This window comes from Enoplosus armatus, chromosome 11, assembly GCF_043641665.1.
Source record: "Enoplosus armatus isolate fEnoArm2 chromosome 11, fEnoArm2.hap1, whole genome shotgun sequence".
Classification (NCBI taxonomy): Eukaryota; Metazoa; Chordata; class Actinopteri; order Centrarchiformes; family Enoplosidae; genus Enoplosus; species Enoplosus armatus.
Genome location: NC_092190.1, coordinates 3,261,153 through 3,333,013, shown reverse-complemented (window position 1 = coordinate 3,333,013; position 71,861 = coordinate 3,261,153). Strand labels below are relative to the sequence as shown.

The following is a 71,861-nucleotide window of genomic DNA, read 5'->3' as shown; positions in this document are numbered from 1 at the left end:
AGCTTAGAGTTAGCCATGAATGTTGTCCTTTGTCTCTTACTGTAGAGTCAAGCTATGGAGGGAAGTCTTCATCAGTACGGAGGAGGAGGAATAATGATTACAGTGACCAATAACTTTCACGAGATGCAGAGCGAGTGCGGAGGAGATGTCATGGACTGCTTCGTAGCTTTTCACAGCATGTAATCTAGTGATGAAGCGGATCAGGCATCCCCAGTGGTGCTGCAACCTTTATTGGTTCGGTCATTTCTGTTTCAGTGGTGAGCTAACGTGCATTAAAGTGCCGCTGATGCTTCTTGCATGTGCTTCATAATAAATGCATTTTAATGTGAAAGCAGGGTAGGCCTTTACTGTGTGTGTGTTGACAGAGACATCCACAAGACACAAGTCTGGAGGCATGGACACCTTGCATGTTCAACGAAACTTGATAAGACGACGACCAGGACTGACGTAACATCTCGTTAACTACAAACATTTAGCAACTTGCACAAACCTAAAAAAAAAAAAAAAAAAGATGCTGGTGTGTGTGATTGTCTTATGTACTTAAAGCCTCACAGTACATAAGACATATTGTACAACTGTCTGGGCAGATCACAGACTCTTTCACATTTGGGAAAAGAAATTCACTGGCATCAGATTGATACTTGGTAAGATAAGATTTATTATCTATCCAGAGGGAAACTGTTGCACTGCAAAGTAGGAAAAAGTGCAAATAGAAAAGATCAATATGTGTGGGTATGGACTGGTGCATGCCTGATGTAAACACTGTCTGTGTTTGGTGATTATGCATGATTTTATCTACTTAAATACTCAGTGGCTCGCATCAGCTTCCCTCAGTTCACATGCATGACATATAGCACGGCCTCCCTCACAGAGATAATGAAGGGACAGACAACAGATGGACACACCTCAGTGAGATTTGTGTACCGCTGCGGTCTCCCTCCACTGGATCCAGAGCTGCAAACAATAAGACACAAGTTGTGACAAATGTGCAGACGTGCGAGAGCACATATCATTACGCACTACACGGTTAGTTTCTCAAGGCGAAACTGATCCCATCACTGTGGATGCTGGATGCTACCAGAGGCCAGCAGTCCCACTTAGCAACTTCCTCTCGGACACCCAGAGGAACCAAAACAAGTCCGTCACCGTGCGGCAGTAAATAACTCCCAGTGAGCTTAATGGGAAACACTCCACACATCTTAAAGCCAAAGACATTAAACTGCTCGGAGACCAAATCACTGAATCCACCTCGTTAGAAAGCGCCGAGCCGTGTGCGGACAGAGAGCGGGCAGCCTGCTAAGCTCACCTAGCCTGAACAAGTTAGCAGCGCTAGCAGGCTGCATGTCGAGTCTGTAAGCTAGCAAAGTTTCAGGCTCGCGCGAGTGGACTCACCGCGGGGACACCGCCTCACCTGCCGGCTCACCTGCCGGCTCACCTGCCCGCTGTAAGGTGCTTCATTTAGACTCGCCGACGAGCAGAGACACACCGCTAACGAACTAATATTTACACTTCCCACTACACACACGTACACGTACATACAGTGACTGCTCACCTCCGAGTTCAGGACGAAATGCAACCAGCAGAAAAGACACAAACACACCATGAACGCCCGCACACACTCCGGAGAGTCTCTTAACTTTTATCTGTCTGACGTTTTTCTGCTTCCGTCGTCTCTTGTGCTGCTGCCCCGCGAAATTGCTGGCGCCAAACCACCACGCCGACGTACAAAATTACCTTTGACCCTGCACACGTCACGGCCAGCTCCGCCCACTTGACCTTATAAGGAAAACCAGCACCAGCGCTAACACTGTTACTGCCGATATGAGCAACTATCAAGATAATGTTAATATTAATGTTAATAAACAGCGACAAGGCAATTCAAAGGCCTTTACAGAGGAAACAAAGTACAAAACATCGAACACAGAATATATCAAAACAAATGGGAATCAAAAATAATGACATCAAATAGAATATAAAGAAGAATGAAATACAGTACATCGTCTGGATTATTATTACTCTTTATACTTCATACAGTGAAACTGTACAGCTCTGTCATCTAAAAAACATATATTGATATACAGTGCTTAATAAATTTATCAGACCACCTGTCAAAAAAATGAGAAAACACAAATATTTGAGAAATCTGTCAAAAACTTGTTTCAAACTAAAAATTGTATTGTTATTTATTAGGCAAATAACAAACTGGAACAACTAAATAGTCCTTATTCACATATATTAACCAAGAATCTTAATATTTTGTATGACCTCCTTTGGCCCTGATAACAGCTTGCATTCTTGTAACCACAAAACAAATGTTTCTGTTCAGGAATGCAAGTAAATAACTGTAATTTGGCATCTCAATCAAAAAATAATAACGTGCTTTACTATTTCTTTCTGCTTTTTTGTAAAACAGTAAATTTGAGAATTCATGGATAACAACAATAATTATATTTTAGCATTAAAGATATCATTTTGATTAAAGAGCTTGGCTTGCACATACTGGTGGATTAACCATTACAGAGACATCAAATATTTTGGTCATCAGCAATACTGTTCATTTAGGGCAGCGGGGGCAAACACCTTACACTGGGTGGTGGTCTAATACATTTGTTAAGCACTGTACATATTTTTTATTTTCTAAAAAATAATATTTTATGTTAAAACCTATTTGGTAATAAACCTGATTCTGATTTGTTTGGCGTGTGTGATTTGGGTTGTAAATAGAGATCATTTTCATTATTAATTTTTTGTTTTGGATTTGGTCTATACAATGTCAGATTGTGCAAAATGTCCACGACAGCTTCCCAAAGAAACCCAAATGAGGTCCTCAGATGTCTTGTTTGGCCCAACCATCTGTCATTGTATTGAATTTACAATGATGTGAAACAAAGGAAAGAAGCAAATCCTCACATTTGAGAGACTGCAAGCGGAGAACGATTGGCAAAATAGTTGTCGATTAATCAATTAATCCATGCAGCCAAACATGTAATCATGAATTCAGTCTTCCTCTGGTAATTGGAGTTAGTATTTCTTAACCGGATGTAAGAGATCTGCAGAGGACTGATCTGTCATTCACCCACGTGGGGCAGACCCTTTATTTGTTACAAGAAATTAATCGATTTGATCATGAATTCATTTCATAATTTTGGCCAAAAATTAAATGACTGGGAAACCTCCATTGTTTAGAAGTGCCAATGGCATCTTGCTGAGCAGCAGAGGAGCATGATCTGAGTGTATTTAAGTATTCTCTCCCCACGTATATATATATATATATACGTATATATACAGTGGGGCAAAAAAGTATTTAGTCAGCCACCAATTGTGCAAGTTCTCCCACTTAAAAAGATGAGAGAGGCCTGTAATTTTCATCATAGGTACACTTCAACTATGAGAGACAGAATGGGGGGAAAGAATCCAGGAAATCACATTGTAGGATTTTTAATGAATTAATTGGTAAATTCCTCGGTAAAATAAGTATTTGGTCACCTACAAACAAGCAAGATTTCTGGCTCTCACAGACCTGTAACTTCTTCTTTAAGAGGCTCCTCTGTCCTCCACTTGTTACCTGTATTAATGGCACCTGTTTGAACTCTTTATCAGTATAAAAGACACCTGTCCACAACCTCAAACAGTCAGACTCCAAACGCCACTATGGCCAAAGACCAAAGAGCTGTCAAAGGACACCAGAAACAAAATTGTAGACCTGCACCAGGCTGGGAAGACTGAATCTGCAATAGGTAAGCAGCTTGGTGTGAAGAAATCAACTGTGGGAGCAATTATTAGAAAATGGAAGATAATCTCCCTCGATCTGGGGCTCCACGCAAGATCTCACCCCGTGGGGTCAAAATGATCACGAGCACGGTGAGCAAAAATCCCAGAACCACACGGGGGGACCTAGTGAATGACCTGCAGAGAGCTGGGACCAAAGTAACAAAGGCTACCATCAGTAACACACTACGCCGCCAGGGACTCAAATCCTGCAGTGCCAGACGTGTCCCCCTGCTTAAGCCAGTACATGTCCAGGCCCGTCTGAAGTTTGCTAGAGAGCATTTGGATGATCCAGAAGAGGATTGGGAAAATGTCATATGGTCAGATGAAACCAAAATAGAACTTTTTGGTAAAAACTCAACTTGTCGTGTTTGGAGGAGAAAGAATGCTGAGTTGCATCCAAAGAACACCATACCTACTGTGAAGCACGGGGGTGGAAACATCATGCTTTGGGGCTGTTTTTCTGCAAAGGGACCAGGACGACTGATCCGTGTAAAGGAAAGAATGAATGGGGCCATGTATTGTGAGATTTTGAGTGAAAACCTCCTTCCATCAGCAAGGGCATTGAAGATGAAACGTGGCTGGGTCTTTCAGCATGACAATGATGCCAAACACACCGCCCGGGCAACGAAGGAGTGGCTTCGTAAGAAGCATTTCAAGGTCCTGGAGTGGCCTTGCCAGTCTCCAGATCTCAACCCCATAGAAAATCTTTGGAGGGAGTTGAAAGTCCGTGTTGCCCAGCGACAGCCCCAAAACATCACTGCTCTAGAGGGGGTCTGCATGGAGGAATGGGCCAAAATACCAGCAACGGTGTGTGAAAACCTTGTGAAGACTTACAGAAAACCTTTGACCTCTGTCATTGCCAACAAAGGTATTGAGATGAACTTTTGTTATTGACCAAATACTTATTTTCCACCATAATTTGCAAATAAATTCTTTAAAAAATCAGACAATGTGATTTTCTGGATTTTTTTTTTTCTCATTTTGTCTCTCATAGTTGAGGTATACCTATGATGAAAATTGGAGACCTCATCTTATAAGTGGGAGAACTTGCACAATTGGTGGCTGACTAAATACTTTTTTGCCCCACTGTACATGTATTAGTGTAATACATAATATAAATGTATATGTGATTTCCTTTTTTCAGAGTCCAGGCTGCAGAGGACAAAGTTTTTGGTAACTGAATCCAAAACAAGATTAAAGTCTCCTCCGACTATGAGCTCTGTGGGGGAACACAAAACCTTTTAGAAAAATATTAAAACACAAGTTTGGACATTAAATGTTGAGCATGTCTATTGGCTCATCTGCCAGGAAACCTCTAACTAAGATGTATCTGCCCCCCTTTTGTCTTTAATTACTTGTTCAGGATAGAAGAAGACTTTTCTTATTAAAATAACTCCCCCTCGAGCCTGTGAAGTTTACAAAGTTTGGTACCCTTAGACCCCACATTACCAACATTATCAACCCATAAGTGCAGCATATAGGATTTTATGAAGCGTTATAAAAGGCCAGTCATGGGTCATCAAAGATGTAGAAATAACAGTGTTAACCCAACACCATGGCTAATACCGAAGGTGTATGAAAATATAATTGGAATAACTGGAAACCTGATTTGTTTTCTATAAATTAAACATCAGGACATGTGAATACAAAGTTAGAATTGTTTATTTTTTTCTAGAACGTAGGAACAACACAATTTACTGTTACCTTGTTTGTTTGACAGAATTACTTCTTTATTCAGCTGTAAAGACTTATTACTACTACAGTACATGAGGTAACCAATAACATCTTAAATACGGTAACAGGGTGACATCAGTAATCAAACCGATGGTCGGTAGTAGTGGGTGTAATTCAGAGGCGCATCAAAGGCCGTATATTGTAACTGGAAGCCGCCGGCTGTGACCGAAGCATCAGAGAGGAACTTCAGCGTCATCACGTTTCCTGTGAAGCAAAACAGCAAAGGCAAACGTGAGTTTTCTGTATTTTTGACGATGCAGACATCGACAGCAACACAGACACATTGAGGTGCTCCTCATGTGAAATGACGAGGACATCTCACCTGTGCTGATGATATCGTCAGGTAAATAATCGCCACAGAATCTGCAAACAAACAGATTAAAGAGTGGCGTTCACATCAAAACTCTCATGCCTCATTCTGTTCAGTTCAAACACAAGCAGAGGGCAGGAAGAGGAATCTCCATATGCACAACAATCAATCACAAACTATCAGCATTTTCTTTTTCCACGTCCTCAGATGTGAGGATTCGCTGCTTTTCTCTGTTTCGTATCGATATAAAACTGTAAATATTTTCGGACATTTTATAGACAGATTACACGACAGATTAATCACATGAATTAAATACACTTGACCACGAGAGGTGCAAAATGTCAGTGACGTAGTCTGAGAACAGGAAAATAACGTGAGGCCGAGTGTTTATACTGTCATCCACTTTGTTTTTAATGTACAGTCGGATAGACCTTTATGGCGGCGGACATTTTGACTTGTAATAGCAGGAAAAGCACACGTTTGTTGACGATGGCTCAGTTCCATCAAGTGTCCCAGTAAGCCCCGACACCGGGACCCTGAAACTAGCTCACCTAAATGGAATGCAGTTGTTTTTAATGTCATTAATTACACCAGTGTTTTTCCTGCCAAAATGTCTGCCGTGAAAAGCGCTCTACTGTGAGGTGAGGCTTACGCTGCTAACATAGTGTGAAGCATATGCACTGTTGCTATGGCTACCTACAGTTTAATATACAGTGATTTAGTGGGTGATGTTTATTTTATGGTTCTTTCTGAATACTTTCCTGGAAGAAAGTGTGTCATGTGGTACTCAGTGCTGGGAACATGGCAGTAACGATGGCTCCGCTCAGTGTGACAGTGAGCCAGCATGCACAACAGCAGGACCCTGAAACTGATGCAGCTAAATGGAATTCAGCCACCATTCATTTGATTGATGACTGTGACATGTCACCTAGAGAGAGTTTCAATCAGTGTGCTAACCCAAATCCAAAATATATGGAGAACAAAGTTTCCAATAATCAGTGAGTAATGAATGAAGGGAGTTTTCGATTTTCACCATAATTACTAGAAACTATTTGGAAATTAGGAATTATTTTTGGTAAGTATGAACCCAAAAAAATAAGCCGTCCACGATTTAGTGAGATTTCAGATTGGTCCTTAAATTATTAGTTGAAACTATATTACAGGCGTCCAAACATTCACTGTAACGAACACTTGCCAACCAATCAGAAAAGAGTATTTTCTGTGACCACAGTACAACAGAACAGTTTTTAGCAGTTATCAACTCGTTCTCGTCAGCGTCTCCTCTTGAACTCTACTGGCCTCTGGGTGTTTTCGACGTGTTGAAATCTAAAGATCCAACACTGTGATGAGGCTCACACACGTTTCTCTCATTACAGTGGGGTCTATTTAATCGTGGCCAATGCGGTCATGTTCTGCTGTATGCCTCTTTTAAAGAGATTGCTTTTAATATATTCAAATATATTCTTTTTTTGTGATCTCAATCGATCTGATTCTTGATCCTTTTAACTTACATGTTTTATTGTCCGTGTTAATAATATATTCTTGTTTTATCAGTTGAGTGTCAGCATCATGTCATCAGTTTGATGCCTCAACATGTACATACATAACCTCGCTCTTCATCATATTGTCCATTTGCCCGATGAAGACCCTGTTTCAGTTCTATAATGTTTTGGGAGCTACGAGTTTGGATACTTCCTACTTTGATCCTCACCTCCCAGCGAAGCCCAAAATGTCATCGTAGCTGTCGTACACCTCCAGGTAATCTGCTAGGCACGCGGTGTCTTCCTCCACATCCAACTCCAGGAAGTGGAGGCGGATCTTCTGGCCCAGGCGCACCCGGATGTGCCAGTAGCAGATCTGCTCGTCCTGATACTCGTTGGGGAAGCCGGGAGACTGGATGATCTTCTGCTGATCTGTGAGCACCCCACCACACTCCTTGGCTGGAAGACACGCGAATGACGTGTTTTAATGCTGAGTTCCTTAAACATATATAGCTTCGGGACCTTCACATACAAATTTACAAGACACATAACTGATTAGGCTGCAAATATAGTTTCTATATAATCTGTTTGGGCCGTCCTCCAAGAACCAGACTATAGAAAAGCTCAAATTACACCTGAATCCTGCTTCTAGACCTCTGCATTGCTGCCCAAATCTCTGATTCTCTGATTCACGTCTGTTGTTGTGCTCGTTGACGGCTGTTTCCACAGTTTGAACAACGACAGAGACCCGATCAGAACCTCGTAGGTGCGATTAAAAAGATCTTTTTGCACCAGAGTAGCGGCATATCGTGGATGAGATTGACTCATAGCAACTGCTACTGTGTTTTCCAAGATTATCTGTCGGAGTCAAAGGCGTTTTATAACTACAGAGGTACTGAACGGTACTCTACGAGCCAGAAAAGAAACACTTTGTCATCACTGTATCGCAGCACCGGGAACGTTTGTATGTTGCCAACTGGCTGCAGAGTGGCAAGAGATCAGTGAGTAAGAGAGAATTTAGGCGATAACTGGGTAAACACTGTACTTTTGGACTTTAGATTACTTATTAATGGCTGCAGCAGCTTTACTGATATTTAATTAGTAGATATCAATAAAATGTTCACTACTACTTTATTGGAATACACCGATAAAAGTGTCTGGAGGGCCCGTAGTTCAACATGGCACCTGCTAATGTGACGTTCTTTTTTTAAGCCTCTTATGATACCTACTTGGCCAAAACGTCAAGGTAGATGAATTAACACAGGCAGAGTCTGTATGTAAAACAGATTGTAGGCATTTCATCTGAAGACACAGCACGCTCAAAATCTGAACTGTAAGAAATGCAATGTTATGGTCAGCAGCTGCGTTTTCTTGATGAAATCTGTGAAAAATGATGCTGTTGTTTAGCAGAGCGATGAATTCACACTCACATCACACATTTTATACACATATAATATAATATACTGCACGTACAGTGTATTAGTTATAAGAACCACAAGTATACGCAAAGCAGTGATACATATATTTGATGTAACTACAGTAAAAGGCAGCTCTGGACCATTGTCAGCTGAGGACACGTGGGTAAGTTTGGTGTCTGTTCTCAGGCGAAATGACCACTTTAAAACTCCACACAGTGATTTCCTTTAATCTGCTGCTGGTATTGTGGATCTGTTCATGTGAAGCATTTTGGTTTGGGGGTCTGTCTCTTGCGTGTGAGCTCTGGATGAATTCAGAATGGGAAAAAACTTTTTTTTTTTTTAAAAAACTTGTAGAGTTAAGGAAATCAAATGCACATGTTGAGGCTGGTGACAATGGCATCAAAAGCTTTTCCACTAGTAGTCCTGGAGGGATGAGAAGTTTGATGTTGTTTAACAGAAATTCTCATTTGTAGATCATTTAAAAAAAAAAAAAAGTGAGCTTACATCCATTGCTGGGGCACAATTCAGCCAACACTTTCTACTCTATAAACCTCATGAGCACAAAGCATGAAATTATGAAAGAAATGATGTTTGATTTCGAGCTCATTTTTTTTTTTTTTTTTTTTATCATTTGAAAACGTCTTCAGGGGAATGAAACGTTTTCGAAATAGAGCCGGACCAGGTAATCACATGGGCCAATATTATCACCAAATATGTCAGCCAATAAGTTATTAGAAATAAGTAACAGAGGCAGTAGTCTTTAGAGCAAAACATGAGCTAAAAGAGGACAAAAAGATCCATAAAGAGGAGTTAATTATTCTTTATGGGTTCGCGAGCGACCCCTTTCACATCATACGGAGTCATCCAGCTCGATGTTAACATAAAAACCGCCGATTCAGAGTTAATGGACACCAAAGCAGATCTGAGAGGAGGCTAAACGTCTGCAGCTGCTGCTCCGTGTGTGCTGCGTGTGTAAATGAGCGACTGCTCGGTAACAAGTTCAGGGACTCCTTAACCAGCAAAACACATATCAGCCAATATGTAATTACTATTATTATTATTAATTCCAACTGCTGTTAACAGTGTAAACAAGCCGAGACAGACTTGAACACAAACACCAGCGCACATTTGCAATTTATATTTCTGAGCCACATAAAAGACACATTTCCATCTCCCTGTGATGGACAATAAAGTTTTTGTGACGCTGACCTGGTGTTTTTCTTTAACTCACTGAGGGCTATCAGTGTCCCAGGCAGTTTATTTGGGTGTTTATTTCCGAGATATTTCTTTTAAATTGTTTTTCAGATGCGTTAAAACGGAAGCTTGAATATCTGTTGGCTCATGATGAATCACTGCATCCGTCAGACTGCGGTGAATCATCAGGTCGTCAAAAGGCCAGCATGTGTGTTAGTTATCACTCAGTTACTCACTGACGTCTTATCCAGACTCAGTGACAGACTCACTTCCTGCAGGTTTATTCTTGGTCTGACCCGTGATAACTCACAGGGTGGGACTGAGATTGTGGCTTTGAGTCTAAAGGTCCCCTCTCCCACTGTGGTCCCATCCTGCGCCGGTTATCTCCTCTACATCATCGCTCACGCTTGACTGGGAGCAGCGGAGATGAAAGCAGCCTGAGTGAGTCTGCGGAGCCTCAGACCGGATGACTGTGGACCTGGGTCTGCCCCACTGGGACTCTGAGCCAGAGCCAGACTGTCATTTCTTACTCTTTAAACCACACAGAATCTTTCAATTCAGATATTTTACTTCAGTGAAAGTATCAGTCCCCCAAATACAAGTAAAACATGTTTGAGACACATTAGCATTAAAATGAGCCCCATAAATCAATAGTTTCTATAGTGACATTGAATTAAAGTTCTAGTTCTTCTGCCCCTAGTGGCCAAAATGTGATCACAGGTGAAAGTACTCATGCAGAATCATCACAATATCCATCATATTGTTTGACTTCATTACATGTTTAGCAAATCTACAGCTGTCAAGTAAATGTAGTGGAGCCGAAGTATAAAGTTGTATAAAACAGATAAAAGTAAAAAGTACCTCAAAATTGTACTGCATTCATTGATTCTACTGGGATTCTATTGGGTTTTCATTCAGCAGACACGGAGCAACATTAGCTCTGACATTAACATGAAGTTGTGTATGTGGCCACCTGAGAAATGTGGGGGGAGGGGAGGATCTGGCTCTTCAGCTGTTAAATGTTCGACTGCCGCCGTCAGCTACTCGCTAACTGCGTCTTTCTGCTGCGGTGAGAGCGGTGAGAGTCAACCCGAACTGCGAAACCAGAACCATCAGCTCTGCAGAGAGTCAGGTGATAATTCTCTTTGTTCATATAAAAGTACTGATGAGTGCAGCTTTAAGTGCAGCACTTCAGTAACGCCTCTGTGTTCAAGCCACCGTTCACTACTTTGTGTAAGACATGTACTCACAGTCTGGGTTGTAGCAGTACACGTCCCATCGCTCACTTTTGTTCAGCCTGTAGCCGTAGTCCACGATGCCGATCTTCCCAAAGCCACAGTTGGCGCCGGCTTTGACGATGGGGTAGCCAACACGTCCTCTGTCGAACCATCCAGCTGCACACACGTGGAAGCCTGAGCAACAGCAGGGAAAAAAAAACAACGCACTGATAATAAAGTACCGTGTTCAAGTCTTTCTTTCAGCTCCTCAAAAGAACAGCCTGGATCAGAGCCTTCTGGCGGCCATTACAAGGTTCTCTGTTGGTTGGCTGTTTTTCTTAAGAGTTACAATCAGCGGACCCCAGCCAGAACGGCCCCAGATAAAAGGGGGACCTCCTAGGTGGACTGCTGTGGGGAGAGCTGACAGGGAGAGTGGATCGCAATGCCAGAGAGAGAGAGGCTGGATTCAATCTCTGTGCCAAGGGGACGGCCACGCTACCCACCCAAGAAGACAGGCGTCAACAGGCTTTTACAATACTCTCGGGGGCCGTTTCAAATTGGGCGCAGAGTCATATGCAACAGCAGAGCAGCTGACCTTTGCCCCGTGAACACAAGAACCTTTTTTTTCATACATGTTAAAAGCATTCCAGCTGGTTAAGAGATGCATCACTACTGTTACATCACAGGCCAAAGCCACGGCGGTGAGCGTGTTTGACGGGAGCGGGGGGGGGAGATAAACGGCCCTCCCTCTCCTCGTTTGGTGAAACTGATTGATTGAGCTGCTTGTGAGGCGGCGTCAAGCTAATGGATCAAACAGAACCCTAAGTGACTTATGACGACTTGTGATCCCGGAGTTGCTGCACGTGTGTTGTCCATGAGTTGCTGCAGACCTATCTGACGAGCCGCCTCCAGTTGCTCGTAAGTGGCCAGCTTCCCTCCCTCGTATTTGCAGACGGCCTTGGCCTCTTTATATGTCAGCTGGTATCTCCCTTTGCGCGATTCCCGGTGGTAAACTCCAGCTGCCTGTTCTGTCACAGAGAAAGAGAGAGACAACAACAATAACAAAACAAAAAAAAAGAAGCTGATAAACACTGTGTGAAGCCAAGAGAGAGGAGACTGTCTGTAGCAACCGCTGCGCTTTGTATCCAAGCTACAGCACTTAATACAATTAAAGGATTTGGTTTAATTTTTGTCTGAAACACACACACACACACACACACACACACACACACACACACACGGGGCTACAACCAAGCGAGCTGCAATGTTTTTAGTGAGTGGGTGAAGGTTAAACCGAGCCGAACATAAACCGTGTGACATTTTTCTCTCCTTTCCGAAGGTTCACCAACAATTGGGTCACTTGCTCCCCGGCCTCCTCAATGGGGAGCTGATTCTGTTTTGGCTTTTACGCATGCATGACCGCAAAACTAGGCAGACATCAGCCTCAGGTTGATATTCCTGATCTGTTTAACCTGTTTTTACACCAATTAAGCTCTCACGCTCGCTGCCACAGGAGCCTGCATAAATCATGTTCAGCGAGCTTTCTTCTTCTACTTTTCGAAGCAAGATTGAGAAGCAGTGCAACTTAACCTGCCGCATCAGAGCACCCCCCCCCCCCCAAAGTAAAAAGGGGCAAAAAAATGTCACTGAGGACAGACATTATGATGATGAATGACAATAGAACAATGCTGTGCATGTGATTCAGGGGAGGCAAACACTGTTCTGCTACTTTCCTGTATGTATGCATGTATGGCCAGCAGCTCCTCGGGGGTTTACATTTCAACACACAATGAGGAGGACGGGGGGGGGGGGAGAGACTCAACATCATTTCAGCGAGATCACAACATTTGGCCCCCACAGTAACAGAGCCAGGAATGAGCTGAACTCTCTTTTTCTTGTGTGTTTGCCTGAGATGAAGTCATCTCTCCTTTTGTTTACCCCGCCCCCCCCCTGCGGCACTCGGACCGTAAACATGCAGTTTGGCACAAGAGGAAGCTGCAGGGCTGGCTGGCTTTCTGTGAGGACACGAGGCGCAAAACAGTCTCAGGTGAAGGGATCTGAGCCCCCCCACCCCACCCCCACCCCAGCGAGGACATACAGACAGAGACTGGTTTCAAAGAATACGAGTTACATGATGTGATGGTTTTAAGTGTGGGACTCGATCGTTTGTGTCCCGGTTGTGTTTTGTCCCCCCCCCTCCTCCCCAACTTCATCTCAGAGTTCAAACTATTCACAGAATAGTGTGTTTCGGCCGCGAAGAGACGCGAAGACAAAGAGTTATTTACCCAGCCATATTGAGTTGTGAAATATTCCGTTCTTGAAGCCCCACGCCTGCGCCTCCTTCAGCAGGAAGCCGAGCGTCCAGAGGAGAGTGAAGACGCGCATCCTGCCGCCGTCGGTGCGCAGCTGCTCCCTCCAGATGTTTCCAGCAGCTCTGCCCGGCTTTATATACTGCTGCTGCTGCTGCTGCTGCCGCCCGGCAGAGGTGGAGGCAGAGGTGGAGATCTGCTGGGCTCTGATGAACTTCCACTGCCGGTCACTGATTGGAGCGCATGCTCGTGAGACGTCTGGTGGATTCATACTTTTACTGCACTGTAAACTGCTGACGAGGAAAGTCTTGGGGTCTGGCTGTAGATTCATGAGAGAGTGGACATTCCCTCCTGAGCTTCAGAAAGAGAAAGAGGCTTCAGCTCCAACATTTAAAACAGCCGAAAGGGTCAGTGTACCTCTCTTTGGGTGGTTTGTTATTCATCTTATTTTTATTTTTATTTGTGTTCTTACTTTACCTTTTCTATTCTACATATTTGTTGTCAAAACAACAGCACCTTCAGACCAATGTCTGTAATGTATGGGACTTGGCAATAAACAGTTTCTGATTGTTTCTGATTCAGTCTGTGACAGCAGCTGTACATTGTCCTCTGAGACAAAGTCTGACATGTCTCAGCTGGGACATGGACATTTAAACTGCAAGCCTCCATCACAACCTTGAAGTAGACTTGATATATGGATGTTTACCAGGAGGGGGAAGTTTAGATCCAGGATATTTGATATTGACCATTATTATTATTATTATTATTATTTCTGTCTCTTGCCAGTTCCCAACTTTACAGAAGCACGGCGTTGAATCTCTGATCATCACCAGGATGAACGGAGCTCCCACCCAGTGTTGACTTTTAGCTCTGGTTTGGTCCCCACCGGCAGCCGAGGAGCTTTTCAGCTGCTAGATGTCCGTCTGTCCTCAGCAGCTAGCTGTCAGTTGCTAACTTAGATAAAGTCAAAGTTTGGTGCAGGTCGGTGAGAGTAAATTGTGTCGTAAAACCAAAACAATGAGCTAAAGAGGTAAAAAAAAAACACTCAGTGGAGCTGCAGGGTGATACTTTTCCTTTCTTTGATCAGTAGTGGAAGAAGTACTCAGATCTTTTACTTAAGTAAAAGTAGTAATAAATACCACGGAGTAGAAATACTAATAAAGTCCTGATAATTTCTTGTGTTTATGTTCAGGTTTTAATAGAGAGAGAGGGGGGGGGGGGGGGGTAAATCAATCTGGTCACAAAGTATTTGTTCCTTTCCACGTGAAGGTCCAATAAAACAGTAAAAATGAAACACAGTAATAAAAAAAAAAAAGTATAACGTCACTTAAAGCTGCTCTTATCATTATTTCTCCATCGACCAATGGATGACATGGCTGCATCGTGGTGACAGACACGCGGTTCTCCTCCCTCCAGAGCATGTTAGCATCTTTCAGCTCATTAGTTTTGGTTCAGCCTCACCGCTCTCATCAACGTCGTATCAGACAGACACAGTTAGCCACTAGCTGGTGGAGAGAGAGAGAGAGAGCTGCCTGGTGACTCTACTTGCTAAAACTTGAATCATAAGTCATCCCGTCCTGATTGTGTAACCATAAACGTAACATCCCGGTAACCAAATGAGGAACCGACAAATATCAGGGATTCAAACATGACGATGTTCTGTAATTTCATTATTATTTCAGTAACCTTACGACAGCACGGTGGCAGATATGATGTCTGAGGGGGTGTCAGCGGTGACTGTGTTGCTCATTGAGGTTTTCCTTCCTCACACTCATAAAGTTGCATCTGACACCGAACGTCTGCTCAGTTTGAGCTCTTTGGGTGGAGTCTTGTGAAATCGGGGTCCACCGTTCACAAGTATTTGTTTAGTGGTCGTTTTAGAACACCAGGTTGTATAACAAAATATACGTTTGTAGTCCTTTTATACTGCACGCACACACACACACACACGGACAACACGGAGACAAAACATGGCAAAGAACTCTTCATTTTGATGGAGTAAGGGGCTGAATTTAAACGCCTCAGCCTGAAGAAAGACGCCGCTCTGCAGCCTGGTGGTACGGCACAGGGTACTTCTATATCAGCCTGCCAGACAGTACTGTGGGGTTACTAACACGGCCCAGAGGCAGCATGTATACAGTCTATTTTGTGTCAAACAATGAGGTAATGCATATGTCATTGAATAAAATACATTGAATTAAACACAGCCCACGTTTAAACGCACTGAGGTTGGTGTCGTTACGATGTGTTTTTCTCTGGTAAAGAAAGTGATACCTCAGTTTGTAACATGATCCCTCCTTTTCTCAGAATCACAGGTTAATGTGAGAGGGCACAGGCACACACACACACACACACACACACACACACACACACACACACACACAGCAGTGGCTGCTGGGTAAAACTGTCAACTGAAGTGGTTCCAGATCTGGGAGGAAATGATCTGTACCTTCTTAATTCTCGGTGCGCCTCTCCCATTCAAACCCACGCACGGAAAGACCGTCTCAGACGCAGTAATTGTGACATACTGTACGTTACAGCTGCTTTTTAATAGGACACTCATCATCGTTTCCATGTGTGCTGCGACTACAGGAGGGCACACTGGTTACGCAGCCTGGAGTGAGTAGGCTGTATCGTGATTATGAAACAATAAAAGTCCACTAAATTATTTACACTACTGACATCATGTCTGTCATGAGGGCAATAAATGCGACAAAAAAAACACAACAGCAACATGTTGAATGTGCTGAGAAGTAGAAGGAAAGAGCATCATGTCGACAGAGGACGCTGATTTAAAGCTACGCTTGCTTTTAGGTAAATGAGTTTGTCTCAGATGTTTATAGCTGACTAAGAGATACATCTCGTTTAAGTGGAAAGGGCAGAATATAAATCAGTACAAGCTGACGTTAATGTTTAAAAATCAGAGAGAGAGAGAGAGAACGCTGGACTTACAATCCAAACGAAGGATAACGTTGTGTCCGTATGTGCTGGACGTGGAAATGAGGAACTGTTTGCAAACAAGTTTCTGGATAGCAACATGAAGGTGATGACATTTAACTTTGAGGGCAAAAGTTAGTTCATTTTAGCGTGGTCGTTAAAGTCTCAGAGAGCTTGAAGTATTTGGAAGTCATCAGCAGTACCAGGAAATTCTGGAGAGCCTCCCTGAGCGTTGGGGGTAACATGTGGTGGGTAATTACTGCCTAATGACGCGACATCCCCTCCACACATGTCCAACACGTTTCTGGAGCAGAGCTTGTTTTATTGTTCATGCTCTCTCTCTCTCTCTCTCTGGGCGACCGTTACTGGGAACCACTGGGAACTACCTCCACATGCACGTCAGATACCACCGGCCCAGATGGGGAAAGACTGGATGGATGGAGAGAGGGATGCAGAGGATAATACTCTCTTTGTTCCTCGACTGTTTTTCCACTTTAATTCTTACGGGCTGAACTGACTGACTTCCATGACTTAACATCCTGGCGCTGGCATGTGTCAAACTGGAGCTGGTGGTGGTGGTGGTGTTCCTCGCTCTGGTGGTCTATGACACACGCGCACTCATGCGTGCACGCTCATACCCTCTTCAAGGATCCCTCCTGCAGATGAAATGACGCCAGCAGAAGAGACTGTCATGTCTTAGCAGAAAACTCCTTATTCATCCACGAGAGGAGAGGGATCAGCAGGGTCATTAGGACTCTGGGGCTGGGTTTTTTTTGGTTTGGGCGAGGTCCCTTATTTCCACTTAAAGCAACTTAAATAAACAACAATACGAATTTAAGTTTAATGCTCAAAACTCAGGACTGTGCGGATGTGGTTTGGTTAGATTTGAAGGACAAATGCTGTCAGATGCAAATGTTGCTGACTGGTGCTCTTCTGACTTCACTCATCAGAAGGAGCAGATTGAGAAAGTAAATTGATCAGCGCCTTTAATGGAAATCTTAATGCTGAACACATCGTGCATCCCTGTGGCTGAAACTAGAACAAGCCAGACCTGATCACCCAACATCAGTGTTGGACCTCACTGGTGCTCTTGTGGCTGAATGGGAACAAACCTCCGATCCTTTAAAATGTTTCAACCACTTATAAGTGGGCCTGGTGTCAACCAGTGGAGGCTTTTAAACCATGACCCGCCACAGTCCCGTGCTAAACTCAGCTGTGGATCCTGCCTCTGCCAGTTCCTGCATGACAATGTGTTGAGTTTTACTTTGCGGATACAAGTGACTTCCATCAGCACCGCGAGTCCGGACACCACCAAGAAGACTTCGCCTACTGCCACTGTTAGAGTGACTTCCTCTGCCGTAACCAATCACACTCTGTGATGATGTGCTGGCGCCTCCTGGTGTTCGGATTAAACCTAAAACACAGAGTTGGTTGTTCTTATGAAGGAATATCTTCTTCAGTGGTGGAGGAAGAAGCACACAGATCCTTTACTTAAGTAAAAGTACCAGTACAACAATGTCAAAATACTCCATTACAAGTAAAAGCCCTTCATTCAAAATCCTACTTAAAGTAAAAGTACTCAAGTATAATGAGCAAATTGTACTTAAAGTACTGTACTGGAGCCCAGTGGCTCTCCATCTAGGCACACAAAGTCCTGCTAAACAAATTTGTATTATTCTTTGGACTTTGGAAATAATGGATCATTTTGACTGTGTTTATTCCTACTGGCAACTTGTAAATATTTGATATAATAATTAACAAGCCACACACGTTTTTCCCGTCCACACATTTCTGCTCTTACGACACAACCAGGCATCCATTTTTCCCTCCACTAGATGGCAGCAGAGGACAGGACAGACGTCTCATCAACAACAAGTCAGCTGTTGAAGTACTGCCATGAATGTGCTCTGCTATTTGTACACATACGCTTAAAAAAAAACAGGTGTATGGACGCCCAACATCACACCCTCATGTGATTGTTGAGCATCTCATTTGAATATCCAGGTCACCTCAGAGGTCCTGGACGGGGTTATGGTTATAGGGGTTCAGGTCCCTGTGCAGGACAGTCAAGTTCGTCCAAACTCAACTGGAAAAAGCACTCGAGTTCTTTATATACCTGGCTTTGTGCTCAGGGGGATTTTTGTCACGATGAAACAGGAAATGGATTTCCCAAACTGTTGCCACAAAGTTGTCTAAAACATCCTCGTGTGCTGCAGCATCAAGACTTCTGTTTGTTGGAACTACAGGACTCAAAACATGAAAAACAGCCTCGGACCAAAAGCACACACACACACACACACACAAACACAACAAAAGGCCTCCACATGGGTCAATAAAATAAAAAGTCTTGCAGGGAGAAGCAACGTTACAGCATCCAAACTTGTGCTGCCAAAGAAATAAATATGGCCGCAGCCCGTTAAAACCTCACTTCCAGGCCAAACATCAGGACACCAGTCAACCATTCAGGGGAGAAGCGTCATGATGACAGTGATTATTTATGACTCTCCTTTATTTTTGTCCACTTTCTTTGAGAGACATAACAAGGCTTCTCGATGTCTAAAATAAAAGTTTACCATCAAACTAAACAGGCGAATGATGGAAAGCGTATGTTTGACCTCTCAGAGAAGACCGACAATAGCAGCATTCAGCAACCAGAGGTCAAAGGTCAAAACATGGTGACTTTCTGACAATGCCGTTTAACGCGGTTCACGGAGCTTCTGCGGCGCTTGTGGCCTGAATGCGCCGAGGAACGCATCGGTGTCGCGTTCATGACAGCGTGTGGACTCCAGCGGAGGGGCCGGGCGGTGGCGGGGGGAGCCGCCGTCGCTCTCTCTGGGGTTCAGACCCGAGAGCCAAGTTTACATCACAAAGAGGTTGAAACAGAGCTGCGGCTCCCTCTTCCTCCTGCTGGTGTGCAGTGAAACAAGAGCCGTTCATTAGAATAATCGTGGTGCAAGAAGTATTCAAATACTCCATTATGAGAGAAAAGTACTGCATTCATAACTTCACTTGAGTACAAGAACAGCAGGAAGACATTCTACTACAAGTATGAAAAGTGAAAGTTATGCAGAATGGCATCTCTCAGCGTTTTATCATATTACTGTATTATTATTATTATTATTAGAATCAATATGTAGACAACACATTAATGTAGCTGGTAACTCATTTGATCTACTTCATACTTTTGTTTAATCTCTATTGATGCAAAATATTTTATGAACATACGATTTATGTGAAATACATGCAGTGGAATAAAAAGTAACATATATAACTGAAGTCGCAGAAAACAGTATTGAAAATTAATAAAACAATCATTTAAGAACAAGTACCTCAACATTGTACATTGTACTGTATCAAGTACAGTTCTTGTACGTACTCGTGTTGCTTTCCAGTGCAGATCCTCATATTTATAAAGACGACGACCTGTTGGATTATAAAAAACATCTGCTACCTGCTGTGCTTTAGTTCAGCTTTGAGGTGCTGCTACTTTCATGTCTTCATTTACTGCATTTCAGAGGGAAGTCATGCACATTAGTTTTTGTAGCACCGCTACAGCAGGCTGTCAGGCTGAGAAGAACCGAAAAAGGAGAAACGAAAGGGTGAAAGATGCTGCGTCGAGGAAATAAAGCGGAAGGATGGTAGAGAGGGAGAGAGGCCAACATAAAGGAACTGGAAAAGGATTCAAATGTCAGAAACAGCTTCACCAGCAGGGAAAGACAAGAGATTACTTTCGGCACAGAGGTGCTTTGAAATAAATGCTAACATGCTGATGTTCAGCAGGTGTAATGTTTATCGTGTTCACCATCTTAGTTTGGGGTGTTAGCATGCTCACATATCTGCTAATTACCACAAAACATAAAGGAGAGCTGAGGCTGATGGAAATGTTAAGTTTTGTATGCATTTGGTGGTAAACCAAAATGAAACATCTGGCCTGATGGTGGCGCTAGATGATGAAGTTATTACTGTCAGACAGCTGTTGAGATATTTCACTAAAAGGCAAATGAACGTCTGGAAGAAAGGACGTCCGTCTCACAGACGTCGAGATATTTCAGTCTGGCGGATCGACCGACTGACCGATAGGTACAAGCCCCTCAGGACACATTCTGAGGTCATTTTTACAGGATTATGCAATCTGCAGTATTTAGCAAATAGTTATGATACAAAAGAGATTCTGCTCTTGAATATAGCACCCACCGTTTGAAAAATGTGAGACCTTGAAGGGGGGGGGGGGGGGGGGGGGGGGTCATTAGTAATAAACCACAGACCTGGACTTAAAAAAACAGACACATTACTGAGAGCATGTTGCTTTAAATATCATTAAACAGCAAAGAACTATTTCTCTACTATACATCCATATTTATCTCTATACAGTTCTCACTTGTTTTTCTTAAGGGCAAGTCTACATTTTTTACTTATCCGAACATATACTTTCCTAACAGCAAAATCACTATCATTCTGTTTATGTACATGTTTTTATTTCACATTCCAGTGAAGCGCCTTTGAATTGAACTGAACTGAATATAAGATGTATATATAAATGTCAGACGTCCATTTTAGTTTAAACTGTTAGTTTAACGTTTGCCGGTAAATTGTCAATCATCGTTTATCAAACATAGTCTTTAAAACATCAAAAAACATCTCTGTAAAAGGCAGAGATGGACACTCCGAGTGAAGCGTAACTACTGTGGAGGAAATACACCAGGAAGTGTGTTGGGAAAAGTGCTGTTTGTAGTTATAGAGACAAAAAAAATCTCTAAAATCAATTTCCTCATCACCCCCCCTGAGCTGTGTGTCAGCAACAGCTAATCAGGACATTGATTGTGTTAATGAGGGTCAGCAATAATTAGTCTGGATCATCAGTGTCAAACCTTTAAGGCTTTATTTCTCTCAGTTTGCTATTTTTGACCCCCCCCCCCTTCCTCCTCCTGCTCCTCACTCTCAGACAGATTTAACCTGAGCTCTGTGACTTCACAAGCATGTCCCTGTGCCTGGCAGAAGACTCTCCCCCAGTCAGGAAACCCACTGAAAAACCACAGAGAGGGAGGAGGCTGCAGAGATTCATGAGCTGACCTCGAGCAGGAATAACATCGACTTGGTCCACGTCCACGGTTCCCCCTCCCGTCAGGAGTTAATCTGAACCCTCCACACATCAACAGCAGATACATGTGAGCTACTGGAGACCCTCACATGAGACAGAAAGAGGGTCTCACTTGATGTATTTGAGTTCTTCTACAGAAGTTTTCATCTTAAACTTCTGTAGGCGCGAAAAGGTTTCAGAACGTCCTCAACAACCCACATCATCAACATGTGAATTTCTTGGAGTAAAGTTACATCAAATGTGTGTGAAAGTGCGTCTCGACCCGGTTACACGCGTACACAGATTTGAGAGTGTGTACAGGAATCTCAGATCTGAGTTTAGATGTAATCCAAGTACAAACATACTGATTGAGACACACACACACACATTTGATTAAACATTACTCCGACAATGGGCCCCATAGAGGGACGACGCTTTAAAATGACAGTACGTTAATTTGAAGTGAGTGACATAATTATAGGGTCATTCTGTATCATAGTGATCATCATATCTGGGAGGGGTCTAACCAGCGAGGTGTAAATTACAGCATCAGAGGACCCATCGGGCCGACCTCCCTGTCCGTGTGATCACACATCAAACAGCGCAAACAGATGTTTTACCAAACTTTGAAGTGTGCATGTAGAGAGTGCGACGTTGAAAATGAGACCTCGGATTTATGCCTTCTGATGCCGCCTTTGGAAATAATGTTCGACCGAGCCAAAACACAACAGACTGGACGCTGGCTTTTGACAGAAGCGGTTTTATTGTTCTTGCTCCGTGCGCAGTGTTACATAAACATGTAGTGGCGTGAGTCCGTGTGTGGACCGCTCATCCGCGTGAAGACGTCCCCGGCTGCGCAGGAACAACTTTGCACTAAAAAGGCCGATGTCTGAGCTGAAGAAGGTGGGTGAGTTTTAGTAACCTGTGCCGAGACACACAGCCAAGCCAAGCCAAAACATTTCCATTTCATTTGGCACTGTATGTACATACATCCCCATGTATTATTATTTACAGACACTCTTTTCACTCACACTCTTACACATACAAACTCCAAGTCCCTGCAAACTTTTACTGTAAGACCATCCCAAAAAAAAAAAAAAGGCAAACAGAGCACCTTCTCTCTCCCCGTCAGATTTCCCTGTGACAGTTCAGACTCCGCCCCCTTCCTGTGATGGCAGATTTATGACCCCTGGACGCCATTCCTTTGAGGTTTCCCCCGACGTTTCCACCCTGTCCCAGTGCAGGCAGGGTGGACACAGCGTCACAGGGACTTTATAACGTAGCAGCCAGTCAGATTGAGTGCCCAAATCCACATGAATTTACTGCATGTGTCTGAATTCCAAGTTGGAGGTGATCTACTTGGCAACAAATCTATTGTATCGTCTCGTGAGAATGCTGTAAGGCAGTTACCACAGTGCTGCACACGCAGCGTTTAACATGTGAAGTCGTCTCTGAGACTGAGGTGTTGTTAAGGGCTCAGAGGCTTTCATCTTTTTCTTATTGTCAACTAATTCAACAAAAAGACCAAAACCAACAGTAAACTGATGCTACTAACAAGTATCGACTGTGTATGTGTGTCTGTGCCATATCTTGGTCAACAAAATGTCTGAAAATAGTAAAAAAATAAAATAAAATAAATGCCTGTCACAGTTTCCTAATGCCCAAGGTGACATCTTCAGAGTGTTTGTTTTGTCCGACCAAAAGTCCAAATCCCAAAGATGTTCAATTTATAGGAAAACAGCCCATCTGCTGACGCCTGAAGCTGGAACTAGAGAATATTTGATGTTTTCCAGAGAAAAAAAAGACTTAAATGAAATAAAAACTCACTAGAGCTCCAAATGTGTATTAATCCGCTGCTGAAAATAGTTCCCAACAAACCCACTGTTTCCTCCTGTTTACGTGAACCACATTGTTGGTTTTGGTCTTTTCATGACATTTGTTGTCTTGACAAGACAAGACAAATATAGAGTAACACCAGCCTTATTCCGTAAGGCTTCAGAGGCTGGGGGGAGGGGGGGTTAATTGGTACCCTGCGATTCAGATTAAGAGAAGGGAGTGCAATTGGAGCATACAATAACACACACACACACACACACACAACATAAAAGAAAATTAAGTCTTTACGAGATTTGACTCTTAATATCTTCTGTGCAAAATGAAGGTAAGAAGTCTATTGCTTAGTAAATGTTAGTAGTACCACAAAGTCATCATAACCACCTTCAGAAATATGTGCTTTTTAATAATCCTGCAAAATTTGAAAAGATCTGATGAGGAGTGAACTTCAAATTGTCCTGTTGGGTGCGTAGTTTATACTGGGAAAAAAAGGCATTTTTAGTGTTTATAAAAATATACAAATATAAGCCAATGTCCTGCCTGCTCGGTACAAAGAACGCGCGGTGGTTTTATGTGTGGAGTTATGGTTTTCATGAGAGAGTTTGTTGATCTTGTGTAACTGCAAGACAAACTCACCGCTAACTCTACTCTCGCCCTCTCTCTCTCTCTCTCTAAACAACACCAAGGAGTTCATGCTTCGCCGCTCCTCCGCCGACCGTCGCTGCTGCTGTCGGTCAAACACTCAGATGAAAAAGAAGAAGTCACGTCACGTCACGTCTCTGCGGAAGGCTTGAATCTCCTCCGTAAAGATAAAAAGGCCACAGACCCCCACCCCCACCCCACCCCACCCCCCCACCCCCCTCTCGGACACAGTCTAGTTCATTTCACTTCTGGTATCAGTCGTGAACCGTGCAGTGCAGAGGGACGGGTATGTTTCGGTCCACCTCAGCCCCGTCCCTCCAGGGATCTGTTCGCTGGACCGGTCCTGCCGTGCCCCGTGCTGAGGGATCAGTGGACCCCTCCGTTGTAGGACTTCCCATACATGTTGAAGTCTGTTTCTACAAAATGTGTAGAGACAGGCTGCTTGTACAGAGGGTTGGAGGCCTGGAGGGTGGGAGAGGTAAAAACAGGAAGTTACACAATGGCTCACAGCTTTGAACTCCACTTCTTCATGAGTCCCTGCTACTGTCCATCAAACAAAGACATCTTAAAAACAATATGTCAACATGCCATTATTGGATTTCTTTAACTCTCAACATAGGTATCAGTTGGTGCTGGCAGACACAGTAAACTACACCAAAACAACATTTGTGCTGCTGAGGTCCATCCTCACCATCTCGTATCGGGCACGTGAGCGTGCGTTCTGGAAGCGCGTGAACTCCCGCCGGTCATGAATGGTGATGACCAACTTCCAGGCGGCGAGCAGCACCACCCCCACCAGCAGGATGCTGCCGACCACCGCCAGCAGCACCGTCATAGCATTCGGCCCGCCGCCACACTCTGACACAGGAGAGGAAAAGGAGAGCCAGTTTAAATCAGTCCAAGAGGTCCGAAGTCTGTGAGTCTATGCTATGAAGTGACAGACTCTCAGTTAGCGGCCAACGTGGAGAAAAATCATCTTTAAAAGTTGTGCTATCCTTGGTTGGATGTTAGCAGGTGTCAAATTCTGACACCTTCAAAAGGGAAAGAACAGCTCAATCAGTTGTTGTGTGGAGCACTGACCTGGCTCTTTCAGAGCTGTGAGGATGGATTGTCCGCTGGCGTGCTCAGAATACGTGAACTTCATGACACAATCGTTGTCTGTCTTGTACAGACAAAGCACAGCGCCGGGGTCCTCCGTTTCTGGAAAGAGAAGAAATAGAGAAAGAAAATGGAGTTTTCAATCAGTTAGGAAAGAAAAGCTGATAAGAATCCTGCTACAGATCAGGTTCAGTCTCGGTTAATTTATTTATGCAGCTTCACCGCAAAATGATTAAATTAAGCAAAAGGGGAGGGAGAAAAGGCAAAGACATCACATAGAAAAACCAAATCCTGGTTTTATTGAGCTTCTTTGCTCCCTACGTTAATGTTCTTCTAACTGGACCAGGATCGCTCACCATTTCACACTTTTATTTGTTTCTTCAGTCTGGAGGAGTCACCCTGTCATCATCCTAATTATCCTTCACATTCAGGCACAAGCAGACAGAGTGGGAGGAAAAGATGAGGTAAAACCGAAGAGAAATCTCACGCCGAGGGAAAAACACAGAAAACACTTGTGAACGATCGTCACATCGTCTGAATGTCTCTGCTGTGAAATCACAACTGGCTGGAGCGAAAAAAAAAAATAAAAAAAAATGCATTCCTTTATTGAGACGCTGATATTCTGAGTGCCCTTGTTTTCAGTCAATCTTCATCACCCAAAAAGACTTAAAAGCTCACAAGGGAGGGTGAGGTCATGCTGCCCTGGTCCACCCTTTCCCTGCCTCCCCCACCCCCCCCACCCCCCCATCATCCCCTCCTCCTCTATTTCATGCACAAAGTATCTGGAATGTACATGTGGAGTCCATTAAGGCCAGTCAGATGGCTGCACTAGCGGGGAATGCTATGAAACACGTCAGATCTGGGCCAGGGCCACGCTGGGCCAATATGGAACGGTCTTATAATAGTCTCCATAACTAAACCCACAACCGACAGCCTCCTCTATCTCCTCTGTGCAACGCCATGCAGCATCACAGGCCCACAAAGGCCATACGTCACTGTGCACTTATTAATACATTCCTAAACATCCCCCCACTGCTTCCCTGCAGGCTGTGAGGGACGTCTGCTTTACAGATAAAAGCACTTATAGTTGACACAGTGAGTTTCAAACTGCAGCTTCCTGCTTTTTAAAATGACACATGAGAGAGGCAACGCTTTGTAGCAGGTACACGTTTGTTTAGTGGGTGGCTTCTCCCTGCAGAGAAGGAAGGACAGACGAGGTTTGGGGGGGGGGAGGCCCAGACCGACACCTGCCACATAATAACGTAAACATCAGGACACGACTGACCAGTGAGGTTGCACTTGGGCACCGTGGTGCTTTGAGCTAAACGCTAACGCCGGCATGCTGCAGCATCGAGGCATTCTGACATGACCCACAATGGGACGTGTGCGGTTCCCCAGGGAGCACCTTCGCAGATCGCTTGCGGAATTTGCTGCTTTGTGCGACTCTGGACGTATTACATTACATCCACTTGCTAGATAAGCGACTCATAGATTTTCACGTACATACGGGAGGAAATTTGGGGTTTCAGCGTCCTCCTCAAGGACACCGCGACGCAGGACAGAAGGAGCTCGGGGGGTTGATTGATAGCTGACCAGCTCTACCAGCTGAGCTACAGCCTGGTGATATTCTCCCCTTATGGAGGCATTCATTTAAATAAGCAGATTAATCCCACTAATCAGCAACCAGCCTCTTCTTAAATGTTGTGCTTTATTGCTTTATTTAGGTTTTTACCTCCCACCAAGGAGCAAAGACAAATACCGACACAGATTTTACATCAGTATTTTATAGCATCATACGGGTGATACAGTAACGTCTTACCTTGTCACACATTTATTTTTAAGTTGTGTTATTATTCCATCATCAGTGTGTAAACATGTAACATATGGCCAAGTGCTGATGGGCTGCGTCAGAGGTGTTAAGTGTGTCACATTAGAAGTCGCTGGACGTCTGACTGTACCTTGGCAGAGCCCCACGATAACAACATGAAGGGTCTAATAAAAAGTGACAGTGGAAGAGGTTTGTAATGTTAGAAATGAAACTGTTGCAGATGCCACAGATGTGAATACTTTTCTCTGCCAGCCAGTTGGGGTGTGTGTGTGTGTGTGTGTGTGTGTGTGTGTGTGTGTGTGTGTACTCGTGTTTACTCACTCAGGGTCTCCACGGTGATGATTTCATCCTTGCACAGGCGCTGGCAAGTCTGGTTGTCTGCAAGCCGTCCTGAGTTGAAAAGCCGGCACTCGATACACTCCCTGAAGCAGGGGAGAGCAAGTTTAACGGAAAAGTCCAACTCAAATATTTTAAAAAGGGGGGGGGGGGGGGCGGCTTCCTTCATCTTTATTCATGAGCTAGAAAAACCTGCACTGTCTTCTAAAATGCCGTTTGTCATTTTGACTCGGAGCACGTCAGCTGTAACGAATGTCCCACTGCGCTCCCTTTAAAAAAAAACAAAACAAAAAAAAAACACTGGAAGTTTCTCTGCAGCAAACTGTAAGCAGCTGAGCAGTGGGCGAACCGTGCTGCACACAAAACAAAGAACCTGCAGCCCGTGACTCCGGGTACTGGTGTTTCAGCGCGGGAACAGTCCTTTTGTTTAAGCTGGAGATAAACAGAAGCTACACATACACTTAGCTGAAACTAACACACAGGTGTTTCTATTACTTTAGTATTTACCGCCTGACATTTAAACAGAAACTTAAGATATGGCTTTAAGCAAACCAAAACTTGCAATCATGAGTAATCTTACTACCTCATCTCTCGGACCCTCTTGACATGCTCTCATTGTCTTTGTCTTTCTGTATTGTTTTGTATTGATGACGTTAGGCACTAATTAGTTATAACCAGCCCCGGATGAAAATGAGCTCATTAGCTAACTCTGTAAATCAATATATACATTTATTTATTGCAGTTTTAGCTATGTGTACCTACTAAACTGGCTATGAGTGTGTATAATCCTACAGCCAAATGTGTTTCTGAGAAATGCAGAGGCTTGTGTACACCTCTTGCCAACGGTGTTTCGGCTGCTGCTCAGCGTCATTCCGTCTTGCAGATAATATCCAACTGGCTGTGCAGTTGCAAGCAAACACATCCGGCCAAGCGGCGGTGACCTGTGTCTAAACTCAAGGTCGGGGGTGAAAGGTTGTTCCATAAAGATCAGAGTGCTGCCTTGGAAAACCGGAGCCATGTGTACGTAAGGAGGCCTGTTCAGACGACGCAGCGGAGACTCCTCTCTTTACTAGATGTCTGATAGGCATTTAACCCCGACCTCGAAAGGGCCCGAGCTGCCACACTGAGCGATGAAGTTCAAACGGCGGGGGCCACAGTTTCATTTCTTAAGGGTCACAAATGGCATGAGAGTTATCTGAACAGCTCTCTGACGACTTCTTCATCAAAGCTCAGATCAGTCCATCACTGGGTGAGTTATGAGAGGGTTTGGACTCTCGTTTTGGACGCGACGTGTTTGATGGTTTGACCTTTTTGACCTGGCTGTCTTGACTGCGTCTCATCACCGGTGCAGATTCCTGAGGGCTGCACCTTGTTTCGGTTTTCCACGTTCCTTCTCATATAATAAAACCCATGACTGGTTGTGTCTCCGTCAGTGGTGTGAAGTGGCTCATTACAAGTGTGGAGTGTTCCTACAGCAGACTTTACCTTTTGGTGCCGCAGGCGTCCGGGCAGGTGGGGCACTTCTCACAGGTGTCTCCGAAGGCCCCCGGCTCGGTGCACTGGCAGCGGCCGCACACACAGATGCCTCGACCGCTGCACATCTGCCCGTCGTCTGAAACGCAGGACGACGTCTCTGTGGAGCAGTTACAGTTGTCGCCGATGTAACCAGCGTGGCATTTACACTCCCCGCAGTGACACTCTCCGTGACCTGAACGAGAGAGGAGCAAGGAGGAGGTCAGTGACGGTCCCTCAGTCACTGTTTACACAAGGTAGATACTGTATTTCTGTGATTATACCTCCCACAAACACTTGAGTAAATACAGGAAAAAATACTTGTATATGTACATTCACACATGTGATAAACACCACAGCTGCTGTTGGCATGAAGTGTTACGAAGGTTGGAATCAGAGCTGGAAGATTCAACACCACAAACTTACAGTAGGAATACACTACAGTGGCCGAGACTGATGTTATAACAGCTCCACTCTTCTGGGAGCCCGGCGGCAGGGATTTGACCCCATTCAGCCACAGGAGCTTTAGAGGAGGTCGGCCACTATCCCTAAAAGTTATGGGCGGGGTTTGGGGTTGTTCTTCTTCCGCAAGGACCTGGCTTTGTGCACAGGGGTGTTGTCATGTTAAAAAAGAGGCTTCCACAAATACAGAAGAACCTCCATCCATCCATCCAGTTTCTTCTGCTGACCCGGGGTCGGGTCGCGGAGGCAGCAGGCCAAGCAAGGCAGTCCAGACGTCCCGCACAAATCCGCCGTTCGATCTCCCGCTCCAGTTTTACCCTCACTCGTGAACAAGACCCCGACATACTTGAACTCCTCCACTAGAGGCAGTAACCCCCCCCCAACCTGGAGGGAGCAATCCACCTTTAGAACACAATTGTCTAAAAACATCATGATATGCCGTAGCATTGAGATTTATTTGAACTTAACTTAAGACTGAAAAACAGGCCCGACATAAAGTAGAAAAAGAGGTCACGATACCATACAGCACATGAGGAAACTCTACAAGCAACAAGTGCCTTTCCTCCCTTTCCTCTGAGGGAGCAATCTGACCTTCCTTTGCAACAGCCAGCAGCTGGAGCAGCTGGAGCTTTACAGTCCTGACTTAATCCACATCTACTACCAGCAGTGAGCAAACTGCCCCTTTTGTACCACACTCATTAACTTGTTATCTGCGCTGGAATTGATCCAACAGGAGGAAGGCCTTGGGGAGAAAGCCGTGTCCCACTGGCTCTTGTTGAAACTCTGATTTGTCTCGGTTGACGGTGAGCGCTGTCCCTCCACCGCAGGCCGAACTCAGACAAGAGGAATCCTTGATGGAGGGAGGACAGCAGCTGTAATCAGGGAAGCATTACTTGACGAGCTTATTTCACACTAGTTGTTCCAAGACCCTCCACAAAGACCGCATTCATTAAGCTGCTATCTCAGACGGATAAGGAGTGGACAGAAAGGAGAGGACTGCAGGCGGGTCAAATCCAAGAATTCATGGTCTGTATCAGAAGAAATGTGCAGAACAATAGCAGGAAAAAAAAAAAAACATCAGCACTGTGAACTGCTGGACATACGAGGGCAGCTGTGAAGCTTCAGCCCCTCTAAAGACGACTGGTGATGATCCTGAAGTGGCAAACTGCTCTAACAGAATTCCCAACTGGATCGGAGCTGTTGTAAAAAGCAGTATGTGGCTTTATGATGGAGCCTGGGACCCCCCACACAGTGTTGTGGGAACCTTCCTGGGTGTATTCTGAGAGACTGAACATCAACAATTCAGTCAATTGATCGATTCTATTGATGCACAGAAGTTGATCAGCAAGTATTTTGATAGTCAATGAAAAATGCTAAACATTCCCTCCAACTTCTTAATTTAGAGGTTTGCTGCTTTTCTTCTTGTTATGTGACAGTAAAGCGAATATATTTGGGTTTTGGACTGTTGGTTGGACAAAACAAGCGATCTGAAGACTTTAGGAAGCTGTGATGGGAATCTTTCACTGTTTGCATTCATTTTATAGACCACACAATTAATCAATGAGAAAATAATTGTCCGAAGTGTTAGTTGCAGGTTTACATCAGTCTAATTTTCAGAAAAAATATTCTAAGGTATGTTTAAGAAGAGCCTTACATTGCTGTTTATATCATAAACCTTTTGGAAAAAGCAATAAAGAAACACGGTTATTTGTCCAGTAACTGCCATAGCATTTCCTTTTCTAAGCCGTTCAAATGGAAACAGTGAAGACAGAATTATGATCTAACGGAGGAGTGAAGACTGAGGAGAAAATGGGTCACTAACACATGAAATCACTGCTGTCCGTCTTAGGAGTGGCTGCTCCTTCTGTCCAACATGCACTCGGAACAGTCGGGGAACAATCAGATTGTGCTGCCACTCAGCCTCGGACACAGTGGGGTGGAAAAACCGCAGCCTATGATTAAACCCAGATCCTCAAAGAGGTCACGGAGACTTCTCGAAATGAACAGGAAACACTCTGTCTTATCATCAACCAAGTGGTCAGGGTTGTGCAACAAACTGTCTGGACTCACAGACACGCGGCTATTTTGATATAAACATGTCTCCCTTCTTAATTATTCAGTCTGAGCTGCAGAACATTTTTAAAAAGGTGGAAAAAACTGAGACTGATCAAATTAATCCTTTTTGTTTGCGGTAAAGAGTCTGGAGCACCACTCCCAAACCTCGGTCGGCAGAGGCCGGCCTGGTGAGTGGCATGTGCACCAACTCTGGGAATGTGTCCTTAAATGACACCGCTGCCGCTCGAGTACCACAGGGCAGAGAGGATGAAAAGAAGTGCAAGTGCAGCTGCTTTCACGTCGGCTTTATTGTTCAACAAGTCCTGACGAGCCGCTGCCGGGTCTGCCGTCGAGAAGCGCTCTCCTCTGCTCAAAAGGGTTATGCATGTGATCAAAGGATCGCCCAACTGCAGCTCAGCTCTACGGAGCGCTTCAGCATCTTTCAGCCCACAACTCTGACGAGACGAGCGAAACGGACTCAAAAACTGTAGAAACTGTGTTTTCGGTTGCAGCAGGTAAAGCTCTGATAAACACACTGCACAGTACATGCCCAACACCAACACGACACAAGTTAATGTGACAAAAGAAACAAAAAACAAGACATTACATGCAAGTATTTCCACTAACGCAACCAGTTCGTTTTTTGGGGGATTCAGACAGACAAACCCAGCACCCTTTAATCTGCAATCAGCCATCTGACTCTTCCAGAATAACGCCCTAAATAAGAGAGCCCAGCAAAGTCGTACTAATGGTATAAAATCAGCTCGAGTGTGCCATCTTATCTCACTCCATGAGTTAAGAGTTGTCTCCACCTTGTCACATCACGGTCAGGTGCTGCCTCTTTATCCCGATAGCTTTTGGCTCACCGCACCTCTTTTGAGACGAACTGGCATCCTGACAGAAGAGAATACCGGCACTCAACAGCACGCGAGCCCTCGTCCGATCCCCCGTGCCTTAAAACAGATGTGTGTTTGGAGCAAGTGCACGAGCGCTTTTTCCCGCCATTCCTTTTTTTTTTTGTTGTTTTGTTTTGTGATTGAGCTCTTAAGTCGTTCCATTTCTTTTTGGCTCTATTGTCGGGCCATTTTGAGTCGCTGCTCGACAGTGAGATTAAAACTCATGCTCATGATAAACACAGCTGTGGCAGAGGAGGAGGTATGGAATGTGTTCAGATGCTTCAGAGCTGTGACCTTCCTCTTTTGCACTTTGCAACTTTTCCATGACGTTTCTCGAGACATTCAGTCAGCCTGGACAAGCAGCCAAGATGAGGCAAAATGACAGAAGAAAGAAGCCCTTAAAGAAAAATCTTTTTTTTTTCCTTTTCAAGCCACTGTGGCAGAGTCATTTAAAAGTGACTTATGAATAATTGTAACAGAGAACATGATAAATCACTGTAAGAAAAACATTATTCAATGAGGCTCATTGTCACTTCTGCTATCCTCGAACATCTCATGAGCCTGGGGTGGTTGTGTTTACCGTGACCTGATCCGCTCAAACAAATACCACTGCTAATGGCCGCTAGACTCTTTAGATCAGCTGGATCGCCAGAATTTGGCTGAACTTCAATCTACGGTGCAGATCCACATGCCTCAATAATTGAAAGTGTAGGTTAAACAAATGAGCATGTAGCATAAAATACGTAAATCACATGTTTCGCATTCATGTAACGTAAATAAATAAATAAATAAACGAAGGATAAACGTGTTGTCCTAAATAGTCACATGGTCGGCAATATTCAAAAGCGTACTTTCTTCCTTGTGTGAACTTTAACTTTGAAAAAGACAGGACCCTGATGTCGGGCTGTGGGTGTTTTTGTTGCAGTTTGCAACTAAAACTTCTCCCGTGCTCGGAAGCTGGGAAACAGCTGGAGAAAAACTGACTGAGAAACGGACGTGCACATGATCAGGATCAAAGCAGGCTGTCAAAGTGCTCAGCCTGGTGTGGCTGGCCAGTTTAATGCAATTAAATGTAGTGGGGAATAGCCTTAGAAGAACTGTGTACGACTCAAAGGCTGAACAGCGCCACCAGCTAGTGAAGCATCAGCTCCCTAAATGGAAGATGAATTACGGGCTCTCTATTCTGTCAGACTGGCTGCCTTTAAAGCGACAATTAAGGGATCAAGAATACATTTGTCACCAAACTAAGCCAGCAGCGCAGAGACAGTCTGTAAAATGCATTTCCACATTTCCTGCCTGGAGATGTGCTGGATTTCAACATCACATTGAAAAACAGGCTTAAGTAAATATTTGGAGATTATATTAAGAGGAAACGAGCCGTTGGGTTATATTTAAAGAATAGTCGTTGCGCCATATCATGCAAATGTGCCAGACAACGAGAGCTCAGGCTCTAAAAACAACCGGGAGCTCAACTGATGCTGCCCTTTTCGTAAAAAGCATTCAAAATAAACACAAATGTTCCCAGAGCAAACGATATCTGACATCTGAAAACAACAGACCTCTGTGCATATCCAAATATTTCCTGTCTGCAGTGAGTGCACAGAGAGGAATTCGACACATCACCCCCTCTCTTGTATGTTTTGTGGGTGGAAAAACAACAGAGGGAGAATGAGACGGACTGGACACAGATGTGTGATCCGTCAAACGTCTGCAAAGCTGATCCAGTTGTTTTAGAGCAGCTGGCCTTCTTATCTGGCATTATTTGGTTATTCGACCCCCCTGCAAAATCTACAAATCGCAAAGCTTCAGTTTTTTTAGCCAAATTTTCTAAATGTCTCATGGTGACAGAGGCTTGCACAAATGAAACTGCACGTCAGGATTCTTTATCTGGTCTGCAGGAATAATCTCCTACGAAGCCAGAGAGTTCGTCACTCTGAACTCAGCAACCCTCATTAGGAATGCAGCGTGCGATATGATGTGGTAGCATGCAGAGGGGCTGGATGGAGGGCTGACATGCTCCCTCGCCTTCCCACTGTTGATGCAAAGAGAGAAACAGTCCACTTCCTGCAGCGGCGGTCAATGACGAGCTGCCTCTGTCCCAGAGGTTGTGGTGCGTATGGAAAGAAAACATGCCCTCTGACCTCTTACGTCCCCAGTTGCAGTCTGAAGCACTGCCCTACTTTCTGCTCTCAGCTGAGCCAGATGAAAAGCTTCACTGAATATTTGAAATACTTGTGGTGCACCCTAGTTCGCCTGCATCACATCAAGAATTCGTACATTAAAACAAAAAAAAAAGGCAGGTCAAGGCTGTCTGTAGGATGAACAAGGCGTATTTCCTGTGCCTGCCAGTTTCCTTTGGGAGATCCTGCTGTGTATAATTGGCCCGACTCCATAACATATTTAAAATGTTGTTACAAAAATATACATACATATATATACATAGCACAGTGGCAGCAGGCTAATCAAGGTAAATCACACGCCCTTCCTCCTGCCCACATCCTCCAGCTCCACCTGAAGGATCCAGAAGCCAGCTGGCATAATTCATCTCTCAGGTGTGTTCTGGGTCTGCCCCGGGATCTCGTCCAAGTTGGACATGGTCCGCAATACCTCAACAGGGAGGTGTCCAGAAAAGCACCTGAACTGACTCCTTTCAAAATGGAGAAGATCCCTCTGGATGTCTGGGGTCCTCACCTTGTCCTTAAGGGAGACTGTCCCGAGATGTGGAATAAAAAATCCTTCTCATGCCCAGAGTTCAGGACCACAGGCGAGGGGAAGAGTGCTTCCAGGGACAGTCACAGAGTTTCTCTAAGTCCACAAATCACATGTAGACTGGATGGGCCAAGTGAGGCGATGACCCCTCCGGTCTCCTCGCAAGAGTGGGTCAAGGGTCCCAGACAGACACCCCTCGCTCTGCTTTGCTCTGTAACATGCAGGTGTATAGGAGGCGACCCACTCGTTTCTCAGGGGACAGCTCCAGTAAAGTGGGGCTCAGCACCTTGCCGGTGCCTCTCACTCTGGACATTTACAGAAACAATCCAATGTGCTCAGATTTGCGTCCATCTACAGTATGTTTAGCTGTTACTGTTCAACCTCCAGCACTAGCTTCTGCTCCTTCCCCACCCCCGCCACAGGGAGGACACCGCATGTCCAATAAGCTAGCGTTTGTTGGCAGGTGTCAGTTAATTTTGTCCTCCACCTGTCACTTGACCAGCAGTGGATGGGCTGTAGAGAATAGTATTATTCTGAAGGAGCTGTTTTGATGGACCAGGGCTGCAAATAATGATTATTTTCATTGTCAGTGGGTCACAATGTACCAGAGCCCAAGGTGGCATCTTCACGTTGTTTTTTTTTGTTTGTTTCATGAACAGTCCAAAATCCAAACATTCAAAGTTTCCTATCATAAAAAAAGCAAGCACTTTTGGCATTTCTGCTTAAACAATTCGTTGCTTATTTTGTGTCGATCACCAAACTGGACATTTTGATGTCATGAAAATATGTCACCATTGGAATCTGTTGTAGCTGGTATAATTCAACCGCAGCCACAGTGGTGGTCTTTGTGACAGACAGCCACCACAGTTTGTTCTAAAAAAAAAAAAAAAGTACTTTGACGTACGATTATACACAACTTAAGTATGAGTTCCAGTTAATACTACCACATCTAGTATGTCTGGCGTTACTTCTTTGTCTTGACTTAATTTAAACAAAGCAAATATGTCAAATGACAGAGTGCTTTGCGCATTAATTTCAGAGAAGTTCAGACTAGACAGATCTATCATAGCATGCAGCCCCTCCCTGACCCGGGGAAGGAACGCAGAAAATGACTCCACGACTTTAAATGAGAGCTCTGACAGCAGGACAATATCACCAAAAACCACTCAACATAATTACACAGTAGGCTGTGGGATAAGATGACTGTTTGGTCATAGGCTCAGACTAGCTTGAGAGTGTGTTTCTTTTTTTTGTGTGTGTTTGAGTGAAAATGAAAGTTTTCCACTCAAACTTAGTCAAAGGTTGCAACGTGCTAAAATGAACAGATAGCTTGTTTGGAGGGGAACTTCAAATATATTCAAGTATCCAATGAGCAAACATGCTTATTTATAACTTCAGGGGATGTGACTGGTAGAAAGAATTCTGTCCATTTGCGGTCAACGATCATTTCAGTCTCCAAGCAAAAAAACTGCAGAGATGGAAACAGAGGTGATGCTTTCATGACAGTAGGAAAAAAACCACAAAAACAACCAGCAGAGAAACCCTCTAAGTTAGCCCTCTGAAACCTCTGGAGTGGCAGCAACCCAACTGCTGACGAGGCACTGAGGTTGGGTTTTTTTTTTTTTCCCCCACAGAAAATTCACAAAGTAGACTTGAGAAACGTCAGAAATAATGTTAAAAATCAGTTCTTGCGCAACTGAAAAGATGTTTTGTATCATTTCCTCAAGCGGTTAAGGTTCGTTTGGTTTTCACTGTCAAAGTTTAAAACACAGCCAGCCTCATTTTCTGTCGTTCAGGAGGAATAAATCACTAATCCTCCTTCAGGGCTAAAGGCTGGAAAACATACTGTTCTGATAAGATATGAGGAAGACAAAACACACACACACACACACACACACACACACACACACACAGAGGCTCTTCTGTCTGTCTCTCCACACTCCGAGACAGACGGAGCTACTGAAGCTTCGCTGCCCAGGAAGGAAAATAAGCAAACTCTAAAGGAGGGGGAGCAGCGGTAGTAAATGTCATCCAATTTGAGGGACTAAATACTTCTTGAGATTAACTGCGCATAGAAATTAAAGCCGATGGACAAGGATCTATGTTATAAATTGTGAGATTAAAGAAGGCCGATGATTTGTCCTTAAAATCCTTTCAAATAGTACCGTCAGATTTAGAGGCCCAGAGCACACAGCGACGACGTCCTGCTCATCCAGTATTACTGCAGCGGCCAGCAGCACAGTGCAAAACACAAGAGCAGGTGGGAGAAGTGAAACCGGGATCTTTCTGTGGACAGACTGCAGTCCTGTTTATGACCGACACTGACAATTCATCCAAAACCAGTCTCTGCTGGACGGGAACTTACATACTGATACACTTGATATAGTGCTTTCTATATGCTATCCAAGTTTGAGCTGATGTGTTCCCCTTTAAAAGGGCTATTAAAACAATGTGACTACCCTATCAGAATCAGAAATACTTTATTGATCCCTGGGGGGGGGGGGGGGGTTGTACACTATCTTTGTGTACGTACGTGTGTGTGTGTGTGTGTGTGTGTGTGTGTTACTGCCAGGGTAATACAGCTAAAAAATGTGGGCTGTTAAAATGTGCAGGCCATGACAAGCTCTCTCTCTTATGCTGACAGCCAATATCTGGTCAGCATGAGATGTGTAGGTTCGTGTGCCCGTAAAAGAAGAAGAATGCCACCTTGTAAATAAGCAGCCTGCAAACTAAAAAAGGACACGCAGCAGGGTCAGACTGGGTGCACTTAGAAATATCAGCAGCTCTGACGTGCGAGTTTAACATCACATCCTCGACAGACAACAGTCATTACCAGCCATGAAAACAGTGTTTACTTCTAGATTCTCGGCCTCCGAAGTCACAGGACACCTCAACACACAATGACATTACTCAGCAAGACAAAAGCCTATAAAAAAAAAAAAGAAAGACTGAAGGGCAACATGGACGCACAATGATTATCTCTGTGACCTGAGTTTCATATCTCTGAGGCGACCAGCTATTTACTGACTAAGCATGAGTAAGCATTTCACGTGTTGACACTCCATGTCCTGCTGGGGAAAAGATGACAATTATCTCTTACTTTAAAAACTGGAATACTGCAAGGCAAGCTTGATCACGTTTTCATGATGTGTCCAGGGATTTACACTGCCTTTGTGTTGGATGAAAGGAGGCGCAGAAACGCCCATCAAAGGAACAACGCGAATCTCCTTCCGGCCACAAGAAGGCCAAGGTACCACCTCCTCTGCTAGCTCGCCCCTGCTCCTCCGGCATCTTCAACCTTACTGGCTTTTCATCTAATAAAATCGGGGATCATTTTGAAGGAAACTTTCATCTCACGCGCTGTTGTTTCAAGAGCCGGTTCTACCGGATCTCCTCCTTGGGATGAACTGTTAAACAAAATAGTTCAAAAGTAGAACATTTACAAACACTATGGCAGTACTGCACAGGTTAACAAGTTAACAAGCAGAGTTCGTGGTAGCAGTTTTATCCTGCTCTTTAGTGGATTTGGGAAACTTTACCCGCACACGAGCTCCAGTGGGGCCTCCAGCAGAGCCAAAAAGCTTTGTAGCGCATTGCTTTCTCTAGAAATGTGCCCTTAACCAAAGCAGTCTTTAGGAGAACCGCTTTTGCAATACATCTACCTACTTACTACCTACCTACTATGGCCACTTTGGAGCAGTGAAAACAAGCTGTGAGCAGCTGATCAGATTACAGCTGGATTTGGAGACGTGTTTCTTCCTTTAGCCGTTTTTGCTCTCCACCAACTCCTGAGTGAAATATCTGACTCTTTAGCTGCCAAATGCTCCACTGTGTTCACCAGCTAGCCTCTAACTGGGTCTGCCTATTGTTAGCTGCCGCGGCTGGAAACGAGCGCTGACGATAACTGTGGCGAAGTGAAGCAAAACAATAATGTCGCGGGTTTCTAAACCAAAACAACGGACTGAAAGACGCTGAAAAGTTCCATAAGGCTGAGGGGAACTGCAGAGTCAGGTGGTAATTATCTGTGGCTCACTATGAGCGTCCCCTCTCATTAACACAGTCATTGTCAGTATTAAAAATATTGATTATAGCAGCGTGAAATATATATACATACACACCAGCACCACTTCTAGGCCTCAGCCTGGCAGACATGCTCTACAAAAAGCTGAATTCAGGAGCTCTTCTTTCTTTATTTTCTCATCAGCGCTCCGGTTCAACACACTGTGGACGCCTCAGCATGCATCTAACACCCAGCAGACAGCTGGGCTTTTTTTCTTTTTTTTTATCCCTCTGAAACAATCAGCTGTTTAGCTTTAAGGGTCTAAATCCTGGGGACCTCTGGGGGGGTTCTTAATGCTGAAGAACCCAAAAGCCTGACAGACTTCAAAATAAGCCCTGAAAACAGCTGCTGAGCCCACAAAATGAAACCCAAACACTTCCAACACTTGATCGTGTAAACGCATCTTTGTCAGGCACACATACGTGGTGACTTTTGCTGTGGGCCTTGGGTCTGACTTGATGTGGGTTGTTTTTGTGGCTCCAGTGTCAAACAGGAGACAAAAAAAATGGGAACCTGCACAGGCTTTCTAATGTATAAGGGCATTTCCTGAGCTTTCGGCTCTACTTCAGATACCGACCTCTTTGGTTGCCAGTTTTGTCTACACACAGTCAGATTGAGAGTCAGAGACCTCAAGCACACCACAACTCCAGTGTAAAGAAACACCTGCAAGATTGTAAAGGAACTTTATTAGTCTACACACAGCGATAGGATCAGGGTGTGGCCTTGTACCTGCGGTATTTCACCAGACAAACCCGAGGTGTCTTTGTCTGCAGCGGTCAAGTTCAGTCAAGTCTCAAAGAGCAGAGAGCGGAGGAGGGGGAGGAGTCATCCGGTGTTTGTTTTACCTCGGGGTCTTACGGACCGTCAGGTGTCAGGCGCCCAGGCGCTGCTCAGGCAGACACATTACTCTTCCACATCAAGTACACTCAAATTCCTCTTTCCCTTGAACATGGAGCAATCAGGTTTTCAAGGTTTCAAGGCAATATATGGATACAGGTTTCAATTCAGAGCGCGGGTATACTTGTTATACAGGCAAAAGGTGAGAGGGTTTAAAATGTGATATTTGGCGAACCATAGTGGCCGGGGATAGTGATAGTCATAATAAAATGCGAATGATGAGTTACATGATGCTGATAGACACGTTCTCATTTTTTTTTTTTTTTTTCTGCCCTAGATACCCGAAAATAATTTACATATCGATGTTATTATAGTTGACAATTGCACGTTTCACCTCTTTTCTATCAGACTAGTTTTGGAGCGGTTCAAAAGAAATAAAAAATCTGCTAGTGAGTGCCATAATAATTAAGCGGTATTACTTTTTTTTTTTTCACACAGTGTATATTATTTTTCAGTAGTAATGACTTTGTTGTTGCTTGCGACCGCCTGGGTGGCTGTCAGCCAAACGTTAACGAAGACCAGACTCACTAATTGCCGCATGTTCAAGTAATGACACATAAAACACTAATGCGAACCACAGCCACTGATTCAAACACGCTTTACAGACTCGATGCTGCAGGAGGAGAGAGCCCAGCGCTTTCCTACTGAAAGCAGCAGCTGAGATACAACCAGGCTCCACTGCCGCATCTGAGGACTTTCTTCCTCTAGTAAATGACTTAATGCCCACTGTAACGTGTTTCAAATAACGTTCAGAAGTAATTTCATACAGTATTTCAACCTCCATCTGATAGACAAGCTACAAAAAGCAGAGCTGCCACAGTGGAAAGGCTCCCACACATGATCTACCTCGAGGGTACAGACAAGATAAAAGATAAAACAAGACGTTTTATCGTAAGGTGTTAGCCTATCTCGACTTCAGATGACAATGAGATTAATCCCTTCCCAAAAATATACGTCTTCAATGCCATCCTCATGTATCTCACCAGAACAGTGGTGGCAACAAGCCATTACATTTCTCATAACAACAAAGCTTCTCTTTTCAATTTTTCATGAAACAAACTATGTTGTGACATTGAACGACAAAAATATGAGACACTTTAGACATTTTTTTTTAGTGACGGCAGTGATCTGGGCTGAAGCTGAAGCTGCACATGTTTTCTTACCGGTGAAAGTGACTTTCAGGTGTATTACCTGTGTTTCAACATGTCTAGGATAACAACTTGTACTTCTCTCTTTCATCTGCACCGTCTCTTCCTGTCAGACTGGACTGTTTCAAAGCTAAAGCAAAGAGAAGTTCATCTCTTGTTTTTATCTGACGAAACAAATAGACCAATTAAGCACTTTGGGTCTGACTCTGCAGAGAACTGTTTCCTTCAGCCAAGCACAGTTCCAGTAATGCTCGGCATGAACATGAATAAACACATATGTTCCCATTTACCCTATAAGGAGACACACACACACACACACACACACACATACACACACACACACACACTAACTCACAGGACGCAGCTTTGGGACAGCGGTTGTATTTATGGGGTAAAAGAGAGTTTGTGCAAGTCTGGAAAATAAAGTCACGCTATTTCTGGCAACAGGAGACTGCTGAGCGCTTAGATCATTATTTAGAGCCAGCTGCAGAGATGTGGGTCAGGGGGGCAGGAGGACTAGGAAGTCAAGACGTAAAAATACATACGATTCCTCCTGCAGTTTCTGTTTCTGTATCTTTGCACACATTCGCTGATACTGATGTACATATAACATCCGTCTGCACGTGTATCAGTCAGGCTCTAAAAGGAGTGACTTCTCCTTGCATTAGTTTCTACTCAAGACAAAAAAAAAAAAACACAAAACAAATATTTCTGAGTAAATCAGCACACTGACCCCTCATACAAACACTCACAACATCACAGGGGGTCTGAATCAGGTCATTCACGGCTACATTACACAAATCCTGACAGTGTCCGCAAAGCGCACGTCTGTCTGCGCGTCATTCACCTTGAAGACGCCCCAGAGAGCCTCCACAGACAGATGCAGACGTAAACACAAAGACAGATGGCCGTGTAGATACTGAGGATAAGATTACCAGAACATTCAGAGACGCGCAGTCGTCCAACACAGGTCATCCGACCCCAGATACAGCACATCCTCCTCCCAGCTTCCTGCTTCCAACTACCTCCCCTCTTAGGGCCGACGCTGGGGCGAGGAGGAGCTGTTGCTGCTGCGAGCCGCGTTACATGACAGTCTGTCTGTCTGTCTGTCTGTCTTTTGCTTTTTGGGTGCTTTTGTTGGTTTGGGGTCATCAGACACTTCAGTAAATCAGAATCAATCAGAAATACTTTATTGTCTTTATGTCATTGCTGCTTTTACACACTCTTGTTCTGTCATTCAGTGTTTATGGATTCTATTGGGAAATCAGTCATTAAACATACAAAGAATATCATAAAACATATCACATTTCCCAGGAACACCCAAACCCCTCCCACCCTCCATCCCCATCCCTTCCCATCCCTTCCCTTGCATGGGACATAAATGACAAAGTACAAAAAAACCAGCACTCCACACCACACCACACCACAACAGCCAGTCTGCCCAGCAGGTGTGGTGTGGAGTGCTGCCTGCTTCTGTCCCTGTGTCCTCACACTCAACTCGGACTGGATGACCAGCACATCTGCAGGAATGGAAAGTGGACTAGGATTCAATGTAGAAGTATTGCCGGTTTACTACAACTCATCATAAGTACAAGAAAATAACAGTCCAGTTCAATAAATTCTTGTAGTTTTTAAAAAAAAATCTCAGCTATTTCCTCATCATACTAACTGACCCATCTCCATGGCAACAGAGCAAACTCCATTCACTGAGAAAGACTCTGGGGAAAAAGCTAGAAAGTGAACTTTGAGTTGAGTTTTGTCAAACTAGATTCTGTCATTTAGAAAATCATTAAAAAGTGAAGCATAAAGCAACAGGATTTGCATCTACTTTGCCATCTCATCTCCTCTTCTCTCCACAAAGGGTGAGATTCAAATTGAAGCAAAGCACAACACAGCGCTGCTGAGGAAGATGATGGCTGAGCTCAGGCTGAAAGATAACAGTAGAGCTCAAAATACTGACAGAATGGCAATATCAGAATTAAAAAAAACAAACAAACAATGACAAAGAAAATATCCCCCCGAAAAGATGAAAAAGATGAAGTTGAGTATTTCAAACGCGCAGAAACAGAGCAGTATTGAGAGACAACACTGAATCACAGGAGGCAATGCGATAACATATTGATTATTTTGCCCTGTCTCATACTGTAGGAGTCTTAAAACACATGCCAATCTATAGGAGTGACTAGACGGCCCTACAGAGAGGTTGATAACCTCCATACCAGTGCGACTACACGGCGGCTCATGCTGTCAAGACAAGACTACGACAGGAAACACCACAAGTTCAACAAGTGATATGATATCAAACCTGAACGTGACCGCGGCTCTCTCTCCAACCAGCATTTCAGATTCACAGGCTGATAGCTGCACCTCAGCGAGCTTCATAGCAATCTACTTACAGACACTGAAGGAGGCAAAGAGTGATTTAAAAAGAAAAGAAAAAAAAACAAAAAAGAAAAACACTGGAGGATATCATGCCAGCTGATTTCCTCTTTAATAAAACCGGCTGCGCCTTTAGGCAGTTTATAAGTCTGAACACTCCCGATTTTCCCAGACATAAGACTACAAATGAGCAGCTCTCTGCAGAGTGTAACTGATCCAGGTGGAGCACAATACGGTTTACAAGATATTTTTGCTTGCTCAGGGGGCTCGAAAACAGACCTTAATAGTATTTCCTGTGGGGTTTTTTTTTTTTTTTTTTTTTTTAGAAACGTGCGGGCACAGAACAGTTTTTTACAGAATGCCTTCCACAGGGCACTCCACAATAATTAACTGACAGACTCAGAGGAGCGAGGGGAGGAAAGTGTGGAGGAGGCGTAACGTTTGGTATCATTAGGAACTCATTATGGCTCCACGCTGGGCGACCACGCTGAGAGAGGAGGTGGGAAGACAAGAGCGGCAGAAGGTAGTGGACTGTAAAGATTTAATGACTGCTTATGGATGATCGGCACAAACAAACAAGCCATTCTGCATCTGTGCATTCAGTGTGTCCGGCCTCGCTGCTGACTAAACGAGAGACTTCTGTTTCTACTGGCTATAGATAAATAGAGGCGGGCATTGTGTCAGGGGATCGCGCCAAAGTTGGCCCCACCGTCACAAAGCGCTCTCTGTGGTTTCACAGGAACAGTCGTTGGCTTGGGGATGAGCCAGTGGGGCCCGCCCCCCCCCCCCCCCCCCCACCAAGCAAGGAGGTCTCGCACCAGAGTCTTGGACCCAATGTTCTGGGAACACAACAGCCCGGGCCTGTTTGGTATAACTGAGCGGGTACACTGAGCCAAACCTGCCTTTTCATCAGAGTGAAGCATCAGAGTGAAGCAGGGACAGCTCAGTGAGAGGAAAAGGATTTTAAAGTTGGCACCAGCGCATGAATCACTGATTAACGGAACGTATTCATGCCTCGGGGTGGAAAAATGGAGGAGGCCGCAGTGCTTCAGCTCAAAGCTCTCACTGTACAATCACTATACAGCCTCAATGTTGTTAGGTTTTGAATCCGTCACACATCTCTTCTAGCTTCCGCCTCTCCACCTCTCTCGGGTCCTCGATCATACCAAACCAAGCCCCCTCCGAGGCAGACGCAGAAACAAACACGAGCCCAACATCTGAACAACTACTATTGCAGCTGCTCCTCGGAGCTTCTTCTGGGAGCAGAGCCAGCAGCCCCGCAGGTGACTGATCCGGCTCGCTCAGAATATAAACGCTGGGTTGGTTGCAGTGAAGTCAGGGAGAGGGCCAAACCACCAAGGCACACCCAGAGCAGGTATGGGAACGTGACTCAACATCATGAACGTGCTTTATTTTTTTTTTTAATTATAACCCACAACAAGCAGCAGATCTAAAGAGTTTACAGCGTGTTTGATGTCAGCTTGTATTCTCATTAAGTTCAGTGCTCAGGGAGGTGCGGTCTCTCAACAGCTGTAGCTCAAACCACCACCTCACTGCAAGCACAGCGACTCAGTGAATCAAATACAAGGATTCCCTTAACATCGTCCTGACAGCAGAGTTCAAATGCACGACTCAGACAATCCCAGCTCATCTGCGGATGATACTCCTACCTGAGCAGAGGATGCCCTTGTGGCGGGCGCAGGAGAAGTCGTCGCACTCGCAGAAGCTGCCGTAAATCTTGCCGAACTCGGACTCGTAGCACAGACACTGGTTGCAGCTGCACTCTCCTCGCCCGCTGCAGATCTGCTTGCCCTCTGCTTCCCGGCAGGCGCTGAGGTACATGCTGCTGGCCTCGCCCTCCTGGCACTCACAGCGGGCGCCCAGGTAGCCCGGCTCACAGCGACAAGTCCCACAGTTATAAGTACCTGCAGGGGCAAGAGTTACTTTATTCTGCTGACTGATTATGGGCTTCGATGCATCACGTTCAGGTCCACCAACACCTCTTAATTTATTCTTCAGTATCGTTCAGATACGCCTGCGGGATCGAACTCAGTTTCCAACCGTTATGATCACATCAAGCGTTCTAGGAAGCGCGGTAATTTCTGAATCTGAAATGTTTCCAGTCAGATTTGAATGTTTTAAATGTGCCCACTTACACTTGTCTCTGACTGTATTTCATCATTTATCTATACAGCTCGAGTTTAGAGTATAATTTTGGCTCAACAGCCACAAGTGACAGCCTCTCCATAATCGTGCCAAAGAAAGTAGTCAATTGATAGGGAGTTTTCCTTAGTTACTGAAGTCAAAATACCAGGTCTGACACCACTGACTGAGGTGTTCCACTTCCCCGAAAGCTTCAACCTACAGGAAGCAGAACAGTAGGAGTTTTCTGTCCCGTGTGATTTACAAGCCTCATGGTTTTTTGTTTTTTTTTTCCTCACAGGCACAGGATGTTTTACAGCAGCTGATTTTCACATGGATTTTTATGCCCTCTTTGATTTAAAACTTGTTGTTTCCTGCTGCAACAACATGTCGATCTCTGCAGTTTAATTAACGTTAATAAACAACGTCCTCAGGCAAGAGAGAAAGGGAGAGAAAAATTAAGAGAAAAGGCATATTAGCTGCTAAATATGTACTAGAGAGAGGGGGGGGGGGGGGGGGTAAAGACAGATTATGAGCCCTGCTAATTTATCCTATTAGGTCTTACTCCCAATTTCCTCTTTTGAATGCATTTAAACCACTCTTTAAAATCAAATAAAAGTTCATTTAAAACTGGGGGGGGGTTTAATCTGATTGGGCTGTTATTCTTTGACATTCCAGGTGAAATGTCCACAAATAAATGGGAAAATGCAGGATGCAGGATGAACTACCTATGGAGCTGCAGATGCTGCTGTTGGTTTGTGCCGTCCGGCTGCAGCCGCAGTCACACTGATAGTCCACAGCCACCTCCAGACGGTCTTTGAACCCCACCGGCTTGATGGTGAAGCTCTGGTCAGTGCCGGGGGGAGGGCAGCTCCTCGCCTCCACACTCACGTTGAACGACACCTACAAAAGAAAAGTGGTGTAATTAGAGAGAAAATGCACAAATACTGGCACTGATGGTTTTATAGAGTAGCATAACATCACACACAGCCCTCTAAAATCACATCCACCTCGAGTCTCCATATTTCTCCGTGACCTGATCCCACCCTACATCGCTTCATCGGAGCAAACACAGGCACCACACAAAACACTCGGCAGCTGCCAGCTAGCCTGCGGACACGAACTACACATGACCCCGTGTTGCTATGTTTACACCATTTGGGCTTATTTCACCCAAAGAGGAGTTTACAGTGTGCCGCTATGTGGTTTTCCCTGCACAGAAAATGGGACACGACACAAGACCTACACCCATTTGATTGCTCTGAGGAAGGAAGTCTCGACAAAAAGAGAAACCCAACCCCAGCTGGGTTTTTTTTTTTCTGTTCCAACATGAGCACGTTCGTCTGGTATTTTCCTCCTATTTACTTAATCACAGCAACTACCTCAACTCTGTTTGTTCAATGCAGAGCTCAGGGTTTGGTTTTTTTTATTATTTGATGTTGGCTTGACTTTAACAGATGAAATAATGCAGCTAGACATTTGCACAACTGGCTGCTGAAATAATGCTTAATAATAATAATGGTTTTCACCCAAAAACACCACATAGAGTATGACCAAGTGCTGAGAAGAAAAGCACACAGCGAACAGCAACACACGTTGTAGTGGTTTGGCTCAGTACTGCAGCAAAAAACACAATGATTGTGAGGTTCACGTGCCATATTTCAACTTTAATTTGAGGGTGTTTACAGCCATTTCAGATAACCCGTGTAGTTATTGTAGCTCTTTTTAGACACGGCCTCACGATTTGTAGATCAGACAGACGGATATTTAGATAGACAGGCAGATAGACACGCTGTAGAAAGAGTGAGGAAAAGTTGCATGTTCTCATCTATTTTGGTTCAGAGATCAAAACTGTTAGAGAGGGGAGGAAATATTACTTGCTTTGAAGCTTTGGCTAAAAGCACTTGACCCTCGGTAGATAAACTGAAGTCTTTCACCAAAAGCAAATATTCCACCCTCGCAGCAGCTGCTGTTCTTGGCGAGAACACTTGTGCGTTTGGATCTGTATCTCCTAAGTAAAGGGCATCCCCTTGTCCTTGATCTCCCCGCAATTCAAGACCAAATATGTCACAACCTGGGCAAGGCCTGGCCCGTTCCAAACGTGTTGGATAAACACAGCCTTCCTCTGCCTAGATTTGGCAGACACAACCGGTGTACCCTTGGCAGCCGTACGTGTTCAGCATTGAATCTAAAAACAAAATTAATTCAGGAAATATCACACTGTCAATACAATCACATGAGCTGGACCTATGAAAAAGCCCCATGCAAGGTGTAAATAATGGAGGCCAGACATAAACTCCACTGGTACAGGCTGCGCAAATTGACTGCAACAGCCAATTTACACAGCTTACGACAGAGAAACAGATGTTAAGAGGTTAGGTGAATACACTGTTGGCCTGTTGTCAAGCATGTAAAACATCCCAACTCAAACTGGAAACTTTGGTATCCTTGTTTGAGTCCATCGTTGGTTTACAATCTACATTTTGTCATCATGACTGAATAAACTATGATTTTCTGGTGTGAAATCTATTCTGTACACACATCCATTTTTCCTGTCTGTCCCTCCTCTGCTGCTCTTACTGAGGTTTCATCAGTTGTATCTGGGGAGTTTCCATTCGAGGACAGAGGGTGTTGTATGCTGTACAGATTGTGAAGCCCCTTGAGGCATAATATGATTTGGTGGTGATACGCTTCAATATTGTGACTTAACACAGACACCGAATGCACCAATAGTTTTTGGGGGAAGAACTGTTCATCATGCCGTGACACCACGCCTTGCTGCTCTTTGTCTCACCATAACTGTACTACTGCAATCCATTGTTTACATGCTTAAATCAACAGTGACGTTGAAAATACAACTGGTCCATAAGAATGTTGCAGCAAGATCTTGTGCAAATACAGCAGCAGAACTCACATCTCCCAACCCTGACTTCACTTCACTGGCTGCCAGCTTCTCTGAGGTCTTCTGCAGGACCAAGGGTACAGACAGGCCTTTCACTGACGTTGTAGTATGTCATTTGTTGCTTTATTGACGTGTGAAGTACTTAAGTAGTGACTAGTTTCTAGTACTACTCTTCAACATCCCGACACCACCCTTCCAAAACATGCACTCACGCTATTTATGTTTCACTCATGACTCTCTCGTGTTCCTCACAGCGAGACGATGTCGTCTCTCTTTGGGAAAAGTAATTTAGACAGAACAACATCCCAGCATCCGCCCCAACTTTGACACCTCAATACCCACAATTCTCTTCTTCAAAAGAAAGATTATCCCAACTAGATATTATCAGCTAATGCATACCAATACCAACTTCGGCTTAGTATCAGGGGGGCAGGAGACTGAAGTGGAGCATTTTTGTTTTACTTCGGCCCAGCATACAACACAAGCCGATTCAGGATACAGGAAGCTCCTGCGCCACATGCTGCCCGGACTCCCCCTCCACTTGAGCGCGGGAAGCTTAACAAGTTAACGAGGGACACAATTAAATTTACTGTAAATGTGAGTCGCGAGGAGGCCGGTTCGCCCAATCATGTGGCTCGTTAGGACAGCTATGAGGTTGTGGAGAAACATAGGGGGAGACAACTTGGGAGGAAGTAGTAGTAGTAACAGAAACAGAGGACATTGAGGGAGACGGGGGAGGAAGTAGTGAGGAGATGATACATCGAGACTAAATTCATTGAGAAAAGGGCTCAACGCGCAGTTGAGTAGTGAGTAATGTAATTCAAGGAGAGATGTAGGGAATCAGATCAGGGAGGGATCAGAGACAGACAGTGTGTTAGCTTGTACTATGATACGGTGTAAGAGGTGGACAACCGAAACCCATGTAGACGGTAGAATAACATTAATGACGGTGTTAACTCTGATAGTAACATTGAAAATGGTAAAAAAAAAAAAACTTTCACAAAAACCTAATTCAAATGCTTCTGGTTTGTTTGGACAAAAAAAAAAAAAATCCTTAATGTCAGCGGAGACGGTTTCATTCATATGCATGAGCCTATTCAGTGGTCATACATTTCTGCAGTGATACAGTGAAAAGGACGGCGTCTTAACTATATGTACACCCCAGCTAGCATTTCTCCCTCTGCCAGTTTACTTCTTTCACGGCTCACAGTTTCACAGGCCTCCTCCTGCCTACTTTTGTGCGAGGTCATTGAGATGCAGCATGAGGCTCGATGGCAGGCTCACACGGGCACATATCCTCAGTAAAGACTGGGAAGCTTGGCACCCAGCAGACTGAGCCGCTACCCCCCCCCCCTTCTCCTTTCACTGCTGAGGATAAAAGACATGAGCACGGCCCGTCACCCGAGAGCCCCCTTCCATTCACTGGTGTTATTCTGCCTCAATCACCCTCAACTCCTCCACCGTCCATTCCCATCCCAAAACTGTCCCAGGAAAATAAAGCAGCTGGGCGAAGAGCACGGGGGGGGGGGGCGTTTTGGGAGAAGAATTCCACCACGCTGAAGCTCACTGTGTGACAGCATGTATGAAGCTGCCCCCTTGCAAGCATTTTCAATGGATCCAGGACTCAATACAAATCTTAACTGAGGGCTGTATAGAATATAAAGTGACCACCAGACAGAGGTCTGTGCAAAATTCAAAGCAATTAAGATGTACCATCAACCTGTGTCACCTGACCTCAGCGTGTGTTCAGAGAGACAACTGAGGAAGTATTCCAAGTGCAGCTGAAGCTTCAATGCACTACTCCCATGTACAAGGCGTACTCTTGCCGCTCCCGTGTGTCTCATCTAGCTGATCCCCAGTTAGGGAGCTCAGAAAAACCAGGACCGCGGAGTGAGTTTAACTCTTATTAAACTCACCACCTCTCTGGCCAGCATCTGCACTCAGAACACAATCCTAATCCCAAACAGAAAGATTGAAGCTGGAGCAGGGTTAACAGATCTATGAGCTTGAAGGCTCATCAGACACCACAACACTGCGCAGCAGTTTATAATACTAAGAGACGGTTTCACAAGTCTGGGAAACAATCGTCCTCAGTCTTGATGATTGTGAGGCAAAAGGTCAGCCAGGTTCAACATTTTTACTGGGTGAGCATGCGGTTTTTTTTTGGTTGCAGTGCTGTTGTTGGTCTGAACGCAGCCTAAGGACAGTGGGTGAGACTAACATAGCTGCATCCGCTGCTGATTGAATCCAGCTGAGAGGCAGAAGAGCAAATATTCCCTTAGGAATGAACAGTCTCTGCCAAGAGAGCTGCGCGATGATCTTTGGATCATTCCTTCTGTTAGATATAGCAGATAAGCATTATCAAGCGGTTAAAATACAATTAATAAATCAGTTAAATGAATTACTAAGAAGCAGAGATCCACACAAACAGGAAACACAAGGAAATTGGTTCATTTGGGGGAGAGAGTGACAAAGTGTGTGCCCTGGAGTGAATCTCAGTCAACCATAATGACTTTCATTACTGTGGCTACTTTTCTTCACAGGTGCCAATACGGTCTCTCCGGTTACAGAGAAGAGCAATATAACCCCCCACCCCCACCATCTCAGTTTGATTTCATCGGACCGAAACTCAATTTAAGAGGATTCAAAAAAGGTCACACGGCGTTCACTCAAGACTGCCAAGTCACAACAAGCGCTCTTCAGTCACTGACTGCGATTATGAACATCACCTTGAGCGGATCAGAGGGGTGAGGGCTGGACGATATGACCGGAAATCAATTTTAGAGTGAAGTTTCACATTTAACCTAATCACATACAAACATCAATGCAAAAAAAAAAAAAAAAAAGGTATTTTTTTTGTGTTGTTCACGTCTGCTGACAGTATGACAGACTTCTGGCTGATGAAGTTGTTGTACTGAAACATATGAAGATATTTTTCTAATAAGGAAATTATATCTATAAGCAAAATATCTCTGCATGCGTACAAAACATTTACATGTATCTGCAAATATAAAGTCACAGAGAAAATTGTTTTCTCTCATACAATTACACTTCCTGAAACCCATTAACGCAAACTCTCAGTTCCTCTGTGATCACACACAAACACCACACCACACTGCAAGTCACCTCTTGATCTTGAAGCTTTCGTAACTCAAAAGAATAAAATGGTGCAGGTGAAGACAACAACACGGCTGCTAGAATACTTTTTTTCAGGGCCAACAGGATGCATAAAACATTCATAATGTGAGGGGAGTGGGAGAGGGGAGTGCGAACAGGGACTCACGGTGTCTCCTATTTTCAAGTCGGCACACTTCCTGAGGCCTGGCAGCGGCTCTCCGTCCTGGCAGGTGGCGGTGAAGGAAAGGCTGATGTCCTCTGGGTGATCCCACACTGACAGCTCCACTTTAGAACGGATGTTCTGAGGAGAACACACAGAGTTTGTTGGTGCACGTTAGCGACTCAGGGTTTTAAAACTGATTGCTTTTGCTGCATGGTAAATAAATCCTTCCAGTGAACAGTGAACACAGGATTTCTAGCAGTTGCCATTGTGCACACAGACACGTTCCAGTGTCCTGAAACTAGAGCCGCATTAATATGATGCCTCCCTCGCAGACATCTGTATTAAAACCACCTCAATATATCTTTTCAGGCCTGCAACTCTGGTTGAGTAACAGTGTGGAAAAGAGGGAAACAAGGGGAATGCATTGCCTTGGTTAGGCACATTTTTATAGTTAATCTTAGCAAAACCACAAGTTGTATGTGTGTGGATGTGAAATACCATGGCTGTTTGCAACGCCAGCCGCATCTGGCTCCATCTGGCAACATGCGCAGACCCAATCTGTAGTCATTCGCGCACATTTACTGCAACGGAACTGTGCCAGGGATAAATCAGGATCGTGGTGCGCATGGGTGAGCACGCACTCATTCGCTCCCTCTCACACTCACTTGCACTTTTCTGACCCTTAACACAATCACAGCAAGGAGCAGCTTTGTGCCACAGTCAGACCCGATGGAAAAAAAATGCACCGGTTACACAACGTAGCCTCACAGTGTTTGGCAAAGTGGTGGATATAATGTGGCAGCTGGAATGTTAATGAGGTTGTGAGTCAAAGCACTTCATTCAAGCTCCCTCCCACACACTGAGCGTGTCAAGTCTGCGTTCGACACAAGTTGCTGTCGCAGAGAAAAAGGCTGCCACGGGCCAAAACAAGATGCAGTTCCTCCTGACTGAGGCGAGGAAAAATCTGAACACCCACACAGGAAAACATTTAGGGAAAGGTTGACTGCATGGAGCACGGCTCTTTGGTTTCAAAAAGCACACGCAAAAAAAAAAAAGATCAATTATAGGACAGGAAATCAAATGCGGCTTCAGTTTAGGGGCCAGACGGAGAATAACGTGACATGTAACAACACATCACACAGCCGTTTAAACCTCCACACAGCAACCTTTAACAAAGATAAACTCGGTCGATAGATCAGTCCGTATGGCCTTCAAAGCAAAAGACAATTTTCTGTTGCAGCATCAAAGCAGAACTTTAGGTGTAGCTGCTGTTATATTGGCTGAATCTGTCACTGTTAGCTGTTTAGGTTGTCACTGACTGTACTTTGCACCAATCACGTTTTAAAAGATTTTGTTAAACAAAATGCACTATTAATATTTTACGCTAATTTGCAAGAGTGTATTTCTTTGATCCCACTCACTCGTCAAGATTTAACTCAATAAAGTATATTATTATTGATTCCTGAGGAGCCCTCCCTAAGTAGGGCTGCACTTAATAATTATTTTCATTATTATATCAATTTATCAATCAATTGTTTAACCTTTCTGACCCATTGAAACAAAGCAATATCTACTCCCCCTCATCACCACCTGGAGCCAGTTCAACCAAAAAGAGACGATTTCAGTTTCTGAGGCCTGAAGAGGTTAAATGTTCCAGAAATTCACAAGGAAAAAAAGGAACAGAGGAAGGTCTGAAAAAGGTGAGTTTGTTTTGTCTTTGTCCCATCCTGTTAAATCATTTTGTGACGCCTCAGCTTCATCTTAGGCCCCCGACCCCTAGGCTGGGAACCACTGGTGTATTCTATAAAATAAATGCTGAAAGAATGTCCATCACAATGTCTCAGAGCCAACGTGTCACCTTCAAAATGCTTTTGTTTAGTCTGACCAACAATCAAAAACCCCAAAGACATTCACCTTCTAACGGATCCTCACACTTGAGAGGCATTTCATGGCATCGGTAAGAAAATGATTTCCCTATTATCAATACTGTTGATTACTCCACTAATAGATTCACTGACTAATCATTTCTGTACCTGTGATTAAAAAAAAAAATCTAAATTGCTACAAAGTCAGCTGTTAAAACCACTTCAGCGCCCCGGCCTCTCCACCAAAATGGGAAATCCAGCTTGTGTGCAGCCACCTATGTGAGCTGGAGGCTCATTAACTGTCACAGTGGTGGGAAGACTTTCAAGAATTTGCCTCCACCCCCTCCACCCCCACCCCCCTTATCTTTCTTCTCAAACCCCTCTGTGTCATTACTCGACTCTCTCTCTCTCACACAGAAACAGGAAACCAGTCACACCAGCACAGATCTTCTTTACTCACGTTGTAAGCTGCGATGATCAGCTGAATTACATTCTTGGAGTCCTGGTCCAGGATTTCTACTGTAGTTCCAGGTATGAGTGCAGTGAAATTCTTTGTAAAAAGGGACGAAGTGCATCATTAGTTGCCTAAGAAATAAGAAAAGTTTGTGTATTTTGAAGATAAAATGGTAAAAAAAAAAAAGTCAACGTACCTTATAAATAACATAAAGCCGTTTTGTCACCGCAAAGATGAGAAAGATGTTATTTTCTGCCAGTTTCTCCCCCAGAAGAGCCAGAGAGGGATAGTCCTGCAGAGAGGGATGGCAAGGGGCATTATGGGTATTTACATCCTATATATAGAGTTCCCAGTCGGGAAGCCAGCTAGCGGATGTTGATGCTCATGCTCTTCTGTTTACGTTGCTCTGCTGGCCTTTTGACACCAGAGTAAAAGGTCCCTGGTTTTTTTTTTTTTTATTATCACATTTCATTATCACAAAGACAAGAGAGTCTGAGAACATTCAAGATTGAGCTTTGAGATGAAGTTATTTTCATTGGATGTGATTGAGTCCCCGCTGAGATCTTTCTTCAGATGGGCCGTGAAAAAAAACAAAAAACAAAACAAAACTCCCTCTCTTTGTATCAATTCCTAATCCAGCGCTCTTACTCCAAAAAACAGAAATGTGGAACAACGTGTCCCACAAAGAGAAACCACTGCAACTCGTTCAAAGGCACAACGGGACTGAAGTCAAAGACAAACGAGTATTCAAGATAAATTCTCTCTTTTACAACAGAAGTCCTGAACTGATAAACACAGCCATCAGTTGGTCTTTTGAAAGTCTGCTTCTAGAAGAAAATAAACCACGACAACAAACGTAATTGTTTTTATTAAATGGGAGCACAGTGCCATTCACATGATATTGATCCATTTTTATACAATTAGTCCTCTGGCATCTCGAGACGCTGTATTAATCTATCATGTGAGACTTTCTTTGTATGCTTTTGTGGCATCTGACGACAAAAAATTAAAAAAAATTAAAAATCTACTGGCTCCTCATTAGAATCATAACTCGCATCATAACTGGCCCATCGTATCCGTGTGTCAGCTGGAAGAGTTTGGTTTTCAAGGACAAATATATTTACCTGTTTGTACCTCTGCAAGCTGTATTTAGTCAACAGTCTGTTCTGTGGTTTTACTAGCAGCCTCCAGGTGTGGACGTGTGTGTTGGCCCTTCCCTCTGCAATTGCCACCACAGGCTGTTGCTATCAATAAGCATGTGTTCTTACTCAAGTTGCCAAGTTAAGTAAGAATTAAAATAAAAAAAACAAAATGCCTCATTTTTCACTCAAGTTTTTCTTTGGAATATAGACAGATTTAGGAAACATATTGGACATACAAAAGTCCTCAAATCCAGTGACGTGTGCTTGTATGAGAGCCAAGTGGAGCCAGGAATCCTTAAAAGGTGAGCATACCATCATAAAAATCCCACCATCATCATCATCATCATCATCACAACAAAGAAGGTAGCAGGCTCAAAGTATCAGACATATCTTTTAGTCATTCTTAGGGTAAACAATTCACTCACCGCTGGATTTTGTAAAGAAAAGTAGTGAGGTTTATCGAACAATGGAGACTTTTCTTCCAGGTTTCTGGGGGGGGGGGGGGGGTGAATTCACTGCTATAAGATCCAAGATAATTCCACTTAGGTTCAAAGACTGCCGCATATTCAGGGTGGCTTTTTCTGAAACAACCCTGCGCCTCTTTTTCTCATGAGGTTACTGTAACGTATTATTTATAAAAGTCTGTTAATTTGTTAAAACGGTAGCGGAGGAGTCTTTATTTCAGATGAGGTGACCCTGGAAACCCTCAACACTCCTTTGTCTGGGAGCCAAACAACAAAAAGGGCAGCTCTTCTTACCATCTTTGTGGAAGCGCTGTACTCATTCTTGTCATTGAGGTGACACTGGCCGTCGTGGGGCTGGACGAGGCCTCCCAGCCTGCCGTCCAGGGCCAGGTGAGGCACATCGTCTGTGGCGAACACCAGCAGATGGTAGGCCTCCTTTCTCCAACCGATCTTCTCCTGTTTACAGAGTACAGCAGGTTAGATGCTTGTTGGATCCTTAAAAAATCGACTCTCGTTCCTATTATTTGGTTTGGTCATTAGGATTCAACCAAAGGATGATTAGTTATTAAAGCCAGCACGTGTGAAGGCATTTCAGTTGCAGACGACAGAAACAACATATCACCACATTAGTAAGTGGCTTTATATCCTGGGTCATAATGGATGCCTTATCACTTCCCACAAGCTTGAGAACCACAGACCCAAACACACGCTCAACAGTGAGGGTGTAACAACAGCCAGAGCTTTTCCGACGCAGGCCCGCTCATGGCCATTATCAATAGGAAACAACAGGCCAGGGAGCGAAGTGAGCGTTTCACAGAGTGCTGACTAATGCATGACACTAGAGAAACACAACATTTCAACCACTGAAGAGAGGGATGTGATTCTTTTGTTCATTATTTGGCCCGTACAGAACACACAACAGGGCTGTGGAAAGTTACTATAGCAAATGTTGCGTGAGAAGGTTGAGCTCTGCATGTAGGCGTGACGCACACCGATGACTACCTCCTGTTGTTGAAGACATACAGTAAAAAAAACTGAAATAAAGGACGCAATTATGTTGCAAGGAAATAAACTTTGAATTTTGTTCAACTCACGCATTAAAAAAAAAAGTTATTCTAAAACAAACAATCACAGCCAACAGAAAACTCAAGTGAAAGTCATGTCCAGTAGGATTTGTACATTAGAACAGATGGTAAATCATTATTTACCTCAGTAAGATCCACATACACATGGCTGTTCTTAAAAAGAAGCAGCTAATCAGCCTTCTACTTTTTATCCCGTTAAATAAACACTTTTCTCTTTTGGACACAACTCAACTATTTGATTCAATTTATGTCATATTCACGTGATAACCTTCACGTTTTGAATTGCACTGAATTAAATGAAAAAAAAAAAAAAGGGGAAAAACTGGGATCAATCAGGTCTTCGGACAGACACGGTCCAGCCTCCTAACCAGCGAGCGTTTGAAATAGTGCAGCAGGAGTAAATTACAAGGCAGGAGCTACTTGGAGGGACTCATTCTCTTCCTGTAGAAAACAATTAAATTGGCAGAGGAAAACAGGGATATGACTGGGCCTGCGAGAGGCTCATCCTCATGTTTAACCAGCTGCACCAGACTGCACTTCCTGTCTATCCCCCCTGGTGCTTTTAATTAACAAGCAAATAGGCCAGACGCTTGTCACAGGGGCATCCTCAGTAGTTTCACAGTGGCTTTCCCCTCCATCTGAACCAAATGTGCGCTGTCACGAAATACAGCCAAGTCCGGGGAGCATTTGAAGAATCTCCAAAGGGGCGCTAAATAAGACTCCTCAATAGGTGATGTAATGTAAGAAAAGAGAGAACTTGTCACCTTACAAACAGCAGCCTGCAGGATGGCGTCAAATCCGCCCTCTGGTGCGTCCCGGTTGCGAGACACCATCTGCTTCTGCACCTCCTCGTTAAAACGGTCCACTTTGTCCGTCAGCGAGAGGATGTGGCGGAAACCGAAGGTGGGGACACAGTTGGGGAACAGCTTGTATCTGTGCAGAGTGACACAGAGAGGCAGAGATCAGGACAATATCTATTACAGCAGCGGAAAGGTTTGGCCTCGTTTTATCTGTAATTTAATTATGCCATTTATTTAGAAAAGCATGATGAAGCTGACTTGATTTGTATGAAATGAATGAAAAAAACGTGCATCAATGCGAGCGGCATTATTTTTTTAAAAAGGAGTCTCTGATGGTTCCTTTTGCTTTACGGCGAATTTAAAATGCAAAAATCAGACTTTCTTCAAGATCCAGTTCCTCAGAGGTGAGCAATGGCAGAAGTGAGCTGGGGGTCAAAATGTTGTCATCTATCCCTTTAAATATTTTCCTGCCGTGCTTCACTGTGTGTGACCGACACACACACACACACACACACACACACACACACACACACACACACACACAACCAACCAAAGCCATAACCTAGATGGGAAGTGATGCGCGATGGCAGGCGCCGAGTTAGTGCAGAGCAGTCTCACCTCCGGGGCAAACATCGTGTGCCACAGCTTTTCACCCTCTATCTATTCTGCTGCCTTTCAGTTTGCCCTCATCCACAACCCTGAGGAGCGCGGGAGCAGCAACTCTGCTTTATCAAATATGAAACAATCTCTTCTCCTTGCGACTGCAGGATATCTTACCATGCATGATTCACGAATGTGCAAAAAAATAGAACGTGTGGGTTTGAGCGAATTATTAATTCAGGGTTTCCCTTTCATCTACCGTGGCACACTTGCGTCACAAGAGAGCAGAGCTTAAGCTCGACCTCACATACAGTCCTGTATAAATCTACAGCTTGCTGGTACGGCTACATTTAAACCGGGCTGACGTGCCTTTTATATTAATCTATCCAAATCCTCTGCTGCCACTACTCACCCACTGCACGGATTCTCCTGATACTTGGGTGCCGTGTAGGAGAAGGGGGACATGTTTTTGTCCACAAAGGACCCAAAGCCCAGCCTGAAGTTGCTGGTGAGTTTGCCCATTTCCTGGGCCAGCTTGGTGCCCAAGTTACGGATGGTGTCCAGATCGTCTTTCATGGAAAGAGAGAGGTCCATCAGGTAGTAGAGATCCACTGGGTAGTCCTCCACCTGCCGCACCTGCAACCCAAACCACGTCTGGTCTCCTGGATGGGCAGGTGGAAAGACTCTGTTAGCTGGTTTACTCACAAAAACATGTAGGAGTTGAGAGAGGAAGCGTTGGATCATTTATTTCCTTTAAATAATTCTACTTTCTCTCATGCATGAGCAATGGTCATCCCGGATTCTGAATGTGTGCAATACTTGCCTGGCCGCAGGCTGAGAGAGATCTTCTGAGGCATAATCTGGACCACATTGTACTGGGTCGACCCGGTCCCTTTAGAACTCAGGGGCATGTTCTGCAGGACAGAAATTTGGCTGGTGGGGTACTCGATGTGCCGCGCCTCGCAGCCCCGCTTCTGCAGGTTTTGACTGAAATCGCACCGTGAAGTCAGAGTCCGCCCCCTCCCAAAATCCTGAAGGATGGAAAGCCACAAACCCTGCATCACTGACTGTTATGCAACTCGTGAAAAGGCGATGAAGAGTGGAAACATAATGACACGCGTGGCCTACGATCATTACTTCACATCTGTGTGTAAATCCAGCAGGTAAGCTGTACCTCTTGTGCGCACCAGGCGCACCTGGGGTGGATCAGGAGGCATTCTTCACAGGAGGTAGCGCTGCCACTCATGCACATGTTGAGACCTGAGAAGAGGTGGGCAAAGATCACAGACGGGGACGGTTACAGTACTGACACTATCGATAACGTCTTCATTTCTATATTTCTATAATGACTTATTGTGAAAATGGCCATCTGACACAGTGCCAACAACTGTGACATTCACACAGGAAGCACGCATGGCACTGCACTTTCTACTTTTCAGGTCAGTCAGTGTGAAGTGTGTCTGTGGTCCACAATGATGACATTTTCATCATTGGTGCCATTTGATAATTGTCATATTCCCTCAACATAAAGGCCTGTAGTGACCTGCACGCCTGTGTGTGTGTGTGTGTGTGTGTGTCATATATATATATATAACATAAAAGTGTTATGTTACACAATTTCTTTGTGTTTTTAAGGGAGATTTGAACGCGAGACCAGCATATAATGGTTCTGCTCCTCAGAGTCACCTCTCCACTGTAATCTGCCAGTGAACACAAACAACCAAATGTTGACTTGTTCCTTTAGCCTCCATGTGGCTCCAGTTTACAGTAGCTCTAAACTCCCCGTGTGTGTGTGTGTGTGTGTGTGCGCACCAAACACTGGGTGATGTTGTTGTTGTTGTTGTTGCAAACAAACAGGCTGAAGGCAGATAATAAGAGAATTCATTGCAAAGCAGACAAGCGTGCTTTGTCCTACCTCCAGCAGTGTGCAGAAATGTTTCCAGAAGCACGCAGCACAGAGCCGCTCGCCACATCCACGTCCCCGGGCTCCACATGGTGTCACCCGGCGTGTTTGTCAACGCTTTGTGAAATAACCGGGAGTGGATCTCTACTCGCAGTTGACGCCGATGTGTTACTTCGCCGCCAGAGCTCTCATTGGATTCAGTCCTGTTGGTGATCAGCGCGAACAGTAAAGCGTGCTTAGACCATCTCCGCGCCACGGCAGCGTACTGCGGGCTCACGCCGAGGGATCCGTGCAAAGGCAGCGGCAGGTTTCCATTGGTTTGTTTGTTTGTTTGTTTGTTTTTTTAGAGCCCGCAGAAACCGAGCGCTCCACGCAGTCCTGTTGATCCGCGTCCCGAACTCAAGTCCGCCGAGTTCCTCAGTCTGGACCCGTCTGCAGCCGCCCTCCTCCACGTCCTCACTGCTTCGCCCATATCTGACAGCAACTCCAGAACTTCTCCATCGGTTCCGCGGCACTTCTCGGTCCGACGCGGTCGAAGTGTGCGTGAGTGCAGGAGTGAACCGGGGGAGCAAACAAAAAAGAAAAGGCCCGACAGCTGAACAGATAAACGCGCACAACTCCCCAACTGTGATTTTCCTTCTACAGATCTGTTGCTCTCTCTCTCTCTCTCTCTCTCTCTCTCTCTCTCTCTCGGTTGGTCCGGTTCGCGTCCCAGCTGGAATCTCCGCCCCCTCTCGGCCCGGGATTACATTAACCCATTCGCTGCTTTGTTGAACAGTTGGCACCATATTGTGGTCGACACCCTGCAGTTGGTGCGGACACCTAGTGGTGGCTCGCAAGGACTGGTCCAGGATCTGTGGGAGAGGGGGGCGGGGGGGCATGGATTTGTTTGTGAACACTCGCACTTCAGTTTGGTCGTTTTGTTGTTCCACTGGCAGCGACGAGCATTACACTGCAGCCGGATGGTGATGCAGTGCTCATATGTCCAAATCTAAATCCAGCATTCAGTTTCATCATAGCCCCCCCCCCCCTCTCCTGCTGGTGTGTCTGCAGCAACACTCGGTCAAAGAAAGCCCTTGAATCAACAACAGAGCTGAAGCTTCTTTTTATTGACAGAGGAAATACAATTCAAACAAAACAAACTGTTGCATATACAACTGTATGCAACCTTAAAATACCATTTTAGCAAGCTTTTATAAACTATTTCTTAAACTAATTTAACTGCCGAATAACTGGCAACTTCTTCAAATCAAAAAAACTCCTGAAACTCAGTAATAATAAAAATACACTCTGATGCTACTTGGAAAGAACACAACCTCTGTGGCAGATTGTACCACACCTTCAGAGCTTACTGCTTTTAGATGAATTGCTCCCCTCATTTGACTCAAAGAAAAACTTGAGGGGTACTTTCAATAACTTTCAACAAATCGCTGGTACCGACTCAAAATATGAAGCACTGAGCACTGCCTCCTCATAACTGCGTGGGACCCTCTGGCCCGGTCAGAAGCTCGGACGTCATCTCCCGGATGGTCCGGAGAGGCAGGCCGCTGAGGACGCCCTGGTGCTTGGCCTTCAGCTCCATCAGAGCCTCCACAATCCTCTGCCTTCCAGCGTCTGGGTGGTGCTGTGTCAGCTCCGCCATCAGGATGTCGAAGCTGCCCATGGTGCCGTAGTGTTGGGGCACACAGGTCCCCTTTGCTGTGGGGGAGATGCAGACCACCTTCCTGTTCTTCAGGCTGGAGCTAAGCGGCAGCTGAGTTATCAGCTGGAGAGAGCAGGAAATGACTCAGTCCCAAAGCATAACCAGTTTCTCTGCATGGAAATGATCTCATTATACTTCCTGCTCATATTCTCACCTTTCTTCCCGTGCTGCTGGAGTCAGACTTGGAGGTTTGTGGTTCGGTGGCGTCCTGTGAGGACCCACTGATGGAGGCTGAGGCCCGACTCTGGCTCCCACCAATGGCTCTGTTGATGAGCTCCACATGTAAAGTGCGGCCTTGCATGCTGCAGCCATTCAGCTCTCTCGCTGCAGCCTCGGCAGATTGGGGTCCACTCATCATCACTATGGCGACTCTAGAGAGCGCGGCCAGCGAGAGGCAGCTGTTACACTGACATTAACGTGTCCATTTGGGAAGCAAATTTCTGTTTTGACATTTGAACTTGCTGCTTCAACAGCGGCATGAAGAGTTTGACTCGTTGACGTTGATGAAACGGGTAAGAAAACCTTACACACAGAATCTAATGCATGGACAACAGAGTTAGCTCACCTCAAATCATTCTTTAAAGCAGAGATGCTGACTTCAGAGGGATGGTATTTCTCAAACCACAGCATCACATCGCTCTGCCAAAGACCGTTAGTTAGAGCCTATACTGCCCTCTGCTGGCCACAATGGTACTATACAATGCATTAAGGTGAAAATAACACTGCCAAATCTGAATTGCTATTCAAACACTACTTTGAGATGGTAATGTCTGAGCAGTCGGCAGCAGAGATGTACAAGCTCACCTCGGTCACATTACTGGGTAGGTTGGAGACGCAGAGCACTGACCTCTCGGCCTCCTCGCTGGCTGATTCTGTGGTTAAAACACATTCATCAAAAGCTCTACATCTGAGGGTTTAGTGGTTCAGCTACACTCGCTGACCACCTACCATTGCTCTTATCCTTTAGGACCCCTGTTGCGTCCTGTCCCGTCTCAGCAGCTACTGCCGGTCCTGCAGGCTCCAGGTCCTCTTCAGCATCGTACCACGCCTCGCTCATGTTGAGCTCTTTGCATGCAGGAAGAATGGCACATCTTTGATTTAATCAACTACTTCCCAGGCCATTGTTTAAAAATGTGAGAGGGATGCTTTTGCTTACTTATCTGATTTTTTTCTTGCTTGTGCACATTACGGATAGCATCTCTATCCTGGGAGACAAGAGTGACAGCTCTCCTTACTTTGCTGATCTCCTTCTTGATCTGTTTTTCCTTTCTCTGGCTGTGCTGAGAAAGAAATGAGCCAAACACTAAAGCTGTTCAAACTGACGAGGACGAAATGCCAAATTGGATTCCATTACCAGCACTAAAGCATTTGGTTTTACTAGTACTATTCTTCATCATCTCAGTCTTTCAGCATACCTGGAAGCCATTTCTGCTTTGATTGTCAGCACATCCATTTTCTTCACCTGATGTATTATGTTTCTGTGGCTCCTGCGAGCTCCTTGGGATCAGGAAAGACAACATTGCGGCATCTAGAAAGTCAAATGCCTAGTCTGCTAAACTGCTGTGCAATTGAATTACATCAGACACACATGCATGTATGTGCCAACATACCAAGATGGAACAGTTGCCAGAACATCACCAAGGATCTAAACAGAGACAATTAGACCATTATCATTACAGCTAATTACTTAATAAGCTAAGCTAATTCTGTTTAACATATTAAATCACTAACAGTTTTAAGTATTTAGACATTACTGGGTTAGTAGGCCGAGTCTTACCTGTGCAGGGATGTAACTTGCTCCTGTGGTTACCTTCTCAGACTCAACAAACAGAGGCTTAAGTTGCTGCAGAGGAACTCCTGCCAAGATCTTATCCTTCATCTGATTATAGTCAGATTCCAGTTTTTGCAGAACACTTACAATGTTTGCAGGGGGGTTCTTTGGCCTACAGAGAGGGGGAAATAATGAAAGTGAATGGCCTGGGCAGCAGGCTTCCCTTTGCATTGTTCATTTTACACTACAAAAACAACAAGTCTGATCAATACTGATTGATTGGTGTCTCCTTACATTTGGGTGAGCTGGCCTCCCTCAGCAGAGGTGTAGTAGAGTCTCCAGCAGTGCTGTCTGCACATGCTGTACTGCAGAGCCAGGAGGCACAGCTCTGCTTGCTGAGCACGCTGGATACAGTCACATTCCGTTCTCAATTTACAACCCGCACTGGGGGGAAAAAGTTATATAATTAAAGATATTTGTCCTCCTGCAGAAGAAATTCCTTAGTGCTTGTCTAATGCAGGACTGTATACCTGATCCCTTACCTTTTCATTTTTGCTTTTTGCTCTCTCGCCATCTTGAGTTTGATAAATTCCTAAAATGTTAAAAGGAGATTGTGTTACGTTCTGCTGGAGCGACGATAATGACTGCTCTTCGGCTTCAGCCTCACCTCAGCGAGATAGTCCAGATCTGCCATGTGGACCTCCGTAATGACATGCTTGTCAGACGTTGCTGGATCCTCAGTTTGGGTGACAGCTGGTGTGCGCAGTGCTAGCTCGGTACCAACCATCATGTCGCAGGTAGTAACGCCGGGCATAGGCGAGGTGTACTTTTCTGCAGTGTCCGTCTTGGCGACAGACTGATCCGACGTCACGGTCTCACTGCTGGCGGCCAGTGCTTCACCATTAGTGGTGACTGGATCTGAGTGAACACTATTAATGTGTGCTTTCATATCTTCGCTGGTCAGACAGACAAGTATGCTCTTATCGTCCTCCCTGATGCTATGGAATGTGTGACTCTGATCTTCAAAGCTTAAGCTAGCTTCGTCATCACCTACAATGTAGTCATTGCCATAGGCCACGTGTTCCTGACACACTCCATTTGTTCCATTTTCCTCAACTGGGCCCAGAGGAGAGCTCCCCTGTTCTAGCTCTACTGACGGGATGACGCTCCTGTCTTTGTACTCTGTACCGTCCATGTGGATACTGTCAAAGCTGTAGTACTCAGAAGGAGACACTCTCTCAATTGTGGGCCATTCTGACCTGTAACATGAAAACAATGTTGCTTATATCAATATGAACTCAACTTGCACACTGAGCTGAAACACAGAACACTTCAAACCGTTCCATAAAAAAATACATTTATATGTGAACAGATGAAACACTTTATAGACATGGAATAACTGACATCCAAGTTTATTCATTCAAGTAAAAGCTATTTAACTACAAAATGGACACACAAGAGAGACGTGAAATATCTTTAGGTTCGCCCTGGTTTATTTAGAGTTTCAGGCTAGTTCAAAAACTGATTTCCACATATGTGAAAAAAAGAGCCTATATATGTGCGTGGTTGAGCTGCAAGAAATTAACAAACATCATAGTGTCAGCCATAAGATGCATACTCACTGCAATGGATTGACTTCAGCATATGTGAACTGAGCACTCTGCCCGTGTGTCATTGCAGTCTGGCTCCTGAGCACAGACTGTCCCCCCTGGCTGCATCTTTCCGGCTCCATGTCCACAGAGAAGCTCGCCAGGGATGCTGGATCCCTGCACACAGCTGCACTGCTGCTACTGCCAGCCATCTGCCATGACAGCCTTTCTTCATTCAGCTGGGACAGAGGTGAAAAAACCTGTATTTTTTCATATTTTTGCCAAAAAGGGAACTGCACATTTACAACTTAGAAACAGGTAAAGACTATAGCAGTGTTATAACTTTAGCTGTTAAATATACATGCAGAAAATCGTTTATACCCTCAATTGCTGATGGTTTGGTTCCTCTTTGATAGGGCTGTTGAAGGCTGTTTGGACGCTGTCTTGCAGGTGGACTAGCCGTTTGGTGTGGCAGATTTCCTCATCTGAATGTTTTCGTGATCCATTCCAGGTCCTGTTGCTGCAGCCAAGCAGGGTTAAAGTGCCCCTCACATTATTGGGAAGCATCTGCAAATCTAGATGTGTTTGGGGTTTTTCTTGCAAGAGGAGCAAACAAACAGAACTGTTACGTTGAAGCTTTACTAGAAAGTTGGGTTTTAATGTAACAACTTCTAAAAATCATTATATTAGACAGTTTCCCAGACAAAGACTAAGCCTAGTCCTAGACTAAAATGTTTTCAATGATTTCTACAAGTAGGTTATTCATCCAGGTAGTACAATGTCAAGACAATGATTTATCTACTGGACTGGTGTTGTAGACTCACAAGTTACAGACTTCAGTTACAGCCCATTACAAGGCTCAATTTACATTTTAAGTCCCCCCCCCCCTTCCTTAAATTTACACTGGCAGTGTATGAGATTTCTGTGTTACCACATCTGCACTTCTTTGCCCCGGACGTTCTAGATCTGAGAACAAAACAAGAGTTGCAACAATAAATCACTGTAAAATGATTAAACCATAACTCATTTGACGTAGTGTTTTATCAATTCCCTCGATTTACAGTGAGACATACGCATGCTTGTTGGATGTAATGGTTGGCTGGGCAGGACTGCTACTTCCAGTGTTATCTGCATTGTCTGTAAATAAAAACTGTCATTGTTTCATCTGTGCATCGCTATCAGATGATTATAGCAGTTTAACAGACTTACACTTCACATAAACATGATGCCTTGACAGTTCTAGGGCAGGATGTCTTTGCAGGAACTGGTGAAACCCTCCTTCATCTAGGAGAAAGGAAAACAATTACACTATTAATCTCACTATTTTAAACACATGAAAATGGGCTGCCACCTGTACCCCAAATTTCCTTCCCCTATATTACACAATGACATTTAGACATTAAGTTACTCTTTTCATCATTTCATTGCCAAATATTTTCAGTTTCCATTTAGAGATAGTAGGTGTCCTAACTTTTATTTTACTTGTCGACTAATTTAACAATACTTTTCTCGATTACTTTTTTTCCTAGTATATATGTTTTAATTGTTGATTAATAGGTTAATCGTTTAAGCTATTTAATGTCACAAAATAATGGGGAACTTCCTAGAGTCCAAGATGGCCTCTTAAAAAGGTCTATTTGTCTGAGAGGTCCAAAACATTTGATTTGCAGATACAATGACTACAAAAGCAGGAAATCCTCACATTGGAGAAGCAGGAACCAGAGAATGATTGGTACACTACCCAAAAAATAAAACTTGAGAGTAAATAATTAACTGATCATGTCAGCATCATTGTACAGATTAAGGCAAACTTGGGCACAAGTGGTCCGAACAGGCTTAGCCTTGCTGCTATACTGCCGTGGCCTCACTGGAACACACCTTGTATGATCTTTCTGTCCTCCGGAGACAAACTGAGATACCAACCCAGCAGCTTTGGGTCAGTTAAGGCAAGGTATGGATGAGCATCCACCAAATCAAACACAGACCTGTAAAATGCAGAGCAATAGCTACTGGTTATTCATAGTTAATCATGGCCATTTAAACATGTAGAGAGAGACAGGATGTGGCAATGGCAACTTTATTCATATAGCACATTTCATTTCAAGTAAACTCAATGTGGAACCCCTGAGAAAATATTCGTTTCTGCAGATTTAAAACCACCTATCGAAACAGAAACACTCCTGCCCTTTAGGCAGGATGAAAACCAGTTAAGAACAGGAATATACAACTGAATACCTGTCCAGGAAGAATATCCTGTTCTCTTCTGTTGATTAAAAAAAAACAAAACAAAGTTAACAAATAGTTTTTGTGTAACGTTAACAAATGAAATCTACAGCCCGCCCAGAAACAATATTACAGTTCAATTAAAAGTCCTCTGCTGTAGCAATAACGATGGGATAATAAGTTACCAGTGGAATTACTTGGCATGTTCTTTTTAATAACAATATCTTCGGGGACGTTAACTTACTTGGACTTGGCTTTTCAATGACGGTATTGTAAAAATAGGGTATCATCCGCGAAGGCGCCATCATGCCCGCATAGTCACTTGGCAAATATGATGGCCTAGCAGCCGTTCCCTCGTACGGTAACGTGAGTGGAAAGCCAGGCCACACTGTCTGAAAAACAGTCACGGGTTTGAGTGTCCGAAAAAGTCGTCCAAAGGGTTAGCAACATAGTAGGACTCCATTACGACTGAAGCACATAACACTTAACCTTAACGGTTAGCTAACGTTAGCTAGCTACGGATACACAAATATCACAGCACAAAAGGACACCTCCAACCTCATCTAAAAAACCAACCCTTTAACCGAAATGTTACACGCTTGTTACCTGCTGTGTTGTAATATTCACCTTCTTTACAAAAAGAGAAAAAAAAATATTAAAACAATTAGCGGGCTTCAGTTGGTTTCAGTTGCAATGATGTTAATGGTACAGGTGTGGAGGTTGTGGCGTTAGCTAGGTAAGCTAACAGCTATCTAGCTTACTTCACCGGGCTAACGTTTACCTGCCAATTAGCGTTAAATTAATTGGTTGCTAACGACCTAGTTGGATCTCGCGGTGTTTCAATGGTGTGGTCCGTCCACTCAAATTAAGAAAATAAACATATCCTCACTTCTGTCCACTGGTATCCAGCCATGCAGTTAGCTTCGACTCAACTTGTCCAACTTTAAGGATAGCCTCCTCGGTGATGCACTATAAATTACTTTGTAGGACTAACTTTATACATCCATGTGCGCTCCGCAGTCCAACAGATCTTGCTGTGAACAGATTTTATAGGGACTATTTCTTCAGTGAAAGTAGTTCCAACCACAGAGATAAGATTTTAGGCAGAAATCTCCGAGATGGATATCTCAAAACATCGAACTATCTCCGTTATTATTCAGTTGTTGTTGTTGTTGTTGTTTTTTGCAATTCGGGTGAAAATAATAATTTAATAGTAACCTACCTCACATTGCCTGCCAGGTGGCGGCGCTACAGGTCGCAGTTAGCAGGTAGTCGCTGTGTTGTACCTGTCATGGCGGTCGTCCTCACACCTTCTCACAATAAATCATAACACAGATGTACACGCTGCATAACCACAGTGCCTTCGTGTATGCAATGTCTGAAAGCTGCCATTAAAAAAAACTCTGATCTGTTTTCACTTATTCTCAAATTGAAATCAGAATTTTACACTATTTCATTCAGGGGGAAATCTCTTGTGTGTTTTTATTATACATTTTGTATTGTATTATATTTACCAAAGTAGCAGCAGGTATCTGCTTTGATAAGTTTCTTTGGTAAGTATTGTTTTGGTATCAGTACTGAAACCCTGTCAGACATGCTGATACTGCAGAGCTGTTGCCACACACACACACACACACACACCTGTTGCTATTCAGTGGAGGATTCACAGCCGAATAACTGGAGTCCAACTCAAACTTCCTCACTTGCCCAATGTTCATCCTCTCTCGTGTTGTTTACTCCGGCTCCCACCGTGTAAACATCACTGAGGAGGAAGTTCGTCAAATACAGCAATATTCAACATATCAGGCTCTCTCAAAAAGGGAAGTCACATTTGAAATAAAGTTAGCTGTACAGTTTGAGCCTCCCTTCAGTGATTGTTAGTGGTCAACACCCCCGCGCACCACTCAAGGCTCCTGTTGTTGTGGTTCTCAACCGCCACAGGGAAGACAATTATGTAACTTTGACGTCAGCGTGTTTAAAATCCAGAGAATTCAATAAAATGACTGTGTTGTCGTGCCACCAGGACACATTCATGTCCCCAATCTGATGACTGCCACGTTTTATTTTGTGCATCTCAGTTCAGTTCAGAATCTTTATTGTCCTGGTGGAAATTCAACGTGCAGCGCAGAGTGAAAAACACACATTACAACAGCTTAAATTCTCAACTCCCACACTACACCCACGACGGAAGGAAAGCTTCACAGCCTGTGAAGAATTCAGCTGCAATGGGGAACAGTTTGTCCGTCTACTGCAGCGTGTCGCTTCCAGTCGTGAAAGTCTTTCAGGGCAGTAGATGTTCGACTCTGTCACTCACTCCAGTGACACTGAAATCGACAAAAAAAAAAGGACAAAACACGACCTCAAATGTTTGGCTGGATTGTGGAGCGTGATAATCAGCAGTAAGGAGAAGCTGAAGTCTTGTTTTCCAATGCAGCAGCCAACACAACACAGGCCGCGTTGCTGCGAGTCGAAATAAGTGTGAGAGACAACAAACTTTAACAGTTATGTGCTGTTCATTGAAGCCAGGTAATGCAATGCTAACAGCAAACCAGCTCACCGCAACAAACGGTTTCCACGAGTAACGCTGAGCAGTGCTAAAGAAACATTTTGGCTCATCAGAAAAAGCCTGTTGGAAGAAAACAAGAGAGCTTCGCTGAAAATGAGATTAAACTCACAACACAGTGCTTGACATTGACATGTGCATTCATTCAGCTGACACTTTTTGCCGCACACGGGCTGTTTCAGGTTCAGTTTAGGGTTCAGGACACTCCAACAGGAGAACAGGGCGAGCCAAGGATTGAACAGCCAAACCTACAATTGATGGCCTGTCCATTCAACTTATACAGTAGTGAACAAACAGTGCTCACTAACTAACTGTAGATGGCCTGTCCATTCAACTTATACAGTAGTGAACAAACAGTGCTCACTAACTAACTGTAGATGGCCTGCGACATGCATTAGACATGATCATGTTGTTTCTTGAAATCTATACATACAGTATAGTCTTCTACAAAGGGTTCACTGTGTAGTTAGTAGTGAATGATTCAGATGCAGCCCTGGTGTCTGGTAGGTTCAACGCACAGAACTCACCACCATCCTTCTTACAAACGCGCTCTGTGGAGAATAAACGAAGGAGTCGCTGGGTTGTTTAGTGCCGAGTGACAAAAGCACCATGTACAGAAACTCTAACTTGAAATCTACACTGGCAAAGATAAAAGCGAACAGTAGGCGATGATGAGATTTAAAGTTTCAATCTCACCACAAGGTCCATTTAGTGGAGCTTTCCATCATCGTGTCACGCAGTCTTCCTCACCAGTTGTCAAGGAAACGTCTCGCCTCATCTCATCGTCACCCTCAACAAGAAAGAGCGGCAAAATACCTTGAGCTTCTTAAACAAACGTTTCTTAGTGGCAGAAAAAAAGCATGTTTGGATTAATCTCTCATTGGATACCCTGGCACTGGTGTGCTAGTAGGACAGGTACCCATCCACTAGAGGGCAGCCATGGTTAACGTAAAACACATACGAGCCGCGCATGAAAATCTGAAATAAATAATGACTTGTGGGTGGCGTGTGTGTGTGTGTGTGTGTTTGTGAGAAATCAGTTATGTAACAGAGTTTCAGGAGCAAGGTCTCACCATGGCAATTAGCATTGTGCGAACACAGCGTGTTGGCCAAATAATGTGAAAGATTTGTGCTGTTCCCTTCCCGGCAACATGACCCATATTTCTCAGCAGTCGTAGCCAGAACAGAGTGGTTCACTCTCTCAACCTACACTAGATGGAGGCTTTGTGTGTGTGTGTGTGTGTGTGTGTGTGTGTGTGTGTGAACTGACACATGGAGTGCCTGCCATAGTCTGAAGATTCAAAGCTGAAACCGCATTATGCTCGAGCTGCCTTGTCTCATATCTGGATCAATAATTTACTTGGAAACAGCAAGTGGTCCTGTGGTATAATGTATGTTGAAGGACTACCCATTTGGCGTGTCCACTTTTCTGCCTGCTGAAGCCCCGGGCCATGTATCAAGCACCCTGTAATAGTGTATGAATTGATTTAGTGGGATGTTTATGATGCAGCCTCGTTTGTTTTGTATCCGGGGAGCCCTGAATCATTTCTCCAACATGTATACATTCTGTCCATACCTCATTGTTAACCTTTGGCAGGTCAACAAGTGCCACTGGACGAGGAGGAGGCCATTCTGTGTAGGTGATGGAGCGTTTCCAAGGTGATGGGACGTTTCCAAAGCCTCATTGCTCCCGTTAATTGGATCAGGATCATTATATTGGGCTCCTGGCTTAATCTTGACTGGATAGCGGGTTTCTGGTGTGGGGGAAGGAAAGGCGCACAGAGCAAGAGAAGAACATCTTTAGCCACACTAGTGAATGTTGATTCTGTCGATCCACCGCTTTGTTCCAGTATGAAATATCTTAAAAAAACTATTGGATGGATTGGCGTGAAATTTGGTATAAACATTCACGATCCCCACAGGATGTATTTTAATAACTTTTTCATCTAGTGCCACCATTTGCTCAAACCTTTAATGTGTCCGATAATTTGGTTTATGACCAGACTAATGACGTTACCATTAGCTTCAGCTTAAAATAGGACGTAGCTCAAAGTACCGCTGCTCCCTTAGTGC

General features: G+C 44.4%; 3 protein-coding genes across 3 annotated transcripts; all 3 read right to left on the bottom strand.

Moving 5' to 3' along the window:
* Positions 1-5,575: 5,575 nt before the first annotated feature.
* tnfaip6 (tumor necrosis factor, alpha-induced protein 6) lies at positions 5,576-13,510 on the bottom strand. Its single transcript, XM_070915228.1, has 6 exons — positions 13,411-13,510; positions 12,016-12,153; positions 11,159-11,320; positions 7,527-7,755; positions 5,828-5,868; positions 5,576-5,709 (listed from the first exon to the last, which is right to left on the bottom strand). Exons 1-6 carry the CDS (start codon positions 13,508-13,510, stop codon positions 5,588-5,590), a joined length of 792 nt encoding a protein of 263 aa, XP_070771329.1. The 3' UTR covers positions 5,576-5,587.
* Positions 13,511-24,187: 10,677 nt separating this feature from the next.
* Positions 24,188-60,045, bottom strand: itgb5 (integrin, beta 5). The gene is made up of 16 exons (XM_070914161.1): positions 59,953-60,045; positions 59,212-59,297; positions 58,861-59,068; positions 58,450-58,699; positions 57,402-57,570; positions 55,847-56,008; positions 54,143-54,238; positions 53,953-54,042; positions 51,631-51,765; positions 46,174-46,348; positions 44,974-45,228; positions 28,671-28,893; positions 27,171-27,271; positions 25,004-25,123; positions 24,615-24,781; positions 24,188-24,385 (listed from the first exon to the last, which is right to left on the bottom strand). The coding sequence occupies exons 1-16, from the start codon at positions 60,029-60,031 to the stop codon at positions 24,290-24,292; spliced, it is 2,412 nt and encodes an 803-aa protein (XP_070770262.1). The 5' UTR covers positions 60,032-60,045; the 3' UTR covers positions 24,188-24,289.
* A 1,366-nt stretch (positions 60,046-61,411) lies between these two features.
* rbm44 (RNA binding motif protein 44) lies at positions 61,412-67,675 on the bottom strand. Its single transcript, XM_070914961.1, is given in 21 exon segments — positions 61,412-61,705; positions 61,797-62,013; positions 62,208-62,281; positions 62,447-62,514; positions 62,591-62,719; positions 62,796-62,922; positions 63,058-63,139; positions 63,253-63,287; positions 63,420-63,585; positions 63,708-63,857; positions 63,956-64,005; positions 64,081-64,672; positions 65,036-65,295; positions 65,384-65,598; positions 65,934-65,968; positions 66,076-66,130; positions 66,212-66,286; positions 66,881-66,987; positions 67,238-67,265; positions 67,470-67,635; positions 67,637-67,675. Coding segments are annotated over 21 exon segments (2,964 nt in total).
* Positions 67,676-71,861: the final 4,186 nt, after the last annotated feature.

Bases quoted from the DNA above. Each gene is read 5' to 3' on its own strand.
- tnfaip6 (XM_070915228.1), bottom strand. From the start codon at position 13,510: ATGCGCGTCTTCACTCTCCTCTGGACGCTCGGCTTCCTGCTGAAGGAG. The intron at 7,756-11,158 runs GTGAGTACATGT...CGTGTCTTCCAG, and splicing joins GTACTGCTACAACCCAGACT to CCAAGGAGTGTGGTGGGGTG. The intron at 5,710-5,827 runs GTGAGATGTCCT...TTTGCTTCACAG, and splicing joins TGACGATATCATCAGCACAG to GAAACGTGATGACGCTGAAG.
- itgb5 (XM_070914161.1), bottom strand. From the start codon at position 60,031: ATGTGGAGCCCGGGGACGTGGATGTGGCGAGCGGCTCTGTGCTGCGTG. The intron at 25,124-27,170 runs GTGAGTAAACAC...TTCTCTTTCCAG, and splicing joins CATCACCGTGGAGACCCTGA to AAACGGAGGACCCCGGCGCT. The intron at 24,386-24,614 runs GTGAGGATGGAC...CCCACCCTCCAG, and splicing joins CACGTGCCCGATACGAGATG to GCCTCCAACCCTCTGTACAA.